Source organism: Rousettus aegyptiacus, unplaced genomic scaffold (genome assembly GCF_014176215.1).
Source record: "Rousettus aegyptiacus isolate mRouAeg1 unplaced genomic scaffold, mRouAeg1.p scaffold_m13_p_1, whole genome shotgun sequence".
Taxonomy (NCBI): Eukaryota; Metazoa; Chordata; class Mammalia; order Chiroptera; family Pteropodidae; genus Rousettus; species Rousettus aegyptiacus.
In genome coordinates, this window is record NW_023416284.1 from 123,630,025 (window position 1) to 123,702,113 (window position 72,089).

The 72,089-nt window shown below is 36.2% G+C and overlaps 1 protein-coding gene and 1 pseudogene across 3 annotated transcripts; both read right to left on the reverse strand.

Moving 5' to 3' along the window:
- Positions 1 to 16,373: 16,373 nt before the first annotated feature.
- HMGN3 (high mobility group nucleosomal binding domain 3) lies at positions 16,374 to 42,446 on the reverse strand. 3 transcript variants are annotated; one of them, XM_016157357.2, is made up of 6 exons: positions 42,281 to 42,440; positions 27,745 to 27,795; positions 21,431 to 21,460; positions 18,653 to 18,703; positions 17,445 to 17,517; positions 16,374 to 16,858 (listed from the first exon to the last, which is right to left on the reverse strand). In XM_016157357.2, exons 1-6 carry the CDS (start codon positions 42,293 to 42,295, stop codon positions 16,845 to 16,847), a joined length of 234 nt encoding a protein of 77 aa, XP_016012843.1. In that variant the 5' UTR covers positions 42,296 to 42,440; the 3' UTR covers positions 16,374 to 16,844. The 3 variants fall into 3 exon arrangements, with proteins under 3 accessions (XP_016012843.1, XP_016012842.1, XP_016012840.1); XM_016157356.2 differs by having other exon boundaries at positions 17,404 to 17,517; XM_016157354.2 differs by lacking the exon at positions 16,374 to 16,858 and adding an exon at positions 16,876 to 17,280 and having other exon boundaries at positions 17,404 to 17,517; positions 42,281 to 42,446.
- A 28,801-nt stretch (positions 42,447 to 71,247) lies between these two features.
- Positions 71,248 to 72,089, reverse strand: part of LOC118613771 — a 10,381-nt pseudogene continuing 9,539 nt past the window's right edge.

A 72,089-nucleotide genomic window follows, 5' to 3' on the forward strand; every position in this document is an offset into this window, starting at 1 on the left:
AAAAAAGAGAATATAAAAAGGAGGTCAGAAGAAATCTGAATAAAAAAACATAAAATTAAGCTACTGGTTTAATTTTCTTCCTTTTACTTTTATATATTCTCTGAAATTTTCAATATTGACTTACAACTTATAATTAAGAGATTGCTGTTGTACCTTTGATGAATTTGGTAGAAATTTGTTAAGTGCCTCAAAGAGGGAAAGAAAGTGTCATGTGTGCAGATATAGTGCCACATAAAATGGCTGCAAAGGGAAAAGGGAAAATTGCCAAGGAGAATTGGCCTTGGTGTTGTTGAAGGGCCACTGGTCTTATTCTCTGCATGGAATTTGAAAGGTGTGAAGCCCTAGGTCCTTTATGGGGACAGAGCACTGAGAGAAAGAGCTTCTCCTGGACCACAGTCTTATCTCATGGACTCTTGCCATGAGTAAGGAACGTGCAGGAGAAGACTTAGTGCAAGCGGCGAGAGAAGGCTGACGTTCTAGCATTTTCTCCCGATGGAAGACGAAGTTATTGTTTGCTTTCATCGTTGTTTCTCCAGACCCCAAATTTATTCCCAGGCTGTAAGAGTCCATTAATTCAGGCAAATTTTGGGTGAAGTCAAATGAAAAATTATGGAGTTCGATTCACGATTCTGAAAAATTTTAACAGTTTTATTGAAATACAATGCATAGACCATAAAATTCACCCACTTAAATGTACAACCCAATAGTTTTCAGTATATGAACAGAGTTATGCAGCAATCACCATAACCTAATTTTCATCACTCCAGAAAGAAATCTCATATCTATTAATAGTTACTCCCCATCCTCCATCTCAGCCCTAAGTAACCACTAATCTACTTTCTGTCTCTACAGATTTGCATCTGATAGACATTTCACATAAATGAAATCATATAATATATAGTGTTTTGTGACTGGTTTCTTTCAGTAAGCATATAATTTTTGAGATTAATCTATGTTGTAGTATGTATTAGTATTTCATTCTTTTTTATAGCTGAATAATATGCCATTTATGCTATAGTATATTTTATTTATCTATTCATTAATTGAATGACATTTGAGTTGTTTCCATTTTTTGGCTAGATTCTTAAACTACTACTTATAAGCTCCTACATGGAGCCTATTTCCTAGAAGTTGTTCTTTATGAAAGTCTCATTGGGTGTTTAACCCATTTATATTAATCAAAGACACAGAGTAATTGTTACTCAGAGTGCCCAAATAGCATTATAATCAATTACCAATCATTTATCTTTTGAGATAATTAGTGTGCTAAGCTGACGTAATCTCAGTCACAAAACAGAAACTTGACATTTAGCTCATATAGCTTTAAGTAAAATGTCTCATTTTCTGTAAGGTTTTGTGATATAACAAAAATAATGTACAGATTCCCATCATTACCTCCGAGGCCATTGAGAGGCCTGGAGATGGGACCTGAGGTTGGCAGTCTCTGTTTCAAATTACGGAAGAACATAACAGGCACTTAGCTTTATTGTTTTCAATTACATAAAGTAACAAGGACTAATTTCCAAAGCATTGACATAAAATATCCCCAGGGGATTTGGTTTAATGAACAGCTAAAAATGATCCACAATAAACGTATTTGCTGTTGTATATAAATGGTGCTCTTCAAGAGCTCTAGAGTTTTCTTCTTAGGGAGGTGAAATCCAGTTTCGCCTACTCATTTGTTTTTGGTGTACAGAACGGATCCCTCTCCAGTGCAGTTTGTCCCAGGGATCTCCGGTGGTCCTCAGAAGAGTGAGCTCAAGTCCTTTCTCTCCCTGTTGTCTTTCCATGCAGCTTGCTCCCACCCCAGGCAGAGAAGGGCTGATCCCAGAAATCCGATTTCAGTACATAGAAGGGGCTACTTTTTCCAGGATTGGAACGAACTATCAAAGGAGTTTAAAGGTCCAGCTATTTCAGGTAGAACCTCCTTTTTCTAACTCCATTTTAGCCCCCCTCTTTTTAAAATTTTCTCCACCACTGTGTTTATTTAGCTTTGCTGCCCTGGTCTGAGAAGCAGAAACAAAACAAAGGCAATGGCAACTCTTTAATGAATTTTTTTTAAAGAAGGCTTGATGTTGATGACAAAATAAGTTAAAGTTTCTTGAAACTGAAGCTATCCGAAGACTAACACCCTTTTTCATACTCCCTTACAAATTCGCCTTGGCTTGCTTCTTGCCCATAGACTAGGTCTCTCTGACCTCGCTTTGCCTTTGTTAAGAATATCTGTAGCAGAAGGTACAGGTCAGCTCTATTAGTCAGCCCAACTACTGTAACACACAGACCCCCGACCTCAGTGACTTAATTCGATAAAAATGCATCGTTTGCTTACATCACAGTGTAATGTGGTTGGCAGTCCTTCAGGAGGCACTCAGGCTCCTTCTATCTTGTGACACCACCATTGTGAACACATAGCCTGGTCATTAAGAAGGGGCGGCCAGACCTGCAGGTAATGAACATCACTAGTTTCCAACTTCTTCCACTGGCCAGAACTCACACTGCCCCCACCTAACTGCAAAGGAAAATGGGCTTGGCCAACACTTGGCAATGTCTGCCAAAAAGACTCTGGGCTAGGAGACAAAAGATATCTTCTATTTTTCTCTGGAGGTCTGATTCCATTCTCACTGGAAGAGGCTCTTCATCACATTTTAGCAGTAAATTCTGAGACTTAGATTTGAATTTAGTGATTAATGGGCATTTTTCTGGGGCTGGATCCTTGGATGTTCCTGGTTTTCAAGGCTGAAATACCATCTCAGTAACATCTAATAGTACTTGAATCAATAGTCAGAGATTCTGTAAAGTAAAATTCAAGAACTTTGCTGGGTCTATAAGATAAAGGTAGGAATAATCTAATAGTGTACTATAGCTTTGGACCTTTTCTGATTTACCTTGTTGGAGTTTGCCTACCATTGAAAAAGTTTCGACTTTGACGAACAATGCTGCTGGAATTTTCATTTAGGCTATGTGCATGAAGGACTATAACCTGACTATAGCGAGGCAGTAAAACCAATTGGTTAGAAGCACAGGTTCTAGAATACACTGCCTTGGGCCATTTATTTAATTCTCTGGGCCTTAGTTTCTTTATCTATCAAAAAGGGGCATGAGGACGGTAATATAGTACCCACCTAGGATCATAATGTGAATTGCCTTGCTTATCTCACATTCTACTTCCCTCCTTGGGTCCTTCCTTTCCTGTAGAAGTTGAAAAGCTAAAAATCTGCATTTCTCAACCCCCTTTGCAGCTAATGGTTTGGATGTGATTTAGGTCCAGTCATTTGGATGGATTTGTTTGAAATTTGGAAGGCAAACATGAGGAGGCCTTCCTCTCATCTCAGTTGGCCGTTTTTTTCTGCTGGCATGCAAAAACCTGGAGACTTGCGGTTTCATCTGCAGCAGAGTTCCAGTATCCTTTTTGCAGCTTCCCTGGTGTCAAATACTGTGACAGTGGAAGCAGCAACTTGAATCTGGTTTCCTGTTCTGAGACACCTTTATGAATTTACTAGCTCCAGAGACCTTGAAAGCAGTTGGTCACCCACCCAGCAAGCCAGTCTGTAATGCTCTGGAAATTACTTCTGGAGGCCCATCCTAGAAGCTACTTCTCCAGCCCTTCTAAAAATTTGTAAACACCTAATTCCCTATATTAAATTCCACTTTGTTTAAAATACTTAGGATTGTTCTTTTACTTAATGAATCTTGATATAATCAATATCTCATAGGATTTCTCTGCTTTTTGGAAAATAAAATGATAGCTGTAAAGCACTAAAGCTGGGTATGTAGTTAAGTACTTAATACCTGTGAGTTTTATTATTATGCAGACTAATGACCAAGAAAGTGAAGTGAATCTGAACAAGATCACCAAAGAGTTCCTTTACTGATGATGAATCTGGTTCTAGCAATATGTCATCCAGTAGCAAATAAAGTGAAATTTAGTCATACACAGTTAACTTTCCTACATTCCTTTCACATGCTAATTCAGGAAAAGCTATTTGGCCCTCTGCTGACCCCATTAGAGTAATAATTCACCTGGTCCTGAAAGGGCACAACCCCAAATTACTCTTTAGCTCTGTGAAGACATGGATGGAGACACAAATGCATCAGGAACAGAGGTATTTCATTAAAACTATATCTTTTTAAATCAATTTATTTAATTGAAGAAGCCAACTAAAAATGAATAACTGGCTACACGAAAAAGAATGCTAATATAAAAGAAGAAAATTTGAAACAAAACAAAATTGTATTTGGTCACTACGAAACTTTCTAAGATTTAAAAGGCCCAATTTAACATTTATTATTTCTTCCTGAAATTCATTCAGTCTGCTTTTCTTATAAATTACCTTTTTAGTGGAGCCTCTGCATCAAAGCCACAAGAATTGTCTCCTTTTGCTGTTCCTCATATTGAGCCCATATTTTGACTACAAAGTGGCCATTAAATGTCAACATAGGAATTTTCATAACTCACGGTCATTAATGAAAATTGGGTGGCTTCTTTTTGGGAATGGCAGATGTTTGCTCTCAATGATGATGATGGTGACTTTTGACAAAAGTTAATTTATTGAACTAGCTTTTTACGGAAATTATAATAATTCATTTTCACAGAGACACCCTTACAGAACTTGATACACATCATCTATCATCAAAGAAGACTTGCTGGTTGCCACATAAAAGAGAGAAACCAGTCTGATGGGATTCTTGCTACAACTTTTATTATTGAATTGGGGCAAGAATTATTCCTAAATTCCTATTTCTTCATCCATGAAATAAGAATATAGTTTCTCCTTTCATTTATTATTAAGGTTAAAGATTATAATGTATATAAAATGTTTAGTGCAGTGCCTGGCTAAACTGTAAATATATCGAGTTGTCTCATGTGACTACAGGCAAGTTGCTTTAGTTTCCTCATTAAAACATCTTTGCAAAATATTGGAACAAGTTTATGTCAAGGCCTAGTATGTGTACATAACTATTATTATGCCTATTATTATTATCCTTTACAAATAGGTAACTCTTTTAAAACCAGACTTGACAGTACTCCCAAAATATGACAGATAACAAAGTCTCTTAGTATTTCTCAAAAATAGTAGATTAAAAAATAACAACCCAAAACTTAAATAAAAATGTCTATAGGCAAAACGCTCCAGAATCAGTTCATGAGTTGCATTGTTGCATTAAAACAAACAAAAAGCCTTTGTTTTTCCTGCTGAGCACCTGTATATTTCAATTACCAAAGCATAGAAGATTCTATCTGAAAACTTTTCTTCTGAGCCCAGAATCTAAATTTATTCCACTGATGTTTTGCATGATATTTCTAAATAGGAAATACAAATTGTTCATAAAAGTATTAAATATTCTTATAGTTGTTACTGGGAATGTTTCATGCTTACAAATGTGATTTGAATTATAAATGGGTAAGACTTTGAAAAGCCAAAGGCAGAAGGCCACTGGTGGGAATCATACCATTGAAATTTCTTCAGTGCTCACTTGTACATCCTTAGAATTATGTTTTCATCTTTGCAGACATTGAAAGTTGTTGAGAGTTCTGAGTGTTCCGTTTATTTTGCATTATGAAAGCCAGCACCTCCATTCTGGTCCAAGCAGGCAACTGGCTCTCGGAGTTCAAGGAGGTAGTGTTTTCTTCCAAACAACCAGTGCCTTTAGGGAATAAGGACCCTGACTCGCCCTGTCCCCCCCGCCCCGCCCCCGCCCCATGCCCAGAACTTTCTTTGACTATCTGACTTGACTTTTTGCCTCCTTTTGGTATGTTTCTTTGTGACCAGGCTCATCAATCATGCACTTCCAAATAAACAGTGGTACAAGCCTAATTGTCAAAGTTCTGCCCTCTGGTGTCAGTTCTGCGATCTATGACATGGGACCTCATACATCTTGACTTTTGCTCTGGATATGGCCTAGAAATACCACAAGTGGGGCTCTACCCCTCACGGTTAGAGTATTTGACACCAGAGATTACAACATAGAAATTAGAAATAATGAATAAAATCCTTTTTGTGGGAAAAAAGATTTTTTTTATTCCTTTTTGCTATCTCTCAATTAAAGAAAAAACTTTATTGAGGTGAAATTTACATACCATAAAATAGACTCATTTTAAATGTACAATTCGATGATTTTTAAAAAATAAATTTACCAAGTTTTGCAACTATCACCAAAATCCAGTTTTAGAACATTTTGGACTGTTCATTGTTAGTATATAGAAATACAATTGATTTTTATATGTTGATCTTGTATCCTAATATCTTATTGAACTTTTTATTAGTTCTAATAGTTTTTTTCTAAATATAGCATTCTGTTGTCTATGAATGAAGACAGTTTTACTTTTCCTGCAATTTTTAATCCAATATTAGATATCAAATCTAGGCTCTTTATGGGAAGGAGGTGCTGGGAGGAGGTGTTGATTTTGGTCCACACAACCCTCACAGGTTGTCTGTGTAGCAAGTGATAAAAACAAAGAACCTATTCCTTAGTTTCAAGAATAGGCTACCTCTTTATGATTATTTATAACTGTGGTTGTAATTATATTTTACCTTTATATTTATGTATTTATTTGTAATTGTAGTTATTTACCAAAGCTAATGAAGGTATTTTTCTTCTTGGATTGAAAAAGAAAAGAAATGCAATTCAAATACCTTTTAGTAACATTTAGAGATATAACCTGTAAGCTATATACTGCAATTTCTACTAGGTGTTCATTGCCATTACGTCTTTCTCAACTAAACAATGAAAGAATTACTCACTCTCCAAAAAAGTTCTTCTTTATTTTTCTTCATAATTGTATTAGTTTGACACCCAATATTTATTATTTCTTTATTTAAATTTTATTAGTTTCAAGTATACAGCACATTGGTTAGACATTCATATAGTTTATAAAACAATTCCCCTAATGGCTCTTTCTATACTATTTATGATTATAAAATATTTTACATATAATGTATATTATTATATACAATGAAAAAATTATCAGTATTCAAAAATCAAGCCCTAGGGGGAGAAAAGCATATTATTTAGAATTATGTATGTAAAACGCCAGGGGAAATACCTGAAAGTATACGCCTTTGGGGAGAAGGCTTGGTGGGAAGTATGCAGCAGGTAACCATTATCTACTTCTTGACTTTGAAAACATTTGATTTTAAAAAATAAAGTAAGTTAAAATTTTAAAAGTTACAGTGGAGAGACACAGAGAAGGACATTTGTGACTTGCAACCCTCTGTTCCATCATATTCTCAAACACAAGAGCACAGACCCAGCACCCCTTTGAGCCCCCGACTCCTACACTGACTTTTCTGGAGAGGTTACCAAGGTTCTAGAGTGCCTTTTTTTTTTTTTTTTTTTTTTTTAATGGAGGCTGCACTATGTACTCAGAGGCTGTTCTGGTCTTCAGCGGAGTCATTATTAGTTGTCACAATTGTCAGAAGTGGGGAGGTGGGGGAGAGAGGTCTGGAGGGAATTACTATGTTTCTTGGGCAGGAAGCAGGGATGCTAGACATCCTGTAATTTGTGAATAGTCCTGTACAATGTAGCGTTGTCCTACGTCTCTCATGACTTTAACATGTCCCCCTGGGCATTCATGTAAGTTCAAAAAAATCCTGTTAATAAATTTCTAAGCCTAGACTCTAACTCTGTTTTAACATATACACACTAAATATTCTGAATACTTTTTGCACAGTTTTAAACATTGTGCTTAGTTTGGAACTTTAACAAGTGTTGTGCTACATTTCAGAAAATCACATCACGAACAACAATGTCATTTGTAGTATTTGAGTCTCCACTACAATTATAACTGTTGCATCATAGTGATTCCATGCATACCTATAAAGATATTTATCTCCTATTTCAAGGTTTCAAGTATTAAAAAAGTATGTGGATAATTCCCTGAATATGTCTTATTTTTCTTAAATCTAAATTTATTTTGTGCATGTATCCACTCCATTGTGTCTTCTTGTGAAGTCACACCCAAACATTTACATATATCAATACATTGTTATAAATTACTTTTTAAAAATATAATTTCTTCATTTTGTGGTTAGAACAGTATATTGAGTTTTCAAAATTACGCCTGTAGGTTTGTTATATTATCTGCGAGTTTTAGTTCAGGATAGTTAAAGGGACGTTAACATGTATTTGTTTTATAAAATGAGTGGGTCTGATTGGGTGGAGTAAAACTGTTTTGAGAAGACTTGGAAGTTCTTTCTTCTATTTGACTGGGATCCTATCACTGCTTGATGACATTTTCCATTTTTCAGTTATTTGCCTCCTCCTTTTGAAGATGGAAAAGAGCTACTCAGAATCACCTTAAAATTTTCTTTCTCTTTTTCAAGTTCAAAAGTATAAATGATGTAATATCTTGTGCTCACTAGGCTTGGTATAAAAAGGCTTTTCTGTGTATAAATACAATTTTGCATGGCTCTAAGTTCAAAATCTATGTTCCTGTGAAATCAGCCAAAAGATGGCAGTAGCTTTTCTGCAGTCTTTCACTACAGCCTTTCTTGAGTGTCCCTGACCAGCTCTAAGACTGACTGGTTCTGCTTTATGATCTGCGGGGCCTCCTGTGTCTTTACCCCCAGAGCTGGGGCCTGCTGCACTCTGCATTCCAGCCATTGCACTGTTAATTCACCAAACTAATTAGGCTAGTTAAGGGTCCATGAAGGCAGAAATCTGCTGGAGTTTAGTCTCATTCATTTCTTTCAGAAAAACTTGCAAGGAAGCTCCTGTCTGCTTTTGGAACGGGAACAGAATCTCAGAGGCTTGGCATAAGAAACAGTTGAAGGTGCCAATCTTCCAGGCCAAAGAGTCTACTCACAAAGAGTCCCAATTCAACTTTTTCCCTTGAGGAAAACTTCAAAGTATGTAGGACCCAAAATATTCATGTAATGAAAATAACCAAGGGATAACATACTTAGCTGAGGCTCACTGGAAACACATTTCTCCTACTATACCTCAATTCTCTCTGCCTCCAGGACAGCCTCATGGTACTTAATTACCTATAATGAGGACAATGTCAGGTGGTTTGTTGTTCACTCACTTATATAGCTTACCATGTGCTGGGCACCACTCTAAGCACTTAAAAATATTAATTCATTTAATCCTCATAACAACCCTGAGAGATAGGACTCTTCTTAGTCTTACTTTATAGATTTTCCTTTGGTAGTGTTCTTTTCTGTTTCTTTTTTTCCTAGATAAGGTTTTAGGACAGTACATAATTATGTTTTGAAACTTTTTTTTTTCTTTTTTAAATGATTGAAAAAAATCAGAAAACGATTATAGTAAAGATCAGAACAAAGCATAATCTCAAGACAGCATTTGGAGTTGTGGGTTATTTTTTGTTTTAGGGGACATATAAGCCACCCACAGAAGGGCACAAACTACAACCTCGTAGAGATTTGTTTAGACATTGGACTGTTAATCAGAATAAAGCAGCTAAATAGACCAGATCTCTTGGATTTCTCTTGTTTTTATATGCTTTTAGCATTACCTATTTCCCCCCCTACTAGTGAGTTGCTTCCTTCTGGGCTTTTGGGGGATGGTAAGAGAAGAACAGCATCCTCATAACCTGTGTAAAGGTATTGTTCACACATCAATGCACATACTCAAAGAACAAATGTCCAGCTTCGGTTTGACTACTGAAGAGAATCATTCATACTTTCTGCTTGCACCTATATAGTGCCATTTATCTGGAAGTTTTTGTGACGATTTGATCAAAATTTAATGCATATGCAGTTAGTGTGTTTAGAAAATTACCAGAGTACTTGCAAAGTCTTAAAATGTATGCCCTGTTAAAATTAGAACTTTTCTATTGGATGGAGCATTTTGAATTTTGCAAAAGAGGAGTATACAGGAGCATAACTTGTCAGATAGATCTTCCTTAAAGAATTTATTTAGGGTATTGAAACTTCTACCACTCTTATGTTTGAATTCTGAAGCACAGGTCATTTAGATTTGGATTATTGTCAACTATCAATTAGTGGAGAGAGGTGTGGGACTGCTCTCTCTCTCTCTGAAAGCATTTTTTCCATGCCACTGAAATTTTACAGCAGGCCTCCTATTAACAAGAATGGTCAGAGAATGTGGCGGCCTTGTTACTTGGATAAGGAAAAGTTTATGAGAAAGCCCATTCTGTTAGAGCTCTTGGATTTCTTTATAAAATTAATTAGTCCACTTAATGGCCTTAGAAAACAAAGTGTGTAGTATTAAATATCACTGAATCTTTCTTTCAGGGTACAGTGTCTTGCTATGACTCAAGGTCTTCATTCTCAAGGTCCATTATTACACGGAATTGCAGTTAGAGAACAGACAGACAGGACTCAACCGACACTGCTCCCTGAACCTACCTACTCTGGAATTCTTTTCACTTATATTCCTGACATAAGCTTTTTTCCTTATCAGCGAGATGCACAAGTTCTGGAGCACTCTGCCAACATTTAAATTCTAGTTCTACCACTTACTGACTTGTATCACCTTAGGCAAGTTAGTTATATGTTCCTAAGTTTCCTTATCTATAAAACAGGCTATCCAATTCATTAATGCTCATGTTATGAGTATTAAATATTCATACATGCCTGATGTTAGCCAAACTGCAAAGCTTTAGGGCATAGTGTCAAAGACTATACTCATTTCTGACACCATCTACAAGTTCAGAGAGTTTTCAAAACCACCCCCAGGTTTGATAATGCCATAAAACTGGGAAGACTCAAAGACTCACTGAAAACTACTACACTCATGGTTAATGGTTAGGGTTTACTACAGAGAGAGGATACAAATTAGAACAGGCTAAAGGAAGGGATACATAGGAAGATTCCAAAGGCAAAATCTTCCTTGGCCTCAGGATGTGTTACCCTTCTGGTATCAGTGTGTGGGTACTCCCTCCCTGGGATATGCTTCTGAGTTTTGGAGTCCAGAGTTTTTACTGGGGCTTCATTACATAGAGATGATTGATTGAATGATTGCCCAAGTGTTTGAACAGTCTCCATCTCTCTGCCGCTCCACCCACCTTCTCCCGGAAACGTGAATAACAAAGACACTCTTATCACTTGGGAAATTCCAAGGATTTAAAGATTACTTTTTAGAAGTTAGGGACAAAGGCCAGACCTCTCCTTGGGTCAGGCAAAATTCTTTACTACCCAGCCTAGCACAGAGTAAATACTCTCTTAATGTGTGTAATTATCATTATTAATTGTTCTCTTTCTCCTATAAGAGGGTCAAAGAGAAATATTTTTTCCTACTTCTAATTTTTATTATGAAAATATGCAAGCATTACAGGAAAGTATAAGAAACCTTGTATACACCCACCACTAGATCTAATAATTAACATTTTGCCATATTTACTATATCTGTGTAGATGGATATATGTATACATATGTTGCATGTATAATATACATTATATATATATATAAAGTTATTTAAAAATGAGTTGTAGCTACCACAGCCCTCTCTCCCTAAAAAACTTCAGCGCACATTTCCTAAGAATAACTACAATTACATCTTAGAAAACTAATAATTCTCTAGTGTAATATTTAGACTATATTTTAATTAAAGGGAAAATATGAGTTAATCAAGGGATCCAGTTTGTTGCCAGACTCCTCTTCCCTGGACACTGTGCTCATCCTGTTTCTCCCCTGTGAAAGGGTGGCTCCACGTTTCTTACTGAATTAAGTTCAAACACTGAGAACCACCATTCAAGGCTTCTACGACCATGTGGATCTCACACTCCTAGCCTACAACATCACATTCACAAATACACTTACATAACGTTTCCTGAGTGCTAATTGTGCGCCAGGCATTATCCTGAGTGCTTCATGTTCGCAGTCTCAGTTCCCACGGCTTCCCATCAACCCTCTACTCCAGTCATAGTGTCTCTGTCTTTCCACACAACCCGTGCACATTGATAGCTGAGTGGAGTCATCCTGTCACCCAAGACTTTATAGGTATGTACACTGGTTCACTATCCTTCAGGCTGTGCTCCGTGGGTTCAGCCAGTGAGCCTTGGGAGCTGCCTCGAAGGGTGAGATTACTGCCGAGAAAGTGGCCATACGCCCCTTGCGGCTGCCCTCGCTCCATCATCCAGAAAGAAATATCAGTATTCTGGTGCTTTTAAAAAATGGTTTTATAAGCCATTAATGAAATCTGACACAATCATTCTACAAAATAAATGAAAGCAGGAAACAGTGAAACAATTTGCGCAAGTATCAAAAACATGGTTTTGTGAGATGAACCTACTCCAGGTATATTTGACTCCACACCCTTCTAGAATTTATGAAGGTTGTCAGTGTGTCTGACAGATCCTCCACCTCCTTTCTGGCTCATCCATGCCTCCTTAAAAAACCGAGAGCATCTACGATTTCATCACCATCAAATCTTTCCCCAGCTGCTCAGAATGGTTGTCTTCTCTGGTCTCCTAGAGCCTTTAGACTGAATTGCACACATGAAACACTTAATTTTGTACCTTGGAGTCTTTTTTTCCTCTTTTATGTGTTTTAGTTTTGCCTCCCTCCAAGGTCAGTAGCACTTTGAAAGTCAGGAGAACAAGTTGGACTTTTAATTAGTTCACCTAAACATTTCAGTAAACATTCATTGAGCAATTAACTAGAAGGTACCAGACAGGCACTAGGTAGATGCTCTTAAGAATATAAGGATGAAAAACTTCCTGCCTCCAGAGACTCAAACTCTACTTAAGGAATAGAAAAGGCAACATTGTTTTACAGTACTAGACAGAATGAAATAAGTAAAAAAATAGGTCAAGAAAGGTGCTATGAGAATGTAAGATGAAAAGCAACTCATTGTGTCAGAAAAAATCTGTAAAGTTTTCATATGTGTCTATCAACCATTGGGTACATTGTTGACATTCGAGGATTTTACTCTGTCTCAGTTTTGATGAATCAGTTATTAAACTTTCTGTAAAAAAAAAAAAAAATCCAGAATTACATATGGCCAAAGGTCTATCTTATTGCATAGGAACAGAGCCAAAAATGACATCTCTTTTTGAGGTTGCTCTTCTTCAGCAAAGTGCTCAGAACACCGTAACTGTTTAACAGTTGCTAGTTAGATGCAGCTTGTAGGACTTTGCATAGGCTGAGTAAACCAGTTTTAAGAGTACCAATCATTACCAATTTCTTGAATCAAATTCTATCAAAAAGGGTAAATGCATATTTTTAAATCACCTTATCCTGATTTAAAACCTGTGATTAGAAGACCTCAAACATTTTCCAGGAAAAAAAACGTAATTCTTTTGGAATTCAGGGTGACATCAGCCACAAAGATTAATCCCAGTTCTGTGATTCCCAACTCTGAGGTCACCTTCATCCCATCCTCCACTCCCCCAAATTGTTTTACCTGTTAAGAAATTCAAATTCCACAGGTAATTTTTGTGACAGACTGGAAGCTTCCAGTCAAAAATATATAATTGGAAGAGCTGCAAGAAGGACTCAGACTAATTATTTTCTGGAAGTACAATGAAACATTAATTATGCCAAGGCCAAATTGTCATCTTTCCCACAGGCATTCTATAGCAATCAGGTGAATAATACTTTTAAAATGCTATCCAATAGGTTAACGTATTTAGTTTGTTATGGATTTGTGGCTAACATCTTTCTCAAAGTGGAATCCATTAGAGGAACTTCATGAAGGGTTTATCATGGAAGAGGTTAGGATTCAGTGATGGCTCTTATAAATTTACAATTATTTATGTTACTAAGTAATTAATGTTGGCTTCCCCACTAGATTCTAAACTCCACTAAAACAGGGGCTCTGACCTCACTACTGTGTATAAGACAGTGGGTTTTGTATATTCACAAGTTTGGGCAACCATCACCACTAATTCCAGAACCTTTTCATCACTCACCGAAAGAAACTGTACCCATTATCAGTCACTTCCCATTCTTCCCTTCCTCCAATCTCTGGTAAATGTGAATCTCCTTTGTGCCACTATAAATGTGCCCATTTTGCATATCTTACATACAGGGAATAGTAATAAGTAGTTTTTTGTGAATGCTTTCTTTTACCTAGCATGATGTTTTCAAGGTTCATTCATGTAAAATAGAATGTATCGGTACTTTTCATGGCTACATAATATTCCCCTGAATGGATATACTGTATTTTGTTTATCTGCTCATTGGGTAATGGACATCTGGATTGTTACCACTTTTTGGTTGTTATAAAAAACTTCTATAAAAATTCATGTAAAAGTGTTTGTATGAATGCATGTTTTCCCTTCTCTTGTGTTTACATCTAGGAGTGGGATTGCTGAGTCTTTTGGTAATTTTATGTTTAACTTTTTGAGGAGCTTCCAAACTGTTCTCAAAAGAGGTTGCAACATTTTACATTCCCACTAGCAATAAAAAAAAAAAAAGGCTCCAATTCTTTCACATCCTCTTATTTTCCATTTTTTGCCTTTTTTTATATGCTGTTGATAGAAGTGGATGGGCACACCTTTTTTAGCAATAGTCAAAACATCAAATGTATGTTCCCTTTGATTCAGCCATTACACTTCTAGGAAATTATTTGAGTAAAAATACATAAATAGGCAAAGCTTTCTGTACAAGAATATTTACTGCAGTATCAATGGCAGCATTACAATATTTGAAATAATCTATATCTCCAATTATAATTTATTAGTTGAATAAATTCAAAATAGAATGTATATTTCCCTTTTAAAAATTATATGTGAATGTGCATGTGTTTACGTGCAAATATGCACATATAGACATAGTCATAGAGAAAACGGTGTGCAGTGATTACCTCTGGGACTCAGGAATGGGGGAAAGGACTTTGATTTTTTTACTTTGTATATGATTGTGATATCTGATTATTTTGCAAAATCACCAGTAACACTTTCATAATTTTTTTAAAAAGTAAATCTATGGAGTTTATAGTCCTCTTCTGAATTAGAAGCTAGCTATCACTGTATTTCAACTGTGTACTAAAAAACATTGAAAATATTTCTGTAAAGTGTTCACAGGATACGAGCTATTTTTCTTTGAGGTAAAAGTGATTTTCAGCTTATCTAACACTCACGAATTAAGGTACATTTCCTAATCAGAAGAGAAGGAAACTATGAATGAGATTCTGTATACTATGGTTGATATCTGCAGATTTTAATGACAGACAGGGGACAATGACACAAGAGTAAATTCTGAGCCCCAAGGTATAAGCTGATGGAGGGACCTTGTTTTTGTTGATAACCACAAAAGAAAAGCATCTAAGGCCTTGAGGAACAACAGCCTTTTGCAAGAGTCCCTGAGCAATGTAGGCACTATTCACCATCTTAAAAGATTCAAGTCTTCACCTAAGAGAAATCCTGTAATTTAGCTTCCCTAGGGTGCTCACGCAGTTACCAAACTTCTCAGGAATGCAAACGACGAAAAAAATTACATTTATAAAATAGCTCCTCTGTTCCTGGCACTGCTATGTCTTTCCAGAGGACACTGCTATGGTTTAAATGTTTATATCCCCCCTCAAAGGTCATATTTGAAATCCTATCCCCCGAAAGATGATGGTGTTAAGGAAGTGAGGCCTTTGGGAGGTGCTTTAGTCATGAGGGTGGAACCCTCATGAATGGGATTAGTGCCTTATAAAAGAGGCCCCAGAGATCTCCCTAGCCCCTTCTGCCATGTGAGGATACAATGAGTTTGAGACCTGGAAGAAGGCTCTCACCTGACCAATTTGGTACCTTGATCTTGTACGTCCAGCCTCCAGAACTTTGTGAAAAAAATTTCTGTTGTTTATTAGACACTCAGTCTGGTATTTTATTAGAGCAGCCTGAAAAGACTCAGACAGACACTATGTATAAGATTCAAAAGGCCTGGTTCGAGTCCTGGTTTTTCTCCTTCCTATGAGCCTGAAGTAAGCCACAAACTCTCATGTCCTTATTTCTTAGCCTAGAAAGGAGCTCTATGCCAATTTCTTTCATAGGTTTACACAAGGCTGAGATGTGGTCATGCTGGGTCAAGAGTTTTCAAAGCTGTGAAGTCCTCAATGAATGGGAAAGCATTTTAGTACAAATGTGATTCTGTACTATTTTGAAAGTGGGAAATTCTCAAGGATGAGTTTATGTTTTTTCACTAGTTCTGGTTTAGTGAAACACTATCTGTTTATTAGAAGGTCAAAAAAAGTGGTGTTTTATTAAGTTTTATATATGGTAATCATTGCCGGCCACTTCTGACATAAAGTGTATTAGATGTAATTCTTCTACACTGGCACGCTCAGATGATTTTATTAAAATAATAACATTTTTAAGTGACAGGAAATTAAGAAACAATCCTGTTTGACTTACTAGAGATGCCATCATGGCACAGACTGTAGATGTTCTTTACATCTTCTGCAACAATAAAATGAAGCACTGCCTAAATTTAGTAAAAACACTACAAAGAGGTAAGTATTTTGCAGGCAAGAAAACCTTTTATTTTAAACCACAAATAGTCAGCAGGTGGCCACAACTATCCATGTTTCATTAAAATCACATAACCCTAGGTACAAAAGCACCACTGATTATTGCTCTAGAAAAACTGCGTGGAAAAATTCAAATATGCACAGTAAAAACACCACAGTATGCACAGGACTAAATTTTTAAAGCAAATGCATGGAATGCTGAATCAATTTTACACAGAGCTTCCAATATTAAATTGATATTTATTTTACTTAAGGACAATGGAAATTTCCGAAAAGCACAACTATGAGAAGGTAAAATGTCCATCCTTATATATTTTTGTATGCCAACTAGTAGAGTCCTAAAAAATTAGCATTTACAAAATACTTGGTAAAAATAGCTTTTAAAAGTTGTCCCAAGAGGTACATAAAATCAACCCCAATTTTTCATGACAATTCATTCTCCCTCGTTATCTACAGATTCAGTTTTCTGTGCCTGGAAAAAGAAAGGGGGGGGGGAAAAAAAAAAGATAGTTACTATTAAAACTACTAGAAGCCAAAGAAAAGTCCACCCCACCAACACACACACTTTTTGAATATCTGTTTTTTAGCAGAAATACCACAAAACCTATTTCAACTCTGGGTGTAAAACAGACAAGGCAGGAATATATTATGCAAAAGCTTTGCTGCATTTATTGCTTTCTGCTTTTCAAACGACCACAGAAGCTTTACCTGCAAGCTCTCACTGTTCGTAATAAAAAACACCACACTACTATCTGATTCTAGTCACTGCAAACATGCAGAATTTTCTACTGTACCCTTAACTCTCACTGTTTCAATCTGCCCCTTTACTGACAGTGTGCTGGGTAGGGTACCTCTGGAGGTTGAGACATTAACAGTTGAGCGAGAGATGTAGATCTGCAATAACATTACAGGCAATGAAAAAAGACATTATGAACGTGCTATCACCGGCTGAAGAAGGATCGAGCAATTTCTTTTAAGACACTGATTCAATCAGTGGGAGGTATTTATGCAAAGTACCTCTTCAGCTTTAGTTTCACCATTTTCAGATGGTGTAGTACCTTCCTTTTCAGCTTCCTGCTTTTCCTCCTTCTTCCCTTTAGCACCTTTGTTAATCTTTGTTCCAGGTTCTTTCTAACAGAGGATCAAAAGCACAGACAAACAGTATGTTAGACATGGTGAGACATTAGCTAAAATCCGTCAACCTCCGTCCAAACACAAGGTAAAGCAGAACCATGGCCAACATGGTGGCTTTTAGGGAAAAACGGGAACCCGGTTTTGCTGGGCATCAACTGAGTTACAATGAATCGCTATGAAAATCTAACAGGCAGCTTAGAAGGTCCACTGGGCCTTCCCTTCTGGGAAAACATGGTGGTTCCCTTCATGTATTTGTTCAGTGGACCTCCTCTCCTGTTGAAGTGAGAAGCGGATCTGCTGTGAAGAGAACAGCAGCAGCAACTGGTAAAGGACGAGGCGGAAGCTGGAGAAGAAACCAGTAAGTGAAACACCTCAGGTGGACACGTGAGCTTGAGACCAGAAAGCTGAGAAAAAGCTTGAAAAGGATGGCCTAGGTCCTGATTTTGAGACCGAGCCATAGAAGCGAGCTTTGCTTCAGAAACACCTACTTATACCATAATACACATGGTTTCAAACAATTCATAGGGACAACGCTCTGAAGGGCAGAGTGGAGAAAAGCTATTTTTAATAAGTTTCTTAATAACTCTGTGCTTTAGTTTCCTCATCTGAAAAATGGGATATTTATACCTACTTCAGTAAGGTTGATGTATGGGTTAAATGAGAAAAGCAATTAGAACAAGGTCTGGCATAGCGAAGGGCCATATAAATGTTTGTTGGTATTCATCGCTAGTATTAATTATTATGTGATTATTATTAATCAGACTGGACTGCTAAAACCAGTGATATGAAGTCAAAAGCCCTTTTCCCAACTCCTTGAGCTGCCCAGGCCCAGGCTCATTTCTTGTGGGCGTCATGTGAATGGCATGTTCATGAGGTGGCTACCAAACCCCCCCTTGGACATGAGGCTTCTCAGAGCAACATGCTCTTTCTTCAATTTATTGACCAAAACATATTCCTAGTAAAGCTTAAAATGTGCTTTATGCCTCTTGAGAAAGCCTGCAGCAGTGCTGTTTTCTGGTCAGTACACTTAGCCTGAATCATTAAATGTGATCTTCCTTGAACGACTTTTGGATATGAAATTATAATCATTCATTGTTTAAAAAAACAAAGTGGGGGTGGGAGCACCTCTTACCTTAGCAGATGTTTTTCTTGGTTTAGGCTCAGGTTTTGGTGGAGCAGGTTTCTGCAAAGATGAATTAAATTATACAAATACTGAGACAACCGTCAGCACCAAAAAAAGAACAAAGACCACAAAAGACAATTGTCCATTTTGACTATGATCTTGTTCATTAAAAAAAAAACAAACATTTTGTTCTGTTTTCAGCATGAGGTAACAGCATAAAGATCTCTTCATTTCATTACTATTTTCATTCTGGGTTCTCAGGTGAACGGCAGGTGTGATTTAAAAGCTGACTATTTATTCTCCAGTCCAGAATAGCTCTCAGGGAACAGGTTTAAGTTTCCATCTCCAAAGTCTCTGTTCTTCCTTTTTATCACAGCACAGCGGCAAGAGGAATGACTCAGGTCCTCAGCCAAATGGCTCAATGAATTTGGTCACAGTGGCCTTCCCAACAGTCTAGAAATTACAGCATAACCACGGGAAAAGCCTATCTGGGAATGAAGACTGCTGCCGGGGAACTACTTCAAAATCATCTCCAAATACCTCCACCTCTGATGTAGATTTCAAGTTTGTAGCCGAGCATCTTCCTACTTTCCTCATCTCCATGCCAGTTCAAGGTGATTGGAATCTTTTGCACACCCAGCCACTGACTCCATACGCTTTAGCTTCATTTGTCCCTAGAGCTTTTTATTCAGAACATGATTATAACAATGAAATGTCCATTGTTAGCTCCCAAGGTTTAAGATTTTTCACAGATATTAGGCAAAGAACCCACTAGGCAACTGTTTTTCTGTTGCTCTTTATGGTTCTCCTTCCCGTTCCTGAGAGCAGTGCCTACCTGTCCTATGGCCGTGGTCCTCTAAACACAGGGTCCCGAGACTGAGTAGCACATGAGGATGCTGGGGGGAAGAAAACCAGTTCAAACCTCTGGTTTTCTATAGCTATTTTAGGGCAAGTATTTCTCTCATGGAGCTAGAAAAAAATTAGTATACCTCACTCTAAGCACTAGGGGGGAATGGTTTTTAAATAGAAAACACTGGCCAGGGTCTCCCCCTGTGGAGAAAAATACACATTCCTTTCAATGCCTCTAGGTGGTTCAGGTTCATATTCAATCCGGCCCTTTCTATGAAAAGCATAAAGTACAATTGTAGATGGTTCAATTCCAGAAGACTGGCTGTTAGACATGGCCTTTCAAATAAGAAAAAAAAGAAAATCGAGCTTGAAAAGTAAGGAATGTTTTTATGAATCTTCTTACCACCCTAAATCTGCAGTTTGCTTCCCAAATATAGCAGCCTGCATGGCTCCTAATATATTAGGATTTAAAAAAATTTATTTCAAACTTTGATATACTGTTAACAAACTTGTTTTGTCCATTTTCAACAAATAATTTCCTTTTATATTATTTTCTGTAAGACAGCTCTTTCTCCTTGAGTCACCATTCAAGTGTTTTGATGGGAGAGGAAGTGATGAGGTTTCACAGTCTGTAATCCTGCTGCCCTCTGAGGAGGCTCCGTGTCAGCACCATGGGCAACAATCTCAGTGGAAGATGCTCATATTGCTGGTTCCTGGTGCTCAGGAAAAGCCTTGTTTTAAATTTCAGTTTTTAATTTACTTATAAAATCTACTCCCTGAATGAGCTGGAGATCCATGGACTACAATGGCTTTCCGTATAATCTATAGTTAAGCCTAAAAAGAGTTAAAATGTAACTTCTGAACCATGGTGAGAGTTATTATTTGACAAAGCGCACCATCTTTGAGGGGTTTCGGCAGAATCTGGATTAACTATGTACACACACAATCATACATCCCACCTCTTCACCTTCCTGGTGACTCTGATATTGCTTCCTTAGGTTGGGACTCACGTGAAACGCTGACTCACTTAACCTCAACTCAGTTATACTTCTGAACTTGTAACTGGTCCTAATATCCATTTCTGCTTTGATTCCCTAACCTCTGCCAAGCATGGGTGTTGGCTAAGGATGAAATCCAGGCTGCCCTGTAGGCCAAATTGGCTTGCAGCTCCTGTACTATCTAGTATGGAGATACATGCTGTTGGCCAAGAGGTCACTGTCTTTCCCCCTGTATCTCAGTGGGCAGCATGGGCTGCAGGCATTTTAACGAAAATCTTCCCCCAGAGAGCCAGGCTGACCTGTCTTGGCAGAACAGGGGGGTGGACCACCATAGGGCAGCAGAGAGGAGCACCAGAACCAGCAAGGACCACGGAGTGGTGAGAAGAGCTGGAGCACACTCACAGCTGAGGCTTGGCCACACTTGCCCATCCCCAACTTTAATGATCTAACCCTCATCTCTTCCTTGGGCCTGAATCACAGAGGGAGACCCCAAGTGGCAAAGTGGAATCATTACTTTTTCAAAGATTCTCTAGTTCAGAAATGAGGCTGAAGCGTATGGAGTCAGAATACTTTCAGAACATTTAGGCTAAAGTAAGAGTCGTGGACAGAGAATAAGAGTTCTTGTCCACTTTAGCACATCCTATATATTGAATTGAAAGGCTACGATTTTGCTTTATGTACTCTTTTCTTTCAGGGATCTAGTTCCCACACCAAACAACTTCCTGTGATTTATATTCTTGGTAATGGGGCTGGCCACTGTTTTTCACCAACATATCTGATGAAGGGAATCACCTGGCAACAATGGTCGAATTTACTAAAGATTGTGACCATGACTTCCAAAATACAAACAAAAACTCAAGGGAAACACTATCTTAATTTCTCTTCTGCTGCTTTGCTCTGGACAAAGGAAGCAACACCAAACAGGTCCTAAAGTACTCACCGCTGACAATCTGGCAGACCGTCTCGTGGGCTACAAAGGAAACACAAAGTATGTATCTATATATTGTTGATCAGTATACACAAATTGATTTTTAAAAATTAATTAACATCTTACTGTGTTGAAAGAATGCAATGTATGACTCCCATCACCCTCTCCAGGTTGAGCACAGGGAAACATACCCCAAATAACCCTCGGACCTTAACCAAGAGAAAGTGTTTCTAAAGAGGCGTAGGCACACAGTTGAAAGAAATGGCCTCTCCCATTTAAGGGAATTAAGAGTGTGGTGAGGAAGGAAAGGAAAGGAAGATTGATTTAGGCTCTGACCCAAACCATTATCTCTACCTGAGATTGACAGCAGAAGTACTGAGGTGCTGTTTAAAAACCAGTCTCCACTCTGACTCTTGTTCCTCACAAATGGAACCAAAGCTTGTAAGTTAATACAAGAGACTTATATAACTACGTAGAAACCAAAACAGGAGTTCCCTGCCTTGTTAGAATAGAGAATAACTACAAATCTTAAAGGCAGTCGAAGGGAAAGGCTTCCTTTTACCTGTAACAAAATGAACATTTATTTATTTACTAATTGCATATGTTTAAGATTTAAATAGAGTAAAAAGTTCACTAATCTTTTCTTTTAATTTGGAAGTTTAAAAAATTTAGAGAGAAACTGTGTTGAGATTGATGTTTTTCAGGAAGTCTTTTCTGCAATAATGGTGCAAGTTAGCAAATGAGATGGCAAAGAAAATTTAAAATAGCAGAACTCTTCTAGGCATTACGGAAATAAGCATACGGAATTGATATTCTACTTACTTTCAGTAAAAGATGGCTCCCCAAGGGATTTCATATTCTATAAGCACAACTGTCTTTCTTTAAAAGTGTTTCAGAAGTAAATACTCCATACTTTTTTTTCTGTTTTATTCACTGCTTTATCTCTAGTAGAATAGTGTGCCACCTAACATACAGTACTCAATATTTGCTGAAAAAAATGAACTCAAGCTTTTCTCTAATTCTTGCTGCCTTATACAGACTTTGCTTTGTTCAAAAGGGGCAGCAAAAATGATCAGTAGAAGCCCATGTCATGAGTGCAAGGAATCATGAAATTGTTGAAGCTGTGCTTAGGTCAGTCTAGGTCATCTGGTCAGGCTAAACTGGAAGAAATATTTCTTGCCATCCCCACATCTAAGAAATTTCTTGCTGAAAATAACCACAGGAAGCTAAACTCATCTTTCTTTAAACCACAGAAGGAAATGAAGGGCCAGAGCCTTCATGAATAACTTTAACCCTGGGGTCTCAAGGAAAGATCAGAGCAGGACTTAAGGCCAGCTAGCAGAATGTGCCAAGACTGGGAGACTGTGCAGATTAAATGGTAGCTGTGATATATCACTGCGTAGGGTAAGAGGATGTATTGCTTGGCACACAGTAGGGGAAGAGTGCCTCTATCAGATGCTCCACAGGAAATACCACGGTGTCTGTAAGGATTATCATGATGATGAACTCACGAGTCACTGGGAACCACAACCCGAATTCTGTGATGCCTTTTCCAGGATGGTTAATTGCATAAATTAGGTATCACTGAAGAAAAGGCAACATTATCAGTTAACTTGGGCAGCAAGTGGGTACTTGTGCTTCTTCAACATGCTCTCTGAGCATGGAGGAGCAATGGAACACCTGCCAATTACCAGACAGAGATCACAGCTTGGATGCTCCTGTGTAGCCTCAAGAACTAGCCACAAGTAAAGCACGGTCAGAGTGACAGTGCTCAGAAAGATCTCCTCCAAGACGAAAAATGGCAGATTCTATGCTAAAGAGGGGTGAGCAAACCTTATCAAAATCCCTCTCCATTTGGTATCAACCTACATGCACCATGTTGGCCTTATCTTACTGTTCATCTCATCTATAGGACCATTTTCTCTTACCTTTCTGTAGCTCCAATGCCTAGTGGGGCCCCTCAACAAATGTGGAGATGAACAGAATGAGCAAGTACCAGAAATGTATACAGCAAGTGTGAATTTAGTGGAGGTGCTAAGGCCACTACCTCATTTTATTGCACTTGATGACTGCATTAACATCAACAGCAAGGCAAAATCCTCCATGGGGACAAAGATTATGACTCACTGAAGGTTCCAGTGATGGTGAGCATTTTTTTTTTTTAGCAGTAAAGTCTTTTTAAATTATGGTATGTACATTGCTTTTTTAGACATAATGCTATTGCACACTTAATGGACAGCAGTATAGTGTAAATGTAACTTTTACATGCATGGGAAACCAAAAAAATTCATATGACTCGCTTTATTGCAATCGTTGCTTTACTGTGCTGGTCTGGAACCAAACCTGCAATATCTCCAAGGTAAGCCTCACTTACAATCCAGTTTGGGGCCTGAAAAAGGGCCAAAATATGTTAACCATTACTCATAACTACCTCCCTGTTGGCCAACTAGCTGCCCTGAGTAAACTTTGAAGTGAAGCCAAATCATGTGAAAAACTCCCCAGCTCCTATGCTCTTGCTCCTCTCCTCCCCATGTGAATACCCTAACATACTGAAGAAGCAGGGTGATGTCAGAGAGCCCTTTCTAGAGATTTCTAGAGAGACATTCTAACCAAAGCGCCGCCCTGCAAGGGCCTGAAAACTGTTCTAATTCAAAGGACACACTATCTTTTTATAATTCAGGTCATGTACAAGAGTTTCAACATAAAAACCTAGGAAATTAATGCAAAAACAAAGTTTGCCTCTCTACACTGTCTAAACCAAATAGTCCCTAAAAAGCACATCTTTTACTGTAAAATCATTTTATGACTCCTGCCTACAATTTACCTGCTCTTCTTTCTACGTTACAGATGTATAAAAAAATTTTAAAACAATTTTCCTTTCCGGTGACTTTCATAAGAGATTTTCTTTTTCACTGCAAAAAGCAGAGGTTGAGACAAACTTTTCACTCAGTCAGCAGTACTGGTAATGCATGCAAGTGTGTATACCTTCCTGGAAAGTTCCATCAGCTTTCACAATCTTAAAATGTATAAATGATTAGACTATATTTATTAGATATAAAATAGATGACGTTTTTCCTCTTTGAAACACTAGAATTTGAGATATTATTTTGAGACTCAGGCTGTTGGGGAAGGACTATTATGAAAATAAATATAATAAGATTTTTTCTTGATTCGTTGACTGTGAAATCCTTAGGAAAAGTTGCCAAAAAAAATGGTTTCGGGGAAGGAAGGAAGGCTTTTAGAATGACAGGTCACCAAGAGAGTTTCAGAAACAATGTGAGGGTTTATCACTGTGGTATACAGGTGGCTGTACACATGGAATTATTCGGTAAGCATTTATTGATTACTGATAATTCACTAGGTTGGAGAAAATTCTGATAACGGTTACTCTGGAAGACATAAAGTCTTTTGCTTTTATGTTCTTGAAGCAAGAGCAACATGAAAGTCTAATTTTGCTATGACAAAGTTCAGTAAGATAGGGATAGCTAGATTCAAGTAGAATCACTGGACTTTGCTGAGTACAGCTTGGAACATATGGGTCATTCCACTGGAATCTGGAAGTATCCTTATTTTTATGAGATTTCCTAATGCTCCTGAGACAGACCATATACTTCTAAATAAAATCCAAAATTCAAGTTGCTTTCAGTTCTCAAAAACAAACAAGGAACTAAATAGAAATGATCTTCTGTGCAAAATTGGGAAATAGGGAAAGATGTATATCAGAGCTTTGGTGGGGAATGGAGAAGACAGAGAAAAAGCACTAGATAATCAGATTTGTATTATTACCATAAAAAGGGCATGAGGACAGGATTTTGAATCAGGAGATTCAGGTATCTTTCCTGGTTTTGCAATTTACGAGTTGCGACATGCAGGGACAATTATGTATTTCCCTGAGAACACTGCATCAGTAAAAACGAAGATAACATCTGCCCATTATCGAAAACAGCATTTCTCTGACATTGGCTATTCCCTTGTCTTGCTTTATTTTTCTTTATAGTATATGTGTAATTATTTTATTTCACTCTCTTTCCCCACACTAAAATGGAAGCTCCATGAAGGCAAAGATTTTTGCTTCTTTTGTTCACTGCAGAACCTAGAACAGTACTTGCTGCATTATAGATGCTTAACATATTTATGTCAAGGAATAAATCTGTTTTGCCCTCATTTCACGGTTACTGTGAGGATCAGATAAAATAATGAACATGAAAGGGCTTTGTAGACTGCCGAGTATGGTGACTGTAATATATTATTTTGGTCATTTATTGTCCAAATACTAAACTCTGCAACACGTCCTTCAAATATCATGGCAGGAACAGAGATTTTCAAAAGAGGCTCCCCTTTGTGATATCCATTCTATAGTCAAGGCTGTACATTCTAAATGACATAATTAGAAAATTCAATCAATTCAATGTGGGGGGGGGGAATCAATCAATATACAGTCTGACAATTCTTTGCCTAAACCACCAGCTAATAGACCTTTTTATTTTTCAAATACTGTTTGATGTCCTGAAGACATATCATGAGTTTTAATACGGTTTTGATTTAAATAACACATAGAGTCTTGTCTAGGAAAGATTTTTGTTAGCAATAATATAATACATACAATAATAATAGAATATTAAAAACAGTAATATTTTTAAAAAGGCATATAGGCATACCTCTCAGACCACTTCAATAAAGCAAACACCTCAATAGAGAAAGTCATGCAAATTTCTGGTCTCCCAGTCCATATAAAAGTTATGTTTACAATATACTGCAGTTTATTGTGTGCAATAACTTTATGCTTATAAAAACAATGCACATATCTTAATTAAAAAATATTTTATTGCTAAAAAGTGCTAACCATCATCTGAATCTTCAGCGACTGTCACAAACCTTCAGTTTGTAAAAAATGCAAGATCTGCGAAGCACAATAAGGTGAAACAAAATACAAGGTATGCCTGTAATATAAATAATAAAAACTCTGGGGCTATAATAGTATGTAAAAGACAACCCTATAAACAAAATTCTTTTACATATATTCTAACCAGCTTGCTTGCTTTTAGTGTAGAAGGATCGGAAAGACTAATCCAAGATCTATTAGGTGCAATAGTTTCTAGGTTTTCTGACTGACAGATCAATTTAAATAGCATTCCCTGAGAAGAACCCAAATGCATTTCATGGCCAAATCTAAAATCATTAAGGTTTGTTACACTTAGTCAACTGTCCTACAAATTATATTTTTCCATTTTCAAGAAAATTCAAACATGTATCTTTTTTTTTTGGTTGGTTCTAGCATTGCTTCTAGCATTTGTTTAGTGACTTGAGTCTGGATCACAAACTTTACCTCCTAAACTGTTAGACACTGAATGCCAGGCAAACAAAAGGTGGAGATTTGGTTATATGTAGTTTTATCTGTTTTGCTTTTAAATGATTTCTTTATAGATTCTGTTAAAGGTTTTGCATTTGGCAGAGTGAGTTTCTTGTACAAATCTTGTGTAGAGGTTTTGCTATCATGATGGACTCCTCTGAATTATTAACAATAAGAATCACTCAATCAAAGAATTCTGTAACTAGATATTTTTGTCCCTCATGACCCTTTCTGGTTTATAAGTTCAATGATAAAAGCTGCAGTTTTCAACACACTGAAAACTCTGTGCAAAAGTGAATGGCTGTCATCACAGTTACCATCTTACTTGTTACTTTTTCAGTCACCGTGTTTTAGACATTCACGATTACCACGGAGGGTCAAATGCAAGCATCTCTTCCAAGTTCCTAGCTTTTTAGACATTTCTGTATTTTAATACAGAGCTTCTTTGAGTTATTGCCTAATTAATTACCCTAAGCCCCAAGACTTTTTCTTATTTAAAAAAACCAATTTTAATATTTTGACATCTTGTGTATCCTTCCAGAGGTTTTAACTTTAAAGATGACTCTTAGGCAAATATTCGGAACCTAAAAAGTAATTTATAATTCACTCACTGGAGCAGAGAATTTATTAAATCAACAGTCTTTTATTTCCTTGCCATGAAAGGCAGACTTTGTTCTCCTTGATGAATTTACCTATTATCTCGCTTTCTGCCCAGAAGGAATTCTTAGTATCCACTTTAACAGACAGCAGGGTTGTCAGGTAGAAACACAAACAACATAGTAAGTGGAAAAAGCCTCATCAGTGAACCCAAGTGAAATATACGTAGGCCAAGGGAGACAACACAGTGGCACTTTTATCTCTGGTGTATGTAGTATCAACAACCATGTATAGGAATAATATTCGATCAGATGCAGACAATCATAACAATAGTAAAAATTCCATTTAAATAAATACAAGATGTCAAAGACACACTTACCTCCTGCTTGGTTACTTTGGATCCATCCTTGCCCTCTGTATTCTCGGGAGACTATAAAGAAAATATTTTGGTGAATTGTACTTAAAATTAGAAAGCACACTCTAGAGGGAGATTTTTTAAAAAGCTATTTAATTCTCTGCATCACAGAAACAAACATTTGTGGGAAAAATTGTATAAGAAGATACGTTTTTACACACACACACACACACACACACACACACACACACACACAGTGCGTTTATCTGGATAACTGCTCTCGTTTTAACCGGGAGTGGTGCAATAACTAATGTGAGTTCCTATCCTCGGTATACATTTACCTTAAGCAATTTTCATTCTTTGATGATTTTATCATAGTTAAAGAACAGGGACCTAGCAATCAGTGGCAGGGTGGCTGGGATCCACCCGCATGTTCCAGTCATTTTGTTTCTCTGAGATGAGGGTAGGATGCCAGGAAAACCCAAGCCAAGTGCAAAAAACATATTTTCATCCCATACCTGCCTAGCTTTGACTTCTAGCCTACTTCTTGATGTAACTTGACATATTTATCATGGAATACTATTTTTCCATTATCAACTCTAGCACCTCTACCACACTCCCAGCCTCACAGGAGAGCCAAGAACCCTGCCACCCCAGCTGATTTGTTTCCTGGTTTTGATCCAGCCCCTGGGCAGCACCTGCCCATGCTCGTGACAGCTCGAACCGAACTCCTTTACAGGCTGCATACAATGGGGAAAATACACTTAGATTTATGACACACTAATTGTTTCTATATATTTTTATTGGCTAAAGACAATAATTTTAAAACACACTAATTAGAAAATTAAACTATTTACACAGGATATGAATAGAGTTCCTATGAGGAAAAAATACAAAGAGCAAACTGGTATTTGGCTCAATGTTTGGCTTAGCAAAATAAAACAGGTAGTTAATTTTTTTTTTAATTACAAATTTTGAAAATAAAAGTAGGTTAACTGAAATAAGAAAAACTTGAAACATAAATACTAGATCAGGGACAGTAGAAAAAAATAATACATTGTTACAGATTACTGAGAAATTAGCCCAGAATGGAACATGGAGCAATAAAGAAATGAATAATGCTAAAGAGAGGTCAGGCGACTCAGTGATTAATTGACAAGCTTAACATATACCTAATAGTCATTTCTCAAGCAGAGAACAGAGGTACTAGTAGGAAGGCAAAGACATAAGCTGAGAATTGTCCCAAATTGAAATCCTGAGTTTCCAAATTGAAAGCTCACCCCAAGCTTACACAAACTAGAAACAAAAATAAAGAAATATAATGAAAAAATACTATAATAAAAGGAAAATGAGAAAAATATTGTTATTAGAGTTAAAAGATGGATTATCTGCAAAGAATTACTTCTCATCAGGAACTACAAAGATAAAAAAAAATATGGAGTAATGTTCAAATAGTTGAGGAAAACTGTCAACCTAGAATTCTATACCCAGTTGTCATTCAAGAATGAAGGCAAAATACTGTGAAGACATTTTAGAATAAAAATATTAAGAGTTTATTATCAAGAGAGCCTTTCTTTCAATAGGGGCCTATTACTAAAGGATCAAATTTAGCAATAAAAAATGAATTCAGATGGAAGAAATATATGAGAAATGTATAAAATATATTGGTAAATCTAACTATCACCTGTAGATAATATTACCTATCTTTTGTGTGTTTAAATTTTAAAGTTTCAACAGAAACTCTAGACAAGTGCTGTCCTATAGAAATATAACATGTAATTCTAGATTTTTTTTACAGCCACATTAAAAAAGTAAAAAGAAACAGAGGAAATTAATTTTAGTAATATTTAACTGAATACACAAAATTTTATCATTTCAACATGTAATCAATATACAAATTACAGTATCTCGCAAACTTTTTTGTACTAATTCTTCAAAATCTGACTTATATTTTACACTTACAGCACATCTCCATTTAGATGCTAAGTTTTCACCAGGAATACCTGATCTGTATTTAGAGTACATAAAGTTTATAGTAGTTTTACTTTTCTGGGTTGTTTCAAACATATTTAAAATTTCCAATAACTGGATCTAATACCAGTTTTAAATTTGAATTGATTAAAATTTTAAAAGTTCAGCTCATTCTTTTAAGTGGTTAATAGCCTCATGAAGCTACTGCCTTCCATACTGGACAGCACAGTTACAGACAATGACTACTACCACGAAAGGTGAGAGTAGAATGAATAGATCAGAAGTTAAAGGTTCTGGTTTTGCACTGCAGGATGATACAGACAGAACAATTTTAGAGTTTATTAAAATAAAATTGAAAGATAGAAATAGGATCTATAAACTTACAAATCAGGAGAAATGGAATTAAGCAAATTTTAGAAATAAATGACAGGGATGGAACGAAAAAAACGAAGGAAAACATATAATAGAAGCCACAAAATAAGTCATTAGAAAGAGTCCAAACACATACTTAAACAAATTATACTCATTCATTATAACGTCAAGTGACAGAAGGAAGAAATCAGAACAATATATGTATATGAGAATTTTCACAAATTTTAAAACATGTAGGAAAGAATATTATGGATTTATATGACATATATATCATAAATGCATAAAATCATGAACTGAAACAATACACACCAAATTCATGATAATGGTTATCTCTAGAGAGGCTGAAAAGGGAATGGAACCAAGAGTGTGTTTCGAACTTGAACTTTACCTGTAACATTTTATTTATTAAAAAGATCTGAAGCAAATATGATAAAAATATTCAAATTTATGAATTGAGTGGCAGGTAAATAGAAATGTTATATTATTTTCTATATTTTTCTGTATTTAAATTTTTTATATAAAAAATATTACCAATATGGGGAAAGGGGGAGAGACTAGAAGCAAAGCCCAGTTTAGTGCCATGTCTACTCCCTAACACAAATTCTGTGCCTAGGTTTACTCATAGTACTTTCCGTGTTTCTTAAATGCTTATAAATCTGATTCATACACTGCCTCTCCATTTTCTGCTCAAGACATATAATTCATAATCGCTTCATCTGTGCTGATATGAAAGAGCTGGAGTTGGGAAAGATGGGAAACTAAGGGCCTACAAACACTGATTCAAAACTCTCCCTTTTGTGCTGTGGGAGGAGAGTAGGGCAGAGGGAGTATGGATTCTTTCTTTCAGCAGTTGACCAACTATAACATTCCCTTTGTTTCTTTACACGAAGATGTCTGGGTCCTGCATCTGAGGACACTTAAGTGTACCGAGGGGGACACGACTGTATTTTCCTTCAGATGACAATAGGACCAGAAGCCCTGATCAGAAAACCAAAAAAAGAAATTTGGAATTTTTATTCTATAGACCACCCATAAGGAATCAACAGGAAAAATCACCCAATTGCTGAGCTTCTCTTTTAAAAAATGGCAGTTACCACCCTACAGAGGGCACTGTGTGGGGTCAAGAGCCCAATTTTCTCCCTACAAACTCAGGAAGGTATCAGAGAAAATGGGAAAATCCTTATGCCCTTCAGCAGTTGCTTGGGAACACTTCTAGAGGGCACTGGCCTGTGGATTTGTCACTGCAGAGCAAGGTATGGAAGGAAGCTGGGAAGTGTAAGGCCAGTATCTGCTGGTACCATGCTTCATAGCCACAAAGGAGAAGAAAAAGGAGGACTCAGGATTCTCAGCAACGAGTGCTGGACTTTTACATTAAAGTTCCAAAAAGTCCAAAAAGAATTTTCCTTCTAAGATTTTTAGTGACAAGGGCTATCACTTTATAATGTAAGTGAATTAATTAAGAGCCTAGAATATGTATGAAAATCAAGTCACCATCAGCCAGCAGCCATAGAAAAATCTGGTCTCAAATTCTGGGTCATCTACGCTAATATGGAAAAGCTGGGAGTAGATAAAACAGTGCAAAAAACAAACAATCACTTCTTTCAGTCTGGGGAATGTGTTACTTTGAGGTGATTTTTCTCTAATTTGCTGGCCAATATTTAAAAAAAAAATTTATTATTAATTTACATTTTCTATTACAAATCCAAGGCTAGGGAAAAGAAATACAGAAAAACTACTTTAGGACAAAAAAAAAAAAAATCCAAATAACCCACCCAAAGAAAGACTGAAATGTGTCTGTAACTAACTCTATCAATCTTCTGCTAAAATTAACATATAACTCTACCACTTAATTAACACAACCTTAATTTCCCTCCAAAATTGGGGGCCTTGTCCATAAAATTCTTATGAGGTTTTCCAAATTAACAAGCGGTTCCCTTAAATTCAAATATGCCTATGACACATGAAATAGACACTAAAAATTTTATTCAAAGCCAGGCTAGTGGCTTTGTTTAACATTCTTTAACATTAGCCTGGCTGTTTTCCATTCATCCTGTAGGTGTATTTTAAGACCTTCCAATACTGCCCTGCCTTTTTTTTTTTTTTTTAAATGATTCAAGGATTTATTAAGTCATACGCGCAAAACATACTACCAACTGCACCAGCAAAAGATCAATATAAAAACACTCCACAATTCTGCAATTGCCAATTTAAAAAAATTTGTTTTAGTGGTTAAAAGATCTAACCTTGTATTTTTGCCAGTGGGTAAATTGTACGGAACTTTGTTAGCATGAACATGAGGTTTGAGTATAGAGTCAACTCTCTGCATTGCTTTTAAAAATAATTTTTAAAAATCCAACACTTGGAATTGAGCTATCACATGTAGAGGATTAATAATCAAATGGATATTAGATTTCTTTGCCACTTCCTCCTTTGCTTGTGTCTATTAATTCCATCAACTTCTATAAACACAAATTGTTACTGATTAAGGTCATATCAGGCTAGTATGTCTTCCCAAAGTAGTATTTTGTTGTTCAAGATAAAAGTACTGAGTAAGAACTCTGCTTTAAAAGACTTTGGATAAACTGAAAAAATCAGCAAAGCTCTTTTTTTCTAAGAGCTACTTTGAGGAACGAATATCTCACATTGTATTCAGGTAAGTAAAGAAAAAGCCATGTTCAAGTATGTTTAATGAAATTTTATAAGCATAAATATACATAATTCAATAGTGGGAGTTATCACTAATATGAAATAAATAACTTAAAATATTTTACACATCTCTTTGGTCTGAGTTGCCTCTTTCATGAATTATCTTTGTCAGTGTTGTGGTTTCGTAAGGAATACAATCATGAAGGAAGTACCTGGATGAGGTCAGAAGCCTGCATTCCAGTCTGCCTCGTATCTCATGTCCCTGGGCTAAAAGTTTCTCAAGAGTAAAACTAAGAGGATGGACATGAAGATCTCACTTACCTTACTTACATAGCTACTCGTATACTTATTAATCACACTGTGCAAGTGTCAGGTGTATATTACAGGGATGTTAGGTATTGGGGTCTTAGAAAAGAAGAAAAGACTCAGAGGAATAATTATAATCATAATCTTAATAAACATGCACATTGTATTATGTACAAAGCAATGATCTAAACGAGTCAATCCTCATCACAATCCCATGAGATAAGTAAAATAGCATCATACCCATTTTATAAACGAGGAATTGATTCCAGAGAGGTTAAGTAATTTGCCCAAGATTACTCAGCTGGTAATTTTGCTGATGATAGGTGGAAGGCTGTTTTAGAGTTCATTCTCTTAACCACTACACCACTCTAAGTGGTTTGTGTAAATTTTCCTAATTTCAAAACTGGGTGCAGATCTGGGATGCTACAAGTGCAAAGGGCTTCCAGTTTGAGATATATTTTAATCTGTAGACCTAGCTAAGGAGCACATAATGTGTAAATAGAGTGTTTCCTATTTCTCCTCATTTGTGAGCCTCATGGAAGAACAATAAAAAATTTCCCATTAAAAATACTATTTGTTGAGATACATGAATTTATTATTCTGGGGTTTTCTTCTTTTTTCTTTTTAAAATTATTTTATATTAGTTTCAGGTATACAGTACAATGGTTAGACATTTATATAATTTATGAAGTGATCTCCCTGATTACTCCAGCACCCATCTGGCTCCACACACAACCATTACAATAATCCTGACTACATAACCTATCCTAGACTCTAAATCCCTGTGACTGTTTTGTAACTGCTACCTTGTAGTTCCTTCATCTCTATTCTGTTTTTAAATGGTCACATATACAGATGTATTTTTTTAACTCATTATGAAAACTAAATACAAAACACCAAGTCATTTTAAAATTTTTATAGTGCTTTACATTTTTCAATGTACATGTGCACTGTTCTTATATTTGATCCTCTCAATAGCACTGAAGTACACAGGGGAGGTCTTAATACTCCCATTTCCCCAATAAGGAATACAGGTTCAAAGAAGTCAAGTGACTTTACTCTGGTAAAGAGTGGCAGAGCCGGCACTAAACAGGGCTCGTAAAGGGGTGTTCCTTTACCCAGAGCTGAATTAACTTCTAGCAAACGGTAAACATAGTTAAGATGTTCCTTGTATTTTTACAAAACTAATCAGCTGGCTCTGATGTGATTGAAATGTGACCACTGTAAGGGGAAATAATAAAATTAAAAATTATATTGAGTTAAAGAAAAGCAATGAGAAGTAGTCAGAAAGAATATAGTTTAAAAATGTATTACATGGCACATATATGGAACTTTAGAAGGAATCTTTAAAGCTTCACATTTGGATCACCTTAATCTTTGGTATATTTATCTCCCATATCCACCATACCCAATACACTATCCACAAAGTAAATTTAACTAATTCTGTCAAGTACTGTAAAAAACCATAGCTTCTATCTGTTCCCACTCCCGCAAAAAAAAAAAAAAAAAAAAAAAAAGCGAGAAAAGAAAAAGAAATTAAAAAAACAACACCTCTCAGAGTAGATAGACTTTGTTTTTATCTTTGTATGGAGTCAAAATAATCAAGACATAATTTTTAAATAATATCACCATATATCTTTTAAAAATACCTTTTCTAATTAAAATTTAATCAACCAGTAATCCAGAACACTGAAATGAAAATCCATCCAGTCCTACGTCCAATAGATTTTCCAAGCTATAAAGTTTTTATTCTTATTTGATGGGTTCCAAAGACAAAAGCACCAGCTCATTTTTTAAATCCAATGCCTAAGAAACAGTAGCTTAATACTTACAATTTCTCAATATATTGTATAATATTCAGGTGTATTTATATGCTCCTGGTCATAGGGGAGTATCCCTATTATTCTATATATAAAAAATTAACAAAGACAATATATTTCAGAAATAGTAAATCCAGCAGCTCATGGTGGAATTTGAAAAAATATGAAGTCTTAGATACCCAGTACTCAGAGATATCAATAGTTGGGTGAGGAAATTGTATAAATATACCCTGTATATGACCCTACAGTCCATCAGTTACTGAAATGCCCAGAAGGCTCCATGATAATGTGTCTCTCCCAGAAGCAGAGGCCTGAACCCTGAGGCCTGCCTGAGAACATGATCACAGATAATAATGACTTGTTGAGTAACTTTCTCTGGCACTTAGAATCAATAGCATCAGCCAGTATCTTAATAAAGACACCATTTTAAACAAATGTTTAAAATGTTTAACACTCAAATATTTACATAATTCTCAATTCCGCCTCATTTAGTTCATTGCGCATCTTTATTTAAATAAAAAAATATATAAGGTTATTAGAAATAAGCATTTATGGGAAGTATTATGGTGGAATGGTTAAGAGCAAAATTCTTGAGTAATAGAGGGTTAGGTTAAAATTCCTGCTTCTATCGCTTCCTAGCTATGTGACCCAAGGGAAATTCCTTTATCTCACCAAATTCCAATGCTCTCGCTGTGTATGAGAAAGGCCAAAGGTTCCATAGTTAAGAGCACAGGTTTTGGAGCCAGACTTCCAGGACTGCAATCCCAACTTGGCCATTCACTATCACTGGTGCCTTCTGCAAAATGGCAGTGTGAAGAGTACACACATTACTGAGAGTTTGGGTGGTAGGGAGGATTCAGTTTATTGATGCAAAGTGCTCAGAACCGTGCCTGAGTCCTAGAAAGCCACCTAACTGTTATTTACTGTGGCTGTCAATATCATTATCTGTGATAGAAGGAGAGCCTCACAGAACTGTTGTGAGAATAAAGTGAAATAATATGAAATGACAACATAATACTTGCTATATATATTTCTAATAACTACACATATTTTTATTAACACTAAGGTTCCTAATGAGTATAAAGTACATAGCTCAGGTCTGGTACATCCAGGCATTCAATAAATGGTAGCTATTTAAATTTTAATAGTAACAACTATATTTATATGTCATTACGGGTATGTTTCTTTTAAAATATTAATTTTTAGAACCAGTTTTGAAATTTAAAACTGTTTTCTCTATTTCCCTATTTCTGAATATGCATATCATTTACTTTATGTGTGACTACATATTCATTTGCCTTGGGCATATCTAAATAGTCCCCTTTCTGCACATGTTCACAGACATAAGAATATCAGACTCAATAAAAATCTTGACTAGGAACCAATATGTAATTCAACTGAACTCTTCTAAGAAGACAATGAAATGTACAATAAATAAGCAGTCAGTGAAAAAGGAATTCAACATTTTCATTTGGTTTGTTATCTTCAACACTGATTTTTAAATTACTCAGGAGACTAACATCATATTTCAACATACTAGATATTCTGAAAGCAGACAGCTTAAATGATGTTTATTTCAGTCACCCTTTCCAAATTGTAACCTGCAGGGAAATGGAATATATTTAACTCTGGAATAAATAAAAGGAGTGTTTTAGGGAGAAAATATAGGAAAAGAGGATCACTTGATATCTGATTTGCCAAAGGAATTTTAATGCCAAATGGAAATATTTTTTAACTTTTTTTTTTTTTCTGTAAGAAAAATCAACCATGTAAAAATGCGCCAAATTAAAGCTCATGTTCTTTCAAAAGCACTACTTTTGTTATTTGGTTGCTGAACATTTACTCCTAATTGTAGTTAATTAGACATCCACGATAAGATATGCTTGCTATCAGCTGTGTGTGCCATTTGTCCTATAAAATAAAAGCTGATGCCTACTACAAGCCTATTATTTCACTGCAGTTTCTTAATAATTAAAATAATCATCATCGCAATAATGAACATCCATTGGCTGTTTTACACATGCCAGGCACTGTGCTAAGAACTTTGCATTCACCATTTCATTTAATTCTTCTAACAATGCTATGAGGTAGAACATAATTTTATCCTTGTTTTACAGATGAGGAAACAGTATCAAAGAATTAAGAATTTAGAAGCTTAGGGAAAAGTGAAGTAAACTGCTCTAAATCATACAGCTAGTAAAGAGTAAAGCCAGACCAAACTGAACTATCTCCCCAAAGAGCACATGAAATAATTATACTTTCTTCTCTTGAAAAAATTCATTTATGTACTCATTCAACAAATAGTTATAGTACTTGTGCTAGGTGCTGTGGAGGGGAAAAAAAAAAGATGAGAGCCATCAAAGACTTCATGCTCATGTGGAATTAGAAGGATTACAACGTTAATTCAAAGTTAAGTAATCAATCAAATAACGTGTGCCAATTTAGAAACATGGTGCCAGACAACTACCTTTAAAACACAAGAGAATGGTTAAAAGAAAGGGATAGGGATCAAGAAGTCACTGTATCTTTACTAATGAGGGAGGATGACTACTGTATACAATCTAATCTAAACTGTAGTAACAGGCCTTGAATTTAACTTCCTCATACTACAAAGAAAGCAAGACTTCACAGAAAGACCAATGACAAATCACCTTTAGTAATAAATTAGCACTGATCCTTTTCAGATTAAAAAAAAAAAAAAAAAAAAAAGCTATAACCCCCAACCCTTTTAACCAAACAACTTTTGTCGGTGTTTTTAATTTGGATATTCAGTCTTGCCAAACCTTTAAATATACTCCATAGCTCACAGCTTTTCTTATGGCTTATTATCATTTGTCATGAATTATAAATACTTGTATATGTATATTACCTACCCTGTCAGACTGAAAGAACCTTAAAATAAAGGCATTTACTCATTCACTTTAAAAGAGATTGAAAAAAAAAAATCATTGAAGGCGATGCTTAATAAATGTTTCTTTAACATGGAGTGAGTGAATGAATGAATAAAATGAACAACTTGCCATTCTGGAGTTTTTACTCAAATATAGGTTCCATATCAACATTAATTCAATTAAACTCAGTAAGCATTTATGGATAGCATACTACATGTGAGGCCCTTTCATATTCAGACAAGGAAACTCAATGTGGCTAGGATGGCAATTCTCCCCAAATTGATTTATAGATTAATTCAATCCCTATCAAAATCATGGCAGTCATTTTTATAGACATTTATAAGCTGATTCTAAAATTTACATGAAAATATAAACGATATAATAGCTAAAACGATTTTGAAAAAGAACAAAGTAGAGAACTGGCATTATCAGATTTCAGATTGTAATGTAAAATCATAGTAACCAAGATAATGTGGTATTAATGTAAGAATAGACATATATGTAATGGTATACAAATTAAAGCTGCAAAATAAACTTTTACATTTATGATGAATTGACTTTCAACAAAGGTACCCAGACAATTCAATACAAAAAGAATTATCTTGTTCAACACTGGTGCTGGGGCAACTGGATATTCACATGCCAAAGACAAAAAAAAATTGCAAGCTTTTTTCAGTAATATGTGGTGCAAATATTTCCCCCCCCCCCCGTTTTTCATAAGTTTTTAAATTTTAAGTGATTTTTTTTTTTTGCCATATTGAAATTTTCATTTTCATGTAGTCAAATGTATCTGCATTTTCATTTACAGAGTCTGTCTTTGGTGTTATGACTTGTGATATTCTTATGAAAGATTAATCAGAAATCTTGAATATTATTAGTAAAGCATCCCTAGTCCCAAGTCTAGTACTACTGGGCCATTCCATTTTAAGAAAAGAGATAAAACCTAATATTTCAAAGCTAGAGGCAGACAGCTTTTTTTCCCCTTTAACCTTTAAGTGTAAAGAAACACTAGTGTTTACATCCCAAATTCCTGGAAAAAATATCTCATTAGAGAATTTCTGATGTGACACACTAGACATTTCCAATAGTTCTAGTAATGAGAAACTATAAAAATAAATGGAAGGATGTCAAAATGTGTTTGCTGTTGCTAATCATGCCAGGTCTATTACTCTAGGCCTCACTGGCTGATGCCTCTTTGTAGAACATCACATCATCACCTAACAACGTGACCACTGCAGGCATCTGTGGATGTCTGACTAGAACAGTCCAGAACTCAGTCACATATTGTCCCACCACCACTTGAGTCCATGCATATTATAATTTTCCCTGCTATTCTACTCACTATTAATGGGTGGTGGCACATAATCTACCACTCCTTAGGTAATAAATATAAGAAACTCAACTTTATTTAATTCTCACAAACTCAGAAAGAGATTTAATGCTAACTGAAGAACACAGTGTTGAGTGCAGTACTGTTTCAAAAAATACTACAGCAATTATAAAAAAAAAATTTTGGATTAACATAGCTATGACTAACACATACAACGAGATAAAACTCACAAAGATATGACTAAGGAATATCATAATAATGTACATTAACGTAAATATTATGGACTCTAAATTGTAGGACAAAGGCCTGGTCATGTTAAGATACAATCAGAAGAGGCTTTCAAATGCCTGATAACAGATAATGACTGTTTTTCTTTTTCTATATTTGAGTCCTACCCACATTTTCAAGACCAGCCCAAATTCAACCTTCTTTCCTTATCTATCCTACAGCTTTAAGATTTATACTATATATTCTAGAACACATATACAGGCTTAATATTGTTCAATTATTTTGTATCTGCTACTTTTCCACCTCATTGAATTAAATATGAGCATTATGAAAACAACCTGTGTATCCCTATGACATTAAAACAGTGCTAGGATTACAGATGTTTTTATTATTTTTATTTTTTAAAATTTTATTTATTAAATTTTTATTCTAAATGTTTTATTATTAGTGCTGCTTCTTACTCTGAAGAACAGCCTAAACAGGTGCTCATTAAATAACCTTTCTTGATTTCTGGGGAAAAAAGTGAAAAAAGGGGCCAAGATGGCAAAAAGTATTGTGGGAGCACTTTTAACAATTATAATGTAGAACAGGCAGTCCTTTAGTCAAGAAAAATATTGTGGAGTGTTATGTAAATGTTTTAGAAGTTACCCCAGCTTTACAGATCTCCAAGAAGTATGCATGGATTGTGTCCAGTTCTTTTCTTTGCATCTAGGCAGGCTTTACCTAATGACAATGGTTCCCAGTGTAAGTTCCAATGAACTCAATGATTACACAAGGCAACTCTAAGGTTTGACTGATGGATGGGATGGTCACAGTAGCCAAGTTCAATTTGTGGCTGCTCCTGTCCAGGCCTTTTGACTCCAGGTATAAATGAAAAGCCTTCCTATTAATCAAGGAAAGGGTTTGTTATCTCTAATGAATACTCTGATGTCCTGAGGGGTAACACACAGGAGCCTGTACACAGCCCCCTAGTTCCAGGGTGCCTGGCTAGCTTCTGTATGGGTGCTCCCTGTCTTCCAGAGAAATAAAATAATAATGAAAAGTCTGTTTCTCTAGTGCTCTTCTTTTCTTCCCTTCTACTTCCTTAAGAGAAGTGGACAGTGAGAGAAAGTAATGGTTTTACCAACTCTGGGATTCTACCACATCAGGGCCCCTCATACATAAAGGGTTCATGCACATCTAACTTGCTGTTCATCTAAATTTGTTGATTCCCAGGAAAGGAGATGGTACCAATGTGATAACCCATTTCTTACTAATTAGTTTCTTTGACTCTACTAGAATTCCCAACCTCATCATTAAACCTCAGATAAAATGCTGAAAATGGTGGCATCGTTTTAATATCCTCTTTCTAATACAATAAGGATGGAAAAGCAATACTTTCATAAAAATTAAGTTTAATAAATCTCAAGTATTGATACTTTCAATAAACCATCCATCTTCTCAGGTTAAGAGTCTCTTTGGGTTTCCTACATTCTTACTGACCCACCCAGCATTAAATGAAGAAAATAAGTAAATAATGTTTGAAAGTAAGGACTTTGGACCCGCAGTATCTAATTAAATCTTTGATACTAGTTATTGCTTGGTGAGACATTGGGTAATTCATGTCTTTAAACATGAATGGCAACACCACCTCTCAAGGTATTCTGAGGATTAAATGAGATAAAGGCAAATCAAACTCTTCCCACAGTAAGAAGCACATAGTATGTGCACAAATAAACTTAGATTTTTAAAAAAACGTTTTAATTGTTGTTTTTTAAAAAGTGGAGTAGAGACAAGTTTCTAACAAATTCTCCGTAATGACAGATAAGGCAAAGGCTCTTCTGTATTTTTAAAACTACTTCAATATCATTAAGTAATGCATTCACTTACACAAATTAACCCACAGTATTCAACCGAGAAAGCACGGTATTTGTAATGCGCTTCAAATTTAATACCCTCATTGGTTGACACTGTTGGAAACATGGGAGCAGGCAATGTTAGGGTGCAAAGCATTTTTTTTAGAAACGGCTGCCACACATCGGTTTTCTCCGGGTGGAGGAAAAACTCCCCCTTCCCTCCCTGGGACAATGACAAGTCGCAGCCCGACTCCAAGGGAAACAGGCATCTCTGTGCGAGACACTTAGTATTCTGGGACTGCGCGGAAGGGGACATAATAGTCCGCATGGAGCGGAACATGAGACTATTATGACTCCAGTTCCCTCTATGCACGGAGGGGTGCCGGAGAGCGCGGACCCCGCCTTCTCCGACTGCGTGTTGGTCTGGATCGCGGGAGTGGAGCTGGTGGTCAGTGTCCTTGGTAGTCACTGTGGGCGCCCCAGGCGCCGTCAGTCTTGCTCGTTGCCAACTCCGCGGCTCCCACCGCGAACTGCTGGGCAGGTCCGGCCGCCACCGGCCCCGCCTGCGCCGTCCCAGCCTTGATTGACACTAGAGTTGGTACATACGGGTCTGCAGCGGAGGCAAGCAGGGGGGTAAGCGCTATTTTAAACATGGCTTTCCTTTTCCCTTAGCCTCAAAGCCATCGTCGTGCACCCAGCCGTGGGCACGACCCACATGGGAATAACCTCTACATCTGTCCGACTTATTTATCTTTTTTCGATCTCCCTAGGCATGTACTTGTTTTCCTCCTCTCGCTGCTTTCGCTCCGCACTAATCTAAACCTGGCAGTTTGTAGAGGAAACTCCCCTCCTGGAAGGGGGAATGGAAAGAGCTTCTGCTTCTTGTTGGCAGTGGAAACCATTCCGGAGAGACTGAGTTCAATAAAAGGGGAGCCGCGACGCTGGTTAAGAAAGTGACACTTAGCGATCGATGAGGACAAGGGAGGGAAAGAGGGAGAAATGTCTGCAACAACCATCTGAAAACAAGCGTGGAGAGCAAAGACACTGGCAATTTCCGAGTTACTACACAGCGCATTCCGCGCAACCCTTTGCAATAACAGGATCTGCTGTAAGCACAATTTGAAGGCCTTTAAAAAAAATATTTTTTTTGGCAAGACTTACCTTTCTCTTCGGCATAATGACTGTGTTCGTGCAGCTAAAAAGTAAAGCAACGGGCTGGAACTGCTGGCACCGCCACTAAATGTTGCCGCCGCCGCTGCAGCTCCTCACGCGTGGGGCACGGCCTCTCCGACCTGCACCTCCGCGGCTCCCTCCAGGGGCCCTCTACTCTGCCTTCGGGATCCTCCAATGAGGAGCGCCGGCAGCCGGCCGCGAGGCCCCATTGGCTGCGGCAACGTTCTAAATTCCACGAGGGCACGCCCACCTCTGCGCGCTCAGTACAGTACGCACTGTTGTAGTTCCCACTTCATAGAAAAATCTGCCTGGCGACTGGGCATGCCCAGCTCAACTAGTAACCCCACAGGCCACAAGATCCTTGAGTTTCATTGTTTTGCCGCTCCCTGTTTGGATTGTATCAGTGTGGGCCTTCCTAGTTAAGAAGAAGAGTAAGAATAGATACATTAACTTTATATTGTAAATATACACATAGCAGACACTGTATATGGTAGCTACCCATAAAGGCTTGTAATGAATCTTATATGATGGAATATAAGATACCTGTAAGAGTGGGAAGGCACTCTGTTCCGGAAAAGTCTGGCAATCTTCAAGGCTCTTAGTTTTCCCCTCTAGGTATCTAGCGACAATAATCCCTACAATTACTCAGCTCTCGTTTTCCGAAACCTGTGATTACAGATTACTCACTAATCCAGCCTATTTCAAACGAGGCTTGAAGTTGAATAAGATATTTGTTATGGAAATTAGAAAAAGAATAAACAAGGTCAGAACAAATTGTTTTATATTTGAAGCATATATTTAAATATACATAATTTAAATATGCATAATTTGGCATTTCTCAAAAGTTCTGGCAGTCTATAGGCATTGCAAAATATTTCTGAATTTATTTTTATGAAATCAGTTTTACCCTGGTACCAAAACCAATGAAAGACTTCAAAAGAAGAACACTGAAACTAATATCCTTCATAAACATAGACACAAAAATCTTGAACAAACAAAATTTTAGTAAATGAAACCCAACAACATTTAAAAGGATACTACAGTGTGACCAGTACAGTTTATCCTGTAAAGTTGGTGTAACATCTGAAATTCATCCAATGTAATTCACCATATTAATAGAATAAAGGAAAAAAACCAATATGATCATTTCAACAGATACAGGAAAAGCACTAGTGAATGGATAAACGAATTGTGGTAAATACATACAATGAAATATTATTCAAAAATAAAAAGAAATAAAATATTCCTCCATGGATGAATGTTAAAAACAAAATCTTGCATGAAAGAAGTCAAATACAAAGGCCATACTGAATAATTTTATACATGCAAATAATAGAAAAAGCAAAATTAGGCAAGATTAGTCTCATAATCATATCAGAAGGCAAGAGTTTACATCATGGGAAAATATATTAAAGCCTTACACTACAAATATGGCCAAATCCACTTTGGTCACAAGGATGTTGCAAATATGTATAAAACAATATCATAAAGTAAATTAATTTTAATGCTTAATTTTTTAATTATTAATTTAAGAATAATGAATTGGTATTCTAGCAAACTCCAGAAGTGGTCAATGACTTTCTTTTCTATAATGTCTTAAAGAATTCATGGATTTTTTATAAATTTGGTGTGCTTTGATCTCTAATCATTATTACTATTTTTTTTTTTGATGTTTGCATTGCCCCAATATGAGAACTTTTTCAAATTAGTGCCTGTGTCCTTTTGACATTATCCCAATTGCATTTGATAGATTCTGTGTCTTCAGACATTCAGTGAATCACAATATACTTAACAGAACTGGGGTAAAACCAGTTATTTGCTTTAGAACTGGGTAGAGACTTTGAGGTTAATAATTTTACTATAAAAATAATATTTGTAATGAAGTTGCCTTGAAAGAGAATTCATTTGCAAGATGCTTGATGGTTAAAAAAAAAAAAAAGCCAGTGAAGACATTTTTAATTAGATATGTGTGGGAAGGAAGCTGGGTAGGGCTTGAAATCTGGGTTGAATTGTTGTTTTTCTTTATGGAGATAAAAAGGTGTCATGATGAAAGTGGGTCTAGGATGAATTTTTTTCTCTCTGCAATGAAAAGTGACTCATGACATTGGCTTTTATAGTTGATATTTTTCAAGGCTAAACATTCAGTCAACAACAACGAGCAATTGTGAATGTTTTTGCTGCACATAGAAAAATGGCTGCAATGAAAATGAAGCTTACAGGTTGGATAAAGAGAGTTGATTGTGGAAATCTTGGGTAATTTAAGTCTCTTATTTCATTTACGAGTGATGAAAATAAGAGCTTTGGTTGTAAAATAAATAATGGCATTAATTCTCTTACGTTCGAAGTGGGTTGCACCTGCTTGAGCAGAACACTAGGGAATGGAGGGTTCTTTCTATACCTTCAGGAGACTTTAAGGTCTGGGAAAATGAGCACAGACCTCTTCTGGCAGTCCTGAAGGTAAGAGGAGTAGGCAAAGAGAATGATTTGGTGGGTTGCTAGAATTCTGGGTTAGGAGATAAAGACACCTGAGGAAAAATGAATGTGCCACATGCAAGACAGCAAGAAGGCCAACCTGTTAAGAAGTAAAGACTCATTGTTTATCAGTATATTCTGCTAGCATTTCTCTTGCTTTGATATATTAACTGCTAAGACAGTAAACTCTTTTCTACAGAATGTGGATACTATCTAAGCCAAGATTGGCAAAAGATGAATGAAGAGAATTATTGCCTGAGGAAGAAAAAAGGAAAACTTAGTCAACAAGTTTCTTTTCCAAACCTTGCTCCTTTCTCCTTCTTTCCTACTCGAATCAGTTAGAATCCTACACCTACCCTAGCATTTTTCAAACAGCAGGGCAAAATTATTTATGGTATCATGACTATCATTTAAGGAAGGGTGGGGGAAAAAGAGAATGAGAGAAAGGTAGGGAGAAAGAGAGAGAGGAAGAGGGAAGAGAAAAGGCAGAGCATAGAAAATATCAGAGTGTATTTCGCATAATAAAGGTAGTGTTCTATAAAACATTTTCGTTTTCCATACATTCCCACATAAACATACACTACACACTTGTACACATATATGGTGTGTGTATTTCTGTTCGTGTGTGTTTTCTAGGTTGTGACTTGAAATATGTTTTTAGAATGGGTATTGATGAAAAAAGTTTAAAGTTCCTGCATAGCCCGAATGAATCTTGGGGGCTCTAGTAATTTCTTCCTCTGGAAGAAAGGTGCTTGATCTTCAGATTTTAAAAAGAAATTCTGAAAAGAAATGATTACTTGCAAATCACTTCTCCCTTGAGCTGTCCTTCCTTCTCTCTTTCATTCAGGCTCGCTTAGGCTTTTGCTCTAAGTAATGGAAAATTATTGGAGAAGTCAGGTCTAGAATCTATATATTGTTGCTCCTGATAGTTCTGTAATTCCAGTTTATATTACTGTTCTTCAGTAAATAGGCCAAAGAATTCGAGAGGTGAAGGAACCTAGGAGTGTTACAAAACAATATCAAAACAACAAACAAGAGGTGACAAAAGAATATTCTATTTTGTTTTTATCAGTCCAATCTCTAATTTGATTGTATGCTAATTTTTGAAGAGATCATGTTTAGTTTTTACAGTCACTAGGACAGTCTAAGAGCCCCTGATCTCAAATCACAGGAGCTGCTTGATAAAAATACAGATTCTCAGGCCCCAATTCCAGCCAACTGAATCAGACTTGTTATGGCCGAACCTAGGAACTACATTTCAAACAAGCTTCTCATGTGATTTTTATACTAGAATTTGAGAATTCTAGACCAGGCCTTAGCTCTCAATAAATATTTGCTGAATGTTGGTACTATATTCTAGTGATGTATATCTGTGAAAGTCTGTTGACCTCTTAACGCACTTCCAAAGCAGGAGCATAATTCTGTGGGTGAAACTGCTCTCTTCCACAGACCTCACTTTAATCTTCAGATCTTAAGAGTTCTTGTGCTTGTGCTCCATCTCTCCTCATTCCAGTTTTTCTTGGCACTATCTGCTTACTGCACATTCTTATTCCTCTTCTCTACTTGCAAGGAGACTGAAGGGTGATTAAAAACTGTATACTTCAAAATCTCTGGAGAAGCACCTCCTTTCATCTTTCCAGACAGTGCTTCAGGAAGCTCCTGGAGCCTGTGGCAAGATTAAATTCCCTGGTCCCATATCTCCAATGGAAATCTAAAATGCCCAGAGCTCCACAAGCCACACCCTTCCAAGGTTTTATTATTTCAATGGTTATGCACGTATAAATTGTAAACTGCATTAATAGCAAGGGGGACAAGGGTGTTGTGAGATCTTCTGAAAGGAACCCAGTTTTTGCTTTTCCCAGCTTTCAATCCAATTTAATCTGTGTTCAGAATCTTTATCTCAAATATGTTTTACACAGGTTTCCAACCCTCAGTCCTTTTCAGGTTCAGTCTCTGTGTTATTTACATCTCCTTGTTGCTGCTGTTTAAACTTACTGGAGTGTAATTAATTTGCTCTTTGTAGCTCCCAAAAGACTATTTGGGGATGAATTAGCCATGCTCAGTAGCTAGAACCATGGATTGGACCACATTTGTTCCCCATCCCTTTCTGCCAGATTGTTAGCATGTCCAGCGCCAAGAGCTAGCCATGTTTAAGGAGTTGGAAGTGAGGGAAGGGACTCCTCAAGATTCAGTGTGAGGACAGAGCAAAGTAAGGGCACAGCAAAGTAAGGACACATCCCGCCTCCTTAGGGGAAAAGTCACAAGATTCAAGGTGCCAAAGACCAGTTAGGTGTTGTTGCAGAGCTCTTAGACTGGGTAATATGGTCTTGTAGACAACTACCATTGCCATTATACTCATTTGGACCACACCCTGCCCTCTATGCTGGAGATCTTGGCTACCCATTTCTAATGTCTTCTCCATTTTCTTCAAACCTCAGAATTCTTGGGAGCTTATAAGAAATATCCAACAGCCCCATTCCTGTCATCGTTTATGGTTGCCATGCCCTTTAGGGCAGAGGGGACTATTTCCTTTTTTCAGTGAAAGCAAAAAAAAAAAAAAAAATCAAGTGTAGGGAAAAAAAAGACAATGAAATGAATTATTCTAGAAAATATATAACAATAACAATTAGAGGTGATTTTTCAGGTTAGTTTAATTAATAGCTATTATAATTCTCAAGCACTAGGTAAGAATTAATACAAGCAATAAAAGAAGTTTTATCAGGTCAGAAGAATTCTAGCCACAAGGCAATAAATATTTACTCAATGATAGAAAAACAGCCTGAAAATGTGCCATAACCTTTAAGTTTGCTTTAAACACAGAAGTTTGTTGTCATTGTTGTTATCGATGTTTTTTAAACATGAGATTGTGCTAGTCCCACAGAAAATCTCATCTTTTCCCCTTTCTCATTTCTACTTCCACTTTGTTCTTCAGAATCTTTAACAATTTTTTTTGTTAGTTTGCTTGTTTTCTGAATAATCCGATTTGCCTCTTTATATGTCAAAAAGTTTAAAGTTTTAGCTATGTTTTAAACAAATGCTTATCACAAAGCCCTAGATTTATAGTTACAGGCTTGAATTCAAATCCAAAGTCATCGAACTATGATCAAATTACTTAACCTTTTTGAACCCCGTCTCCGTTATTGTAAAATGAGGATAATAATGTTTATCTGAGGCAGACACTACTAGTTACCTGCCTAATATTCACACTAGCTTTCTTCCTTACTAACAGAATTCTGATTTGGGAAATAGTTTTAGCCAAAACAAAATGAAAACTTTAGTTCCCCATTTCCCCAGCAGAGAGAGGTTGCTATGTGACACTGTTTAGAGAATGAGATGTGAGCAGAAGTCACGAGGCAGTAAACTATAACAGGGCAGACCTAGCTCTGCAGTTGCCTTTGCCTTTGTTCGTTCCCTTCTTCCATACCGGAAGTTGATAATAATGTCTGGAAGTAAAACAGCTATCTTATGTCCAAGAGGATGAGGGCCACAAGTTTAAGGGAAAGAGCAGAAAGACAGGTATCTGGGTCCCTGTACCAGCCCTGGATTGCCCACTCTAGACTTCTTATTATGTATGGAAAATAAACACCACACTTGATCAAGTCACTGTCGGTGGGTGTCTGTGACATGCAGCTGAATATGATTCTTAACTGATATACTACCGCATAGAATTGGTGTGAAAATTGAAAATGATAAGTTATGGAAATGCACATATGCCTGAAACATACTACTTATCATATTTTGTTTGAAGAAAGTGTATTATATTCCCCATGGATTATAAAAGAGAGCATAGGAAAAATTTAACTTTTCCTGAATCTCTAAGGGCCTGATTAGGAACATTTAATATAAGCCTCTAAAAAATTAAAATAGGTGGGGATACAGAGACATGAGGTACAGGTTATTCACTGACATATTTACATATGACAGTAGAGGGATGCTTCATGTAAAACACCAAGGTGTCCAGCATCCTGGGAGATATTTATTCAACTCATCATAGGCTAGGTCCTCTTCCATTTAATTCTGCTATCCTCCTCTATCCTTCTCATTATTGGGAGCTGGGGTATACACAAATGTTGACTCTGTTGGAACTATGGAGCAAGACACTTCTAGACTCCTTCCCACCCAGCCCAACAATGAAGAATAAACATCAGGAACAGAAACATTCATATATAAATTAAATAGAAAATCCAGAAATAGATGTAAGTATAATTAAGGATAGAATGAAGTTAGCATTTTGAATTAAAAGAAATTTGATATATTCTTCAATAAATGACAATATAATTTGCCATTCATTCGACATGATGGTCAAATTAGATCCCTACCCCACATCGTATACAAAAATAAATTTCAAATATATTAAGATTGTAAATATAAAAAATAAATAAAACAATAAACTCATAGAAAAACTAGGTGGGGTAAAAATTATAAACAAGTTTTATGGTTGCTGTAGAATGCTCTACCTGCCCTACACTGTGGCCTATAGCCGTGTGAAAAGGGATAGACATGTTGGCTTTTTGCTCAACTCCATCTTTGCTGTAGTGTGCCTCTCTGTACTGTAGATGCTGAAGTCTAACCACCACATCCCAGAGCCCACTGCAGCTTGGGTTCTGGGTGTGATTTGGATTTGGCCAATTGGATGGGCTACCATGAGATTTGGAAAATAGAAATTAGGAGGTGGCTACATTTAGCTAAGTCTGCTGCTTTTTGTTTTCCTGAGACAATATAAGCAGAGATCCAAGGCACCAGCTTTGTGGGTTTGGAGAGGCAGGACTCCCTGAATCCACTCTGTAGACAAAGACTGTAGCAGTTGTGGTGTGGTCTGGAACTGGCAGCACTAGTGGCTTCTTGATTGAGAAAGTGTTTTTATTCTTATAGAGTCCTGATACTAGTGGATTCCTGATTGCAGAGGAGGCACAGCTGCTTCGATGACCTGGTTCTGGGGTGTGACTATGGTAGAGTTTTCTGAAAGTTCAACCTAGAGTCTATTTCTTTAGTCCTCCCAAAACCCATAAGCCGTTGAATCTTTGAATCTATCTCTTCCTCCTTAAATCGGATATAGTAGGTTCTGTTCCTGCATCTGAACTCAGAGCTATAGAGCTTCTATTAGTGTTGATTACCAAATATTTTCAGTGTTGAGTGGAGCTCTCTCTTCCCCCTGGAGCTATGATTATGGAGAGTTTTTACTGTTAAAAGTGTCACCAACTTAGATTAAATGCAATTGTGGCTATTTGAGACTCAAAATAACCCTTGGATTCCCTACCATAGATGGGTAAGTAGTACATTGAGAAAACTGCTTTATTTGTAAGGCAGAGATATTCTTCAAAGCCTACTTCAGACAAGGCAAAGAAGGATAATGGAAAAGGAGGAACCTCACAAAGGAAAATCCAAGGACAAATGAGAACAACAGAGAGCCCCTCTAGAAAACCCCCCATGGAGCCTGTTCTGGGAACGTTCTTCACCTTTAGGTTAGGGTGCCTAAAACTTCTGCCCAGTCTAATATCAGAATTGCAACAGGCCAATGACTACCACGTGTTTCTCATTCTTTCTATTTTATTTGTTTGTTTGTTTGTTTCTCCCCTTTTTAATTCCCCCCGCCACTTCCACCCCTGACCTATGGATGTTTCTATTTCCCCTTAAGAACTGATCCCTGAAGGCGGGCGTTTCCTCCCACATGTTTCCGGCTTGCACCCAAGGCCTGGCGCCCCGCCCCCCCGGGCCTGGTCTGTGGTTCCACCTGGGGCGCGAACCCAGAACCTTCTACGTGTAAAGCAGACATGCCAACCACTACACTATGGAGACACCCTTCATTCTTTCTATTTTTAATGTGAGCATTTATTATAGTTATCTTGACCCTGCCACCACTAGATTGTGTGTGTGTGTGTGTGTGTGTGTGTGTGTGTGTGTGTGTGTGTGTTTGGGGAGGACCTCTGTATCAAGAGGAGATGCACATGGACATGTTGTAGAGGCTACTTGTATATTATCCCCTGATAAAAAGACTACCATGCCCCACCCAGAGATTTGGGGCTTGAGCTTGGTGCCATCACTGGCACTTTTGAGCTATCTTCCCTGGAAAGGGAGTGAGTGAATGCATTTTGTATGTAGGAAGAAATATTTCATGTGTAGAAGAGGAGACTGTGATAATAGCTAGTACTGTCACCAAATATGTCTGCTTTACTTCTTATGGGCCAATGCTAGGATTACACTTCCCTTCCCCTCACTTTTAAAGTTAGGCATAGCTATGTAACTTATTTTAGCTAATTAAATGTGAGCAGAAATGACATTTGTCTTTCCTGAGCACAATTTTTTTCTTTTTTTTTGTGGTCAAAACCACATAACACAAAATTTACCACCAAACCATTTTTAAGTTTACAATTGTGTAATGTTAAGCACATTTACATGAATGTGCTCGTGAATCAGATCTTTAAGAACTTTTTCATCTTGCAAAACTGAAACTCCATACCCACTAAACAATAACTCTTTCACCTTTTCCCCTAACTCCTGATAAACACCATTCTACCTTCTGTATGAATTTGACTACTCTAGGTACCATATAAATGGAATCAGTCATATAGTATTTGTGTTTTTGTGACTGCCTATTTTACTTAGCATAACATCCTCAAGGTTCATCCATGTTATAACATGGGAAAAGATTTCTTTCCTTTTTAAGGCTGAATAATATTCCATTATGTGAATATCCTATATTTTGTTTATTCATTCATCCATCAATGGACATTTGGGTTGCAACCTCTTGGCTATTGTGAATAATGCTGCTGTGCTGAGTGCTGTTTTTAAGAGCCAGTGTACCATTCACTGTATTCCCTTTTTCTTGCTGCCATGAGCAAAGAAACACACATTAAGATGAGCTTTTCTCAGACTGGGTCTCTGAATTATTAAAATGCTCCCTATTGAACATGTATAGTGAGTAAGAAATAGCCTTTGTTATTTTGGGGTTTGGGGGTCCTTTTTTTTATTCTCTGTGAAAACTGTTAAGTTTTTAACTTTTAAAATTAAAATTTGACTCTTTAGAATTTGCAGAGAAAAATATTTATCAGAGGCCCTCATGATGAGGAAGGCTGATGTATTTGAACCTTAGACTTCAGTTGTATCCTTTTGGTTTTACCTGCTTCTTAAAGTGTTTTGTGTGTGTGTGTGTGTGTGTGTGTGTGTGTGTGTGTGTTTCTGTGTTTGTTTTGACTACAGCATACCCATGACTTCTCCTTCTTTATCTGGCCAAAGCCTGAGAAATTCCAAATCCCTTTTCTCATTCCCTATCCATTTATCTTGTTTTCTATACTTCAAATTGGTAGTGTCATTGTACCTAATATATGTGATAGGAATAGGTATGACTGTGCATTAAAACCTCGTACTAATGGAAGCTGTGAAGAAGTTATTTTTTCCCTTTACCTTAAAAACACAGGGTTGATACGGTAGCTTTATGACCAAATGAGACATAGTCTCCTATCTCATTACTGTCATCCTCATCATATAGCTCCTATATCATGGTCCAAGATGCCTGAGCCAGCTTCATTACTTGTGTGTACATTTTGGCCAGCAGGAAGAATAAAAGAGAAAGAAAAATGCCCTCTCACTTTAAGGAAACTTAAAGTTTTCTTACATCCCATGGTAGAATCCAATCACATTAAACATATGAAAGGAAGCTTGAAAATACAGTCTTCATCTGAACAGTGATGCTCCCTGCTTGCAGTTAATAACATGGAGATTCTACTTTTGAAGAAGAGGGTGATGGGCAGAATAATGGTCCCTCAAAGATGTTTACTTCCTGATTCCCAGAATATTCCTGTGACTATGTTACTTTTTATAGAAAAAGGACTTTTCCCCATTGTGGCCAGAGGCTCACATGACTACAGAAGAGGGCCAGAGAGATTCCATGTAAAAAGACTCAACTCGCTACTTCTGGCTTTGAGGAAGATGAAAAGAGATCGCGAGCCAAGGGATGCAGGTGGTTTCTAGAAACTGGAAGGGACAAGGGAACATATTCTCCCCTAGAGCTTCCAGAAGGTAATGCTGCCCAACCAATACTTAATCAATCTGAGCCTAGTGAGATCCATGTTGGACTTTGACCTATAGAACTATAAAATAATAGTTTTTGTTGTCTTAAGCCACTAATTTATGACAATTTGTTACAGCAGCAATAGAAAACTAATACACGACATTTGAGCCACAGCGCTTCCCTTTGGCCACCCAAACATCTATGCACAGTCTTTTCTTCACACAAAGAAAAGGCTCACCTTCTGTCTAAAGGAGAAATCCCTCAAATCCCATCCTTTTATTCGATTTACAGAGTCCAGCTCAATGTCCAGGACCTCCAGGAGATAGTCAGTTCTCTCCATTGAGTCTGGATTCTAGCCAGTAGATAGAAGAAATGAAAACAGAAGGAAAAGGGCTCACTATCTTTTTTAAAAGATACCTTCCAGAAGTTACACCTACTGTTCCATTAACGAGAAATTATTGACATAGCCACACCAAACTATGAGGAAGTCTTTATTCTGGGTGTCCATATGCCTAGCTAACCTTTGGGGATTCCACTACTGAGAAAGAAGGGTAAAATAGATATTAGGGGGCAGCTAGCTGTGTTTTCTGCTGCACTTATTTGTTTTGTCAACATCAGCTAAGTCACAATGGGAATTGGTGATCAGAACTAGGAAGAGCTACATTATAATGGGTGGTGTTACATTTCTGAACTGGATCATTGAGGGGTAAATCTTGTCATTCAAATATAGAGAGAACTCATAGTGATGAAACCAAGAAAAAAAAGTGGAAGAGGCATGTCTGGCATTTCCAAGTCTTTAGTCTTTTATTATTAGCATTTTGAGTGCTTTAACTGTTCTTCTCTACATTGGCTGTCTGAAGGGCAAATGCAAACATAAAGAAGTTTGGCTGTGCGTGTCAGCTTCCCAAAAGCCCAGACAGATTTTGCTTTGACCTCAACCTCATGAAAATTGGATAGTGTGCATCCTAGATTACAAAGTTTTGGAAGACTGAGGTACCAGGGTCAGAGTGAACTTTACCATGACCAGCTGTCACACAAATATATTTCTTGTGCTGTAAGGGAGACTAGATTCCAGGACAGTTTCTTAATATGAGGTCCAACACATAAAATAAATTGTGTTGTCTCACTTAATGATGGTAAAAAGCCTTGAATATTTTAGTTAAGTTCAGTCCTGTTTGGTGCAATAGTGCCCCACTGAGAATACATAATGTAAATGAATTTAAACCACTGATAGAAAATATTTCTAAAAGACATTTTTTCAAGAAAGATATATTTTCCCTTGAGTTGCATACTTTAATTTTTTTTGCCTTTTTACATATAATTTTGTATGTATAAGGAAAAACTGCCCCTTTCCAAAAAAATTTTTCCTACTTTGAATACAGAAGCCAATGATCCCAAAGCTCATATAATGAAAATTCATTTTGGAATTTGCTTTTCCTGGGGACCTCAGGGATCATCTTGCATAGTGGCGTCTAGCCTGAGAGCTTTAATAATTACAAAGGTAGTAACAGGGTGTTGTGAGCTATTTTCAATATTGCAAAATAGCTAGACAAATTGATATATACTCTTGCTGGGATTTTTTCCTAATGTGCTAAATTTTATAGGATTTTGTCGCAAAAACAGGACATTAAATTTTTGCTTAATTACCTGAGGAAATCGAACATTTCTTTCTAGCCCAATCACCTACCTTGCTCTCTGACTCACACAGGTTTCCTCATTTGTGTTACCACCATTCCTAACCCCCTAAGAAATTTGTCAGAATTTTAATGAACCAAAAAATGAAATAATTGATCCTTACTGAGTGACTTTTTCTATTTTCTAAATATTATTCTACATAATATTTAGAAGCACAAGGTCCATGGTTAAAAATTATTAACAGGAGAGCTTAGTAGTGAAAATGTCTCAACTACTTATCTGGTTTAATGTTCTACAGAGGTCTAAAGAGGTCAAATGCATTTTTCAAGGTCATGAAACTGGTTAATGATGGAGGCAGGATAACTCCCAAATTTCTGACTAAAATACATCAAACTTTTCACGACATTAATGCTGTCCTCAGCATGGACAGCATTAAACACTTGTGCTGTTACTGGCATGAAAACCATTTTTTGTGGATTGAGGTTAGTGGCTGTCTTCACACCCCAAGGCTTATGAGAGCTACTCTGCCTGCCTGTTTGTATGCCAGGGCATTTTCATCAGCCTGGAGCACAGCAGAAGGCTGGAAGGCAAAATGCTGGTGCAGCAGTTTTGACAGATCCCTAAAAGCAAGCCGTGTTGTCTGTGAATGCTGAGTTGTGCTGTGATAATTGTGGTTTGCAATGATGTCCCTAAGGCACTGCACGTTTCCAGTATGTGATCTGAAGAATCAAAGACATTATATTTGGAACAGTTTTAGCATTTACTACACATGATAGCATTCTAAGGTGACGATATGGCAACTCTGTTAAATATGACTTGTACAATTGGACGTTAAAATAAGATTTTCAGAATGCAATTCAATAGAAGACTCAAGGCTTAGCATCATATAGCTTGTCTTTAAGTTTATGGTTGTTATAATAGCTTTACTTTTGCCTCATCAAGACTTTGCTCACTATTATGTTATGGCTGTCATTGATTTTTTTTTTTTTTTTACTTCTTTCAACTACTCAATCTTTTGAGTTCTTTAACACACAATTAATCAATTGTACATTAATTCAGTAAATTCGTTGAGAACCTATTCAGTGCCAGATTTATGCTAGATACTGGGGAGATACTGCTGAAAAATTTAGAGAAAACTTACAGACTATAGAAGCAATAACACAAATAAATATAAAATTACAACTGTGGTGAATGTTGTTGAAGGAAGAGTATGGCGGTATCACAGTTTTTTTTTTTTTTTTTTTTTTTTTAAGACAGATGTGGTGATATTGGGGAATGATTAAGCAAAAGTCTGAAGAAATAGCCCTTATTTTTAATTTTGTTTTTAAGAACTAGCCTTTAAATAAGCAAAGATGGCAGAGAAGCTTTCAGGCAGAAGACCAGCATGTGCAAAGTCCCTGTAGCAAGAGGGTGATGAAGACCAGTGTTTCTGGAGTGCAGAGAGGGTTGGAAGTTGTTATGAAGTGACCTAAGTTAGAACCAGGTTATGCATAATTTTTAGGCAGAGTAAGGCATTTTGTATTATTCTAAGAAACACTGAAAGCATTGAAGGAAGTGAAGTAATCGAGGTTTATGTTTTGGAAAATCATTCTGGCAGCATTGTGTAGAACAGATTGGAGAAGCAAGAAGGAGATATTGAGATGTATTAGATTATCTTAGGAATACTAGCAATAAATAAAGATTGTTTAGACCACACACTCAGAATAGGATGACTATCACCTTTAACAAAATAAAAATTGGTTCACTGAGGGCAACCCCCCCCCCTTAATTATTACAATAATCTGTGGCCCTCTGAAGCTTGGCCCTAACTGATAAAATATTATTCCTTAGTATTTAATATCTCTCATTAAGTTTTGGTGTTGTTTTGAGGTATCACATGAGCAGCTCTGGCATTGAATTCATGGAAAATACACAAAGTGTATGCAAGGCCAATGCTACGCAACTACAGAAGAGATGGTTATGATTGGGAACTTTCTTGTATGGTTATTTGATTCAGAATTCATATTGTGGCCACGAGCTGGAATTGACCACCTTGTAGATTTTATGTGTGAGCTTCATGCTTTTGTGTGTGAATTGGACTTTGAGAATTAAATTAAAAGTTTTATTTTATTATTTAATTTGACAAAAGTTAATCAACTTATCATTCATTTTCTCAAATGCTGAAATAAAAAATGTCAAATAGATATTTGGCAGCTAATTATATAAAAAATTATTTTCTCATAACAAGCAAAAGTTAAAACTGAGTTCACTGAAAGTAATTTTTAAGAAATTAATTTAATTTTCCATAATTTTAATTTTGCTTGAAAATAGTTTAATGTTATTTTAAAATCCGATTCAATTGTTACTATTTATACAGATGTATATATTTGACACACTACAATTTATATAAGCTTACAAATTATGTTAAAAGTTACTCAGCATATACAGTTTTAAAGTTAAATGTTGATGGCTTTTAAATTTATCTTTTAACTTAGAAATTTTACTTAATCCTGTATTGAATAAAAAGAGTAAACTTTATACTTACTTTTATATATACATAAATCAAAGCTACACAGTGTATCTGTGGTACTAGCATTAGGGCAGTTAGGAAAAATGTCTGAACAGGCCTCCTAGGACATAATAATGAAGAAAAGATTAATAAAAATGTCTTAGATTAGGGTGCTAGAAGTAGAAATACAGAAACACAGAAAATCCGGGGAAGCTAAATCACTAAAATTCGATGATTACTGAGATTAAAGAGTGACAGGAGGAAGTTGTCAAAGATGACTCCTAGGTCTAGATTACTCAATAACACAGATGATTCAGCCAACCACAGAGGTAGAGAAGCACTGGACGAGCACCAGGAGTTGTTTGTCATTTGCTCATTTATTTTGTGGGGTTAATTAGTGTGTGTGTGTGTGTGTGTGTGTGTGTGTGTGTGTGTGTGTGTGTTTATGATTATATGTTTATGGGAACACATTTAATAAAAAGGTCTTGGACATACTGACTTAGGTACATGTGTAGACAGAATAGCAGTACCCTCAAAATATCCACATCCTTATCTCTGGAAACTGTGAATAAATTATGTTACATGGAAAAGAGGATTTAGATTATAGGTAAAATTAAGGTTGTTAATTGACTGACCTTAAGATATTAATGATAATCCCCAGGGAAATCACTAAGAAAATAACTCAGAAATATATAGTAAAAGATAAATAGTACAAAGGAATTAAAATGGCACACTAGGAAATATCTACTTAATACAAAAGAAATCAGTAATGGAGGAAACACAAAAGACATGGCATACAGAAAAAAAAAAGCAAAATAGCAGATATAAATCTTATTAGTAATTACATTAAATGTAAATGAATTAAATTATCTAATTAGAAGACAGAAATTGGTAAATGGATTTTTAAAAAGAATGTTCCAACTAATTACTGCCTATAAGAGACTCACTTTAGATCCAAAGACACAAAGATTAAACTAAAAGTATAGAAAAGAGATACCTGCAAATAGTAATCAAAAGAGAGCTGTAGTAGCTATATTAATATTAGACAAAATAGACTTAAAGACAAAATTATTCCTAGAAACAAAGATGAATACTTTTTAGTGGTAAAAGTTAATCTACCAGGAAGATACAACAAATATGCAGACAGTGCCTGACTTACAGTGATTCAACTTATGGTTTTTTGACTTTACAATGTGTAAAACTGATGTGTATTCAGTAGAAATCACACTTTAGATTTAATCTTTTCCTAGTAAGTGACATGTGGTACAGTGCTCCTTGTTTTCTTTTTGAGAGGATTTTTGTGTTCAATATCTCATGTAATTTATGTAATTATGGTTTGCTCTCTCCTGATGCTAGGCAATAACAGTGAGCCACAGCTCCCAGTTGGCTATGTAATCATGAGGGTAAGCAACCACTACTCTAAAGTGTATTGCATTGTCAGCATTTTTTTATGTTGAGTTTTGTATTTTCATGTCCCATCATGTCTACAAAGCATCCATCTGTGTCTCCTGATTCTGGTTAGAAGAAGAGAAAGGTAATTACTCTTGAGATGTAGCTAAAGATAATTGTCCACTATGAAGCCATAATTACATAAATTACATGAGATATTCAACATTTTATTATAAAATAGGCTTTGTGTTAGATAATTTTGCCCACTTATAGGCTAACGTAAATGTTTTAAGCATGTTTAAGGTAGGCTAGGCTAAGCTATGTTTGGTAGGTTGGGTGTATTAAGTGCATTTTGACTTATGATGTTTTCAACTTACATTAGATTTATTAGGACATAACCCCATTATTATTCATGGAGCATCTGTAGATATATATGTACCTAAGAGAGACGCAATATATATTAAGCAAAAACTGACAAATTGATAGAGAAATACACAATTCACCAATTATACTTGAAGCCCTCAATATCCCTTGCTATAACGAATAGGTAAATAGAAAATCAGCAAGGAAATAGATTTGAACAATTAGATCCATAGACATCTATGGAACACTCTGCAAAAACAGCAGAATATACATTATTCTCAAGTGCTCATGGAACATTCACCAGGATTAACCAAGTGTTAAGCCATTAAGTGAGTCTCAATACATTAAAAGGGATTGAAGTCATACAAAATATGTCTTTTTCAACCTCAGTGAAAGGAAATTGGAAATCAAAAATAGATGGAAATTTTGAAAATTCACATGTGGAAATTAAACAACACACATCTAAAAAACCAATGATTCAAAAAAGAAACCACAAGGGAAATTAGAAAATACTTTTAACTGAATGAAAGTGAAAACATAACATATCAAAACTTATAGGATACAGCAAAAATAGTGCTCAGAAGGAAATTTATAGTTGTAAGCATCTACATTTTAAAAAGAAGGAATATATCAAATCAATAACCTAAACATATACCTTAAGATAGAAAAAAAAGATAGCAAAGTAAACTTAAAACAATCAGAATAATGGAAGTAATGAAAATTAAAGCTGAAATAAAATAAAGAATAGAAAATAATATAGAAAATAAAATCCAAAAGTTGATTCTTTGAAGAGATCGACAAAATTGACAGTTACTTAATTATACTGACCATGATAAAAAAGAGGGAAGATTCAAATTACTAAAATCAGGAATGAAAGAAGGGACATTATTACCAACCTCATAGAAACAAAAAAGCTTATAATGAAATACTATAAATAATGACATGCCAACAAATTATATTACCCAGATGAAACTGACAAATTCTCATGAAGATATGAATTATCGACACTGACTCAAGAAGAAATAAAAATATATGTGCTGATCTATAACAAGTAAAGAGTTTAAATTAACAATCAAAACTTTCCATCAAAAAAAAAAAAAAAAAAAAGCCCAGGAGCAGATGACTTTATTAGCAAATTATACCAAATATTTAAAGAATTAGCACCAATCCTTCACAAACTCTTCCAAAAAATAGAAGAGAAAGGAACACTTCCTAATTCATTCTATGAAGCCACTATTAACCTAACACCAAAGCCAGATAAAGGGTATCATAAGAAAACCACAGAACAATACTCCTTTGGAATCTTCAACAAAATACTAATAAATTAAATATAAAAATGTATGAAAAGTATTATACATCATGACCAAGTTAGGTTTATTCCAGAAATTTAAAGTTGTTTCAACATACAAAATAAATCAGTGAAATACATCTATGATAGAATAAAGGAAAAAACCCCACAAGGTCATTTTAATAGCAGAAAAAGCATTTGACCAAATGTAACATGCTTTTGAGATAAAAAATACTGAACAAACTAGGGGAAGAAGAGAATTTCGTCAAACTAAGATAAGCCTTCTGTGAAAAAAACACAGCTAATATTATGTTTAAAGGCAAAAACTAAAAACTTTCCCCCTGATATCGGTAACAAGCAAAGGATGTCTGGTCTTACCACTTCTATTAAGAGGGGACTGGGGAACAACAGACATCTCGGTTGGAAAGGAAAAAGTAAAACTATCTCTGTTTGCAGATGATATGATCATATATAGAGAAAACTCTAAAGAATGCACACACACGAAAAAAGCTAGTATAACTAATTTCAGCATATTTGCAGGATACAAGATCAATATACAAAAGTGAGTTGTATTTCATACCTTAAAATAAGCATTCTGAAAATTAAATAAAACAACTTCACTTATAATAGTATAAACAGGAATAAAATACATGTACATAGAAATAAATTTAACTAAAGAGGCACAAGACTTGTACTCTGAAAACTATAAGATTTTGCTGAAAGAAATTAAATAAATGGAAAGATATTCTGTGTTCTTGAATTGGAAGACTTAATTGTTAAGATGGCAAAACCACCCGAATCAGTTTATAAATACAATGTGATCCCTATCAAAATTCCAACTGCCTATTTTCCAGAAATGAATAAGCTGATTTTAAAGTTCATGTGGAATTTCAAGGAACCCAAAAGAGTCTAAATGACTCTAAAAAAGAGGAACAAAGTTGGAGGATTTATATTTCCTGATTTCAAACCCTACTTCAAAGAAGCAGCATTCAAAACAGTGTTGTACTGACGTATTGGTGGCATAGAATTGAGAGTCCAGATCTATGGTCAGTTGATTTTGACGAGGGTGTCAAGAGCATTCGATGAAAAAGAAACAATCTTTTCAAAGAAATTGTGCTGGGAAAACTTGATATCCATTTGCAAAAGAATGAATTTGAACCCCTTTTGCACATGCTATATATTTAAAAATTAGCTCAAATGGATCAAAGCTTTAAATGTAAGAATGTAAGCTACGAGATTCTTAGGAGAAAACAGGTATAAATCTTCGTGACCTTTGGTTTCTGAGATAGAAACCAAAACTTTAAGCAACCGAAAAAAAAAGTAGCTATATTGGACTTCATCAAAATTAAAAACTTTTGTGCATCAAAGTACACTATCAAAAAAGTGGAAAGACAGCTCACAGTATAGAGGAAAATATTTTCAGATCATATATCTGAGAAAGCTCTCATACCCAGAATATAAAAAAAAATTTAACAACTCAACAATAAAAAGATAAGAAACTCAATTTAAGGGCAGCAAAAGATTTGGGTAGACATTTCTGCAAGGAAGATATGTGTATGGCCAATAAGCATATAATAAGATAGTCAACAACATTAGTCATTAGGAAAATGCAAATGAAAACTACAATGAGATCCCACTTTACAGTTCCCAGGATGGCTATAGAAATAGAAAGGAAGAAAGGAAGAAAGGAAGAAAGGAAGAAAGGAAGAAAGGAAGAAAGGAAAAGAAAGAAAGAACAAGTGTTAGTGAGGATTTGGAGAAATTAGAAACCTTATGTACTACTAATAGGAATGTAAAATGGCTCAGTCACTTTGGAAAATGGTTTGGGATTACCTGAAAAGGTTAAATATAGTATTACAATATGATTCTCCTAGATTTTCCCCAAGAAATTAGAAAACACATCTTTGCACAAAAACTTATACATGAATGCTCATAAAAGCATTGCTTATAATAGCTAAAAGGCGGAAACAGCACAAATATCCAACTGATGAATGGATAAACAATATACTATTATATTCATACAATGGAACATTTTCAGCCATAAAAAAGATAAAGTACTGATATATGCTCTATTGATAAAGTAAGTGAAAGAACTAGACATAAAAGGCCACATATTGTATGTTTCCATTTATATCAAATGTCCATAATAGGTGAATACAAATAGACACAAAGTAGTTTAGTGGTTGCTAGGGGCTGGGAGAGGGAGTAATGAAGAGTGACTGCTAGGGCTATAGGATATCTTTTTAGGGTGATGGAAAAGTTCTGGAATTATTGGTGATGCTTGTACAATTTTATAAATATATTAACAACCACTGAATTTTACTCTTTAAGACAGTGAATTTTATGGTATTTAATTACATGTCAAAAAGAAAAAAAGCAAAATGGGGGATAGAAGAGTGTCAGAGAATGAGATGAATGTGGCTGGCTTTGAAGATGGAGAAGGGACCATGACCCAAAGAATGCAGCGGACTCTAGAAGCTGGAAAAGACAGGGAAACAGATTTTCCTCTTGAACCTCTAGAAGGGAAATCAGCCCTATCAAAACCTTGATTTTAGCCCACTGAGAACCATGTCAAATTTCTAACCCTCAAAACTCTAAGATGAATTTAAATTGTCTTAAACCACTAAGTTTGTGTTCATTTGTCACAGCAACAATAGAAACTAATACAGAACCTTTGAGACATCCAAGTGGAAATGTCCAGTATACAATTTACTATGTGAGTCCAGTCTGCAGTTCAGAAGAAAGATTTGGGCTGGACATAAAATAGTAATTTCTAGGTGCTCTTATAACTAATTTATATATGTGTGTGAGAGAATTAATGCATTTGATACAGGCAGGTTTTCGAGCTTAGTTATTACTTATTATTTATATTTTTTTTAATAGGAGAAAACCGCAGCCTAGAGAAGTTCAATAAATTCCCTGAGGTTTAAAAGTATTAAGTGGGAGCTGACTCAAATGTGGAGAGTCTGGCCTCAGAGTTGAAGTTACCTCTCACAAATAGATCTGTGAATTACTATTATATAAGTGAAAACCGAAGCTACCTGGAAACACCTATTGAATTTAGCTGCCTGAACCACATCAGTGTTGTTGGCTAGAGCTCTTTTGGTGGAGATGGGGCAGAAGCCAGGTTGGGTTAATGAGTGAATGCAAGTTGAGAAAATGAAGACTGCATGTGTAGGCAACTCTTTTTCCAAATGTGCCTGCGAAGAGGAAAAGATAGTACAGTCTCTGTGGGGTAATGGGAATTGAGAGAAGTAAATTTTAAATGAAAGTCTTGAAGATGTTTAAAAACCATTGGGAACTTATGATGGAGGGAGAAGAAAAAATGTGAATAAAATATAAGAAAATAGGTAATCCTATTTACAAATTCTGAAAAGGAAGAGAAGGGAGACATCTATTACACTACATCGGGTTTAGCCTTATACTTTTATTATACCAGAATGGAGAGAAAGGGAGAGGAGTGGGTTGATATATTTGGCACCAGGATGATGAGGACATTCTATGGTTTTCTTTTTTGGTCCTATAAGTTAAGGTCACACTGTGAGAGTCAGGGAGATGATAGGAGTATAGGTGAAGTTGGTGGTTGTGACAATGGCAGCCACAGCATTAAGTTGGAGAGGAGTGAAGAAGGCTTGAATAATCATTTTAGAGAACAGGAGAATTAATTGACCAGAGAGATATAGAGTATTTTTGTCAGTTTTGAGGGCCCATTTAAAGATTTATCTGGTTTGCTACTGTCATCTTAAGTTGTTCACAAATTATCACAAATGTGTTAGACTTTTCCTCACCCTCAACTGTATTCTAAAATCCTCTTGATGTCTAAGACAGTGTTGAGAAAACATTTAAGAAATATTTTTGGATTGATTAGAATATGTAATTAATCAGAATACCTTAGTTCTCAACATTTCCAGATAAAGTTAGTTTACTATAACTTGTTTGTAAAGGCAGATAATCTAGATGTCTCTCCTCAATCCTGATTTTAGTGGAAGTCTTCCATTTAAAAAAGGAAGATCAGTTAAAGTTTAAAAGAAAAGCAAAGACAAAAAGACTTTCTCTCACAAAATCTAGAAAAAATAATCAATTCTTTCATTTTTATTTTGGGATTAACACACTTCCTCATATTTTTAAGTTTATAGGTCCATTACCAGTGGAATAAACATTAAAATAGGAGTGTTGAGTAACAGAAAGTGAAAGCCTTTTTGAAGAAGCAGATAGCAAAATGAGACAGGAAGGCTGATTCTGGGCAGAGATAAGATTCTTGCAAAACTCCTTCCCCTGCCTGTTACAGTCCACAAATATGTGTGTGGTTGCAATGGAGCTTCTCTGAGGCTCTGTTCCATTCCAGAGGCAGATAAAAAATGTGACCATTTAGTTGCAAATGGAAATCCCAGAGACTATAAAGCATAGCAACCAGGAGGGAGTCTCAAGGAAATCACCCAGCAACAATAAGAACATTGAAAACAAAGCAACTCAGTAACCAAAACACAGCCCAGACATACTAAGGAGCCAAGGAGAGAAAGAAACAATCCAGGCGAAATGGAGATATTCTGTGTCAAGTTCAGCAGCATCACAAGACTTGTACTTGCTCACTCGTTTTTACTAGATACTGACTCTATGCCAGTAATTTGCCAGGAGTGAGGAATTCTAAGTTGAATAAGAAATAGCTCCTGTCTTCAGTGAAGTAATGATAATATCTTTTAAATAAATGTTATGATAAGTCATCTGCAAAGTGTGATGGGAGCACGGGGTTGGGGAGTTGGGAGTTATGTTTAATTCCAGATGTCTTTGGGATACTCAAACTATTCAATTGGCAGTTGGACTTATGGGCCCAAGGCTGGAGTGGACCACCTGAATGGTGATATAGGTATAGAAATATGTATAGATAGTAATGAAAAAGATGAGTTTGAAGAATGTTCTGGAGAAACTAGTGACAAAAAGTGCAGAACTCTGAGGAGCGCTGATACCTAAAAGGGAAAAAGGAAGGTAGACGTAAACCAGGAAAGAGAAACAGGGAAATAGAGGGAAGGGAGAACACCAAGAATTATATCTACTACCGCTCAGTCATTTCAAGGTGTATGTTGAATTTGGAACCAAGGAGGTCTTAGGTGATATTCATCAGACCAGCCTAGAGCAATGCTGGGAGGAAGCCAAGTTGCATTGGTTGAGAAATTATGCTATTTGAAGAAGGAAGAAGAGCAAAGGTAAATGTTTTCTTGGAATCTGAAGAAAAATGTAGCAACTTTTGCATTTGAAGGGAACCCTTCGGCACAAACTTGCTAATGGCTGTTCCAGTCCTCCTAGGCTCTATTTTGAGACTCTGAGATCTTTTCCCTCACTTAAGAAAATTTGTGACCAAACTCTGAAAAGCCAGGAAAGAGTATGAAGTGACGAGACACTTCGCAGCAGTTTTCAGGTAGAAGGTCCTTTCTATACATGATTTCATTTAATTCCCCCCAAAAACTTTTAATAAAGTTATTGTTTTTAGTTTAAGATTTGAAATAATAATAAAGGAGAGCTGTAAGTAGCATTGCCTACTAACCTTAACTGTTATCATTTTGCTTTGATTCTATAATCCCAGGAAGACCTTCTACTTCTCTTGTTCATGGGTCTCCCAGGTTTTGAAAAGCCTTGAGTCATTGGCTGTCTGAGTACTGCTATTAGGGTCTATCCCACATTCTCTCGTAAGCTGCATCACAGGATCATTGCCTAAGTTAGAGTGACCTGCTATCAGGGGCTTGGCTATTATCACTTAGCTGTTCCCTCTTCTGCTAATCCCAGAGGAATCTTCAAACTACTCTTACTTCCAACCTCTATTTTTTTTCTTTTGGTCCTAAACTGAAAAAATCATATTGCATCTAAAAGCTGTGTCAAATCCTAAGATGATTTTCTTCCAATTAGAAAAATGTACTCTGAGCAACTAGTTTAAATCATTCACCTGCCCCTCTTATTCCCATTTCATTTCAAATTGGACATTGTGAAACGGCCGTTTTTGGAAGTCAGAAAAAATTAAATGCCAGCAATTCCGGGTAGGCTTTTGGTGATCACTTGAGCTTCATGGAGGAAGTGATGAGAATATTGACTCTTGGTGCTTTAACAGTTATGCAGCTTTTAGTGTATTTTTTGTTTAAAATTTTACTTATTAGTAAGAGCAGTCTATTATTTTAGTGTCTAGCACATATACTAGCTATTATAAAACAGGACTCAAAAACTGTGTAGATTAACTGAGGTATCTATTTAAAGCTCTATATCATTTAGCAAGTACCTATTTTAGAAGCTGAGTTTTTATAGCGTAGTTTTTGAAATGAAAAAACTATCAAGACTTGTCTTTGTAGCCCCATGAACAGCTCTTAGCACTTTAATCAGGGCTCTGTGTTGCTGAATAATGTACCTTATACAAATTCAGATCAGGGGCTAACCTTAACCCATTTTCAATTTCTCAAGCAACATGTGAACAAAAACCATATTTATTTTAAATATTAAGCTGTGTGTTCTAGTTGACAGAAAATATTAAGAATAAAGCACATAGAATAAATGTCTACTTTTCATTTGGTGCAAGAGTTCATTTCAATATATTCTTGTTTCCTAGAGGCCTAGACACTTGGATCAGAAAGCCTGTTCTCTGTTACACTCAAAAATTGAGGTATTAAATTTAAACAGTTCACCAACCATTTGCAGAATGCAAACACCACTGTCATCATTCTGGAGCAGAATAAAAAAACCTCGACCTGGAAGGTCATCGAATTCAAATCCCATCCCTTCATGATTAAAGAACTTATAAAATAAAACAGCTTCCATATAATGGTTAGTGTAAATATTACTTATACTTAAAAAAAAAAAATCTGACGTTAACTTCAATCCATTTGTCCTAACTATAATCTCTGGCTCCATTACAAATATATCTAATCCACTTTCAACTTACAATCCTTCTGATATTTTTAAGAACACTATGATATCTTTTCTATAGTCAGCTTTATTATATAATTTTGATGTGCGTAGTGTTACTTTTTGGAAACAAACAATAGCCTTCTATTCTTATGTTGCCAGTCCCATGCTATACGATAGTGATATTTGTGTGCCAAAAAAAAAAAGTCCCAAGTTTGCTTTATGATGTTTAAAAATGAGTGTATATCTATTATCAATACTATAAAAAATTATTTATATAATAATTGATTCTTATAAACATTAATACTGTTATTTTGGGGGGAAATAGTACTGAATTTAGAAGGAAAGAAACAAAAGGACTGAAATAGCTGCCCCAAATTCCAAAAGTAGAAGTATTTAAGAAATATTTTCTTATTAAGAAATTCAGAGAAAAAATAAGTTGAGTTGGAAAGAACACTTTATAATTGGCTGTTAAAGTAGTCATTTGTTAAAAATAAAACAAACCTTTTCCATCAGAGAAAGGAAATGGTTGCATTTGGGCTGTTTTTTAGGAAAATTCACAAGTATGTTGAAGGACAGGACTGTGGAAGTGTGTGTGACTAGTTTTAGTCTAGAAACTAGCTTGGCTAAGTGAAGGCCACAGAACTCTAAGCTATCAGAAAATATGGCTTTTTTTTTTTAACAGATTGGAAATGGAGTTTTATACCAAAATTTAAAATTAGTAAACTACTAATACTGAGGGAGGGAGAAGCTTTGGTGATAGGCACTGTTAGTTGAAACATGTCATAGAGGAAACACAACAAGGTGAAATGGAAGAGGCATAAAAGGAGAAACAAGGAGGGAAAGCCTGGCTTTCACACCTGTGACCTTATAGCAGAGTGGTCTAGTCAGAGAATGTTAGAACTGGAAGTGACCCTAACAACCTCTGCTTCCACTGCCTCTTTTTCAAATAACAAAACTGAGCCTCAAAAAGAAGCTAGGTGGTGGTAGAACTGGGTTTTGAACTAAGAAAACTTGCTCCCAATCTTGAGGAAAAAAACATTATTTAACATCATCTGAGATAGTCTCAGTATTATTATAATAAAAATAAAAATTATTATAATAAAAGGTATTATAATAAAAATGATGCTATAGGTAAATGTAAATATATAAAAGTAAGCAGCAGCAGGATTACTATTTTTTCCTCAGCCTTTGAAGAAGAAACTCTGGCATTCATTCCAGAAGAAAATACTGGAATAATCCTCTAGAAGCCCAAGGACTAGATTTTAGATCAAACCTCTAAACAGGCTTGAATTCTCATCCAGTTTCTGGACCCTAACTTTCTTGGTGGGAAATGATTACTGACCCTTCCCAATGAGGACATGTTGCTGAAACATACTTTTTGCACCTTTCCATTGGATGTTGCATGGGGGACTGGGGCTGGCACACTTCTTTACAAGAGAGAGGCCACAGTGGGAAAAAAGAATCAAACTCCCTGAATCTTTGGATCTTCCGAGTTCCCCTCTCATGAGCCATGCTTATGGTCAGCAGGGTCCCTGGGGCAGACCACTACTGAACATCTTGACAGAGCTCTTGTCAGCAGTGGTGTCCAGCTCCCAGGTACTAATCCAGTTAGGGGTATCCACTCTGTGTTCCTGGCGACAGGCTCTTCCAGAGCTTACTCCGTTTGCCAGCAACAGCTCCTGAAAGGAGGCTGCTCTGACGGTCTTCTAAGGTCCAAGCTCCAGCTCTCTCATTCTCTCTAAAGGTACCTTAGGTCTCAGTTCCTGCTTTGTCAGTGTGTTCTGACCTGTGGGCTTTGGATGCCTGAGAAGCCATTGAATTACCTTAACAAGATGTCAATCAATATCTACATAAAGTATGTCTATAACCTAAATAAATAATATTAATTGTTGTTGTGCTACATATATCCTACACTGTGCTAAGCACATTGTATGTTTTACTTAATCCTCACAAAAATGCTATGAGATACGTTTAATGATTATCCTCATTTTATAGGTGAGGAAACGGCCTCAGAGAGATTATGTACAGTTCTCAAGATCATGAAACTAAGAAATGGCTAAACTGATATTCAAATCCACGTCATTTAAACTCAAAGTCTATGTTTTAACCATGACATATGTCTTTTACATATGTATGATTACTTTTTAAACAAAGTTATGTGTTTTAATTAAAAAGTTAAAAACAGATTTAAAAGTATTATATAAATTATAGTAGATTTTTGTTTCTTTGTCTTTTTATTATTTTTCTACACTGAAATTACTTCGACTCAACTATTATTATATGCTTGATACATGACTTGATCGATGTTATTTTTAAAGAGCTTTTTTCAAGAATATTGCTTAAAGTATTTTTAAAATATAACAGAAAAACGACTGGTAAACTAGTGCAACAGCACTCCTACACCTGCTCTTTTAGCAGCATCCTAGTGTACCTTAGGCAGGAACCCTCCACTAACTGTGCCCTTGACCCACCATTGACCGTGCCCTCAAACACAGAGAAACCTCTCAATTAAGATGTTGAGTTATATTAAAATCTTCAATCTTGACACAAATTGAAATTAAATAAGGTGAGATTATTTTAATTGGATGGCTATTTCATTTATTTATTTATTCACCCATCCAATAAATCTTTTATTGGCTCCTAGTAGGTGTTGAGTAAGGAACTAGAAATACAGCCTTCAAGTAAGAAATGGTCCTGGCCAATTGCAAGATAATGTGACACCTGACTAGTTATTTTGCCTGTTAAAACTTTCTTTCTTTCTTTCTTTTTTATATTTATATTTTATATACCCTCACTTAAAAGAAATTTACTTAGTAAATGTAAAATTTAAGAAATAGAGATGTTAGAATTTCATTCTAAGGAATCATCAGATCCAGCCTTACCTGGTCTCCAGGCTTCTGAAATTTCACTTGCCGTGGGTCATGCTGTAGGGACATTAAGTACTGCAGCTGCTAGCTACATCTTTGAATTTAGTTTGACACCCTACTGTATGAGTGCTCTTCTCAGGTGCAAAGGCAGATTATAGGGAAAGTTCTCAAAGAGCCTTTACTTCTGCCTTTGATTCTAAAGAAAAATTTGGACACAGACTTTTAGGAAATTTCATTTCAAAATTTAGGTTGGAATCAGGAGTTAGGTTAGATGGGAATATTTTAAAGATCTTTGGTCTCTCTGGAAATCAGCATCAAGATAGCTTTGCTGCTATCTCTCTACTGATGAACCACATCTAAAACTATGATTGCCACTGCCCCTGGACCAGAAGTCCATTGTGAGTAAACTGCCATGTACGGCATGCTTGTACCACCAGAGCTCTTCTTTGCTTTGTAGGACACTTCTTTCCTGGAGTCTGCATTTCTACCTCTGACGCTTTAGCAGTGCAGACAGACCTGGCGGCTGATTTTCCTTGTGCTGTCTGCTCAAGTCACCTGTCCTGGATCCTCCCTAATCAGGCTCTGCCTACCTGTTAAGGATCCTTGATTGTATGGAGTTGAATATTCTTGATGCTTGGCTTATCTTTCATCTGAATGTTGCTCTGCCTATTGATAACAATTTTTAATTCATTCAACAAATATTTATTGAATGCCCGGAATTATTCTGGGACCTGGAAATACAACAGGGACTGAAATAGAACTGAACAAAACAAAACACCAATGTTGCATTCATGGAGCTTCACATTCTAATAGACATCAAAGCCTGGTGAACTGGGTTCTCCACACGCCCCCTCCCCATCTGACACAACTGGATATTTTCCCCTACACTTGAAAATTCTATTTCTAGGTCCTGATACTGCACTGTCTGCTGTCCCACTGCAGTGAAGGGGGTTGATTTTATAAAAAAGGAATGTTAACATGAAGAAAGGGTATGCTACCAAGAATAAGTACGTAGAGGTGGCACAAACCTGGAGATCAAAATGAGCTGAGGTTTGCAAGAATACAGGAAACAATAAATAAAACTGTTAAAGTTTTATTTAAAAAGAGGAACAAAGAGGCAGCTGTCCAATTGGGTGGAGTCAAGCCAGCAATGTTCTATTGTTGAAAGATTTCTTAGGAAAAATCATATTATTGAAGCTCAGTTTTGCTTCTGTCTTCTTATTGAGGAGAGTGAGGAGGAGAAAGGGGGAGAGGAGAGACATATTAGCAAGAGAAAGAGAAGCCCAAGGTAAAGAACCTGGTTACTCTAAATTGTCTTTCAACTCCAATAAATTTCATTCCAGTATTTTGTGAAAATGTGCAAATTACATTGATGATCTAATCTGTAAGGAAATAGGACTATAAAAAATGGTAGAAGTGTCACTTTACTGGAGATGGGTAAGTACTGTCCCTATTTTCAAAAAGTGGAAGAAGGAAAATTTTGCATAGTGCACACCAGTGACTTGATGTTGGATTTTTTTTAGGCGTATAATTATTTATTAATAGAATAGGCCTATAGACCTATTTCTTCTTGGACACACCCATGGTGTGACCAGTGCCACAGTGCTCTTGTTGTGTTGACCTTGGGCATGGAGATCCCAGTAGTGGCAGCCGAATCTTTGTCAGTTGCTCCAGGTCTTTATAAAGGTTGTTGACACCATTGGCCAGACTTGAATGTAATTTACACCTTTCATGTCTGTTCCAGAACCGGTCTTTGATTTTGTGCTGTCTCAGATTCTGCATGATGGTGACCACAAGCTCCACCCCATCCTCAGTGACCTCTCTTTTGTGAGTCAGTGTCTATTTTCCTCACCACCACATGAGCCTATCTTTGCTCCACACTCTTAATGACAGTGATGACGAAGGCTATTTTCTGCAACCCATGTTGGTGTTTAGCACTCACAATCTGTGCTGGCACTTCTTGGGGATTATTAGAGCTATGGCAATGGAATGTAGGCCTCTTGTGAGACAAACAGGTTGGATTTTTTTTTTTTTTTAAAAAAAGCTGTTTTAGAAGCCTCTAGGTCAAGAGTGAGCAAATTATGACTCACAGACCAAATTTGATCATTTTTTTTTTATTTTTGTAAATAAAGTTGTATTGCAAAGGAGACATGCTCATTTGTTTGTGACTGCTTTCATACTATAACAGCACTTTTGAGAAGTTGCAGCAGAGACTATTTGACTCACAAAAGCCTGTTTTCACTATGTATAAAATTTACTATATTTACTATGTGGTCCTTTATAGAAAAGTTTGCTGATCCTCATTCTACATAAAGAAGCACTGGGCACTAGGACTTGAGTTTTCTAAGAATGATTATGTTCAATGAAACTATATTCTAAGCAAATTTAAATCCTAATGCCCA

Excerpts from the sequence above, each read along its gene's own strand:
- HMGN3 (XM_016157354.2), bottom strand. Across the intron at positions 18,704-21,430 it reads GGTCTGCCAGATTGTCAGCG|AAACCTGCTCCACCAAAACC; the intron begins GTGAGTACTTTA and ends TCATCTTTGCAG. Across the intron at positions 17,518-18,652 it reads CAAGAAAAACATCTGCTAAG|AAAGAACCTGGAACAAAGAT; the intron begins GTAAGAGGTGCT and ends ATCCTCTGTTAG.